Source organism: Micromys minutus, assembly GCF_963924665.1.
Source record: "Micromys minutus genome assembly, chromosome: 7".
Classification (NCBI taxonomy): Eukaryota; Metazoa; Chordata; class Mammalia; order Rodentia; family Muridae; genus Micromys; species Micromys minutus.
This window is the reverse complement of record NC_137976.1, coordinates 73,445,064-73,515,706: the sequence shown is the minus strand read 5'-3', so window position 1 is coordinate 73,515,706 and position 70,643 is coordinate 73,445,064. Positions and strand designations below refer to the sequence as shown.

Below are 70,643 nucleotides of genomic sequence, written 5' to 3'. Positions count from 1 at the left end.
ATGAAGACAATCTTACCTATGGGTAGGGAGTGAGCTTGTGACACTGGGCTGTGGTCTTGAGGTTATCACCCCACCCTGTAGCTCAGGGATCTGAGTCAGACGCACACCAGACACAGCACCGAGCTATGCGCAGAGCAGACACGGGTGAAGGACAGTGGTACCCGGCAGCTCGCAGACAGCTGCCCCAAAGGAAGGGTCCCATACACACCATCAACCACACCGGAGTCTATGCACATGTACCAGGACGGGGGCCGTGATGGTTACCTACTTGACCAGTGGTGAGGAGATGAGACACAGTGGGCAGAATATATTGGCCTATAATTCCATCTCCACTCTGACATCTTTTCTGGGTCTGCTGGCACTTATGCACATGTGGTACACTAACACCTAAGCACAGGTACACGCTACACCCACACACTACACACCACACATGCAGCCACACACACATAAACACACACACATACTCAGGTACACACATATACACACATAAACATACACAAATATAACACACACAAATACTCAGGTACACACACATATACACTCAGGTGCACACACACAAATAAAAATAAATAATTTTAAAAAGAGGGCTCTAAGAAAAAAATCTGAAACAAGAGAACAATATGGGGGAGAGGATTGGATCCAGGAGGAGTTAGAGGGATGGGTGGGGGTGAATATAATAAATAAAAAACCATTGTGTGCATGCACGAAAGTATAAAAAAAATAGTAAGGTATTTTAAAGGGAGACTGGAAATAGCCAGGCATGGACAGAAAGACACTTGTGCACGAAAAGACACAGAGGCAGACAAGACCTGGGAGTATGTGTTGATGGCTGGGAATGAGAGGCTCAGGGCAGAGGTGGTCCAGCAGGCATCCTGCCTCCTTGTGCCAGCCTAGCAATGCACACATGGGACCCCGAGCATTGACTGCAATAACCCCTGTTGTGGTGAGGCTGCAACCCACTCCCGTTTCTAAGTGTTGGCCTCACAGTCACCCCCATGATCCTCCCCTCAAGGCTTATACCCTATTCTCTGAGACCCCCCACAATATGAGAGACATCAACTGATGGAGCAGATACCACATACGAGAGGGGTTCTGACCCCAGATACAGAAGGCAGTGAGAACTGCAACTCTGGTGTAGAAATGGAAGGAGGGAGAGGAGAGGACACACACACACACACACACACACACACACAGAGAGAGAGATAGAGAGAGAGAGAGAGAGACCTACCAAACTCCCTCATAACCCCCCTCATCCCTATCTCCTTTCCTCCAATGTGCATGAAATAGAACTTTATGAGAGGGAACCAACCACACTGGGAAGCCAACAAGAATGGTGTACTAAGCCATTGGTTTGTTCTGTGTGTTCTGAGAAGGGAGAAAGGGTATAGGAGGTGACCCATTTTTAGGGTCCTCAGACTTGTGAAAAACCTAGGGGCTAATAAAAGATATGGCATCCTTTCCACCCAAGGCCAGAGCCCTGGAGCCTTGGAAGTCCCCCAGCCTTTAGGAGCTTAGAGGTGGAGCCTAAGAGCCCCGAACCATCTCAGCTCACCGGACTGCATCCCGCACTGTTCCCTACCCAGTGCTTGGCTTCACTGGTGTGGCTGACTCTTTAGGGCTACTGGCTGGGATCACTTGGTCTTTGACATCAAGTTTTGGGGTCTGAGGGCAGGCTCAGACGATCAGGGAGGGCTGAGAGGAAGGGACCTGAAAAGGCAGGCAGCAGACGGAACACAGCAGCTGAGAGCTACGTGCGGAGGGAGCTGCCAGGCAGGGCAGAGTAGCATCCAGAATTCCTGTGTGGTCACTGGTCAGGAATTGCTCTGATCTCTCTGTTCCATGAGACCCTTCCCCAGTCTGTGGTATCTGACACACACGCACGCACGCACACACACACACACACACACACACACACACACACACACACACACACACACGCCTCACATAGATCAGCCAGTGCTTGCAGCTGTGGGGTGTAAGCTCTGAAGGGGCCCTGGCTCCTGGAGCTTGCGCTTCCTGTTGCTAATAGTCAAGGCTATGCCTCCCCTTGCCCCGCCCACTCGGGCTCCCTCCTGTCCTATCCCATCCAGGCCAAGGATGTTGCTTTCCTTTCATCTTCAACTCATTCCAAAACCGAGGAAGCCATGAAGCTGGGGGCCAGCAGGGAGAGGTAGTCCAGCGAGCCTTCAGATTACCAGACCATGTTTACCCACAGAAATAACCAGGAGCCTTCTGAATCACCGAGGGAGTCCATCCCTCATTGTCTGTGTGGACAGACTGTCCCCCGGTACAGCCTCAGCCACAGACACAGTGCTTCATCTACAGGAGCCTATGGGGTTTCTCCAAAAGTGTAGTGGTACCCAATGGTGTGAGAGCTCTGGGCTTCCTTCCTACCTCCCTGCAGCCTTCCTGCTCCAAACTGTTCCCGTTGGATGTAGATGGTACCTTCTATGCATAGCCCAGATAGGAAGCAGACAGGGGTCCCCCGAGAGTGCCTTCTACTTGAAAGAGTGCACACTGGGAGCTCCTTCCAGGACAGTAGAGACCAGGGATACCAGCCCATGCAGGAGTGGAGGAAACCACAAACCACCACAAACAGGGCCAGGATCATCTTAAGTCACCAGAAACCTAGCTAAGAGCACAGGCCCCTGACAGGCCTCCCACTGCTGTACACGGCTGCTCAGGCCTCACCCAGCCTGCCTGATGCACCCTGGCACAGGGAACTGTAGATGGTCAGTGCAGGTTTCTGAATGCTGAGACAAGGGGCCCTGAGGACGGACGGCAGGAATTAGGATGCTCAGCTAGGTTTCTAGTTCAGCCAGCCTTTCCTCCAGTGGCCCAGGGTTGAGCCAAGCTGCGGGGAGCCAATTATCCCCAAGGCAAATCCACTGCAGATAATTGGAAAGACAGCTCTGGGGTACCTCTGCTACACTGGGACCTGGAGACTTAGAGGCCCACAGAACTGCAGCTGCACTGGGGCCCAATTGTACCACTGTCTGTCTGGTGAGTGGTGACTTTTCTTAGCAATGGACTAGGGGAAGCCAGGACTGTAGAAGGGAGATGGGGGTTCCTCACCTCTTCTGCTGCCTCCTTTTCCGAAAACTACAAGGTGCTTTACCACAGTTTACTGCAAGTGCTTAGGCCAGCCCTTCCCAGCAGAGACGGTGTCAGCACCTTGCCGTGCTAGGGTAGAGTAGTGGCTAAACCCCAATCTAGACTGCTGTCCCTGAACGAGGCAAAAGAAATTAGGAAAAAACAAAAAATGTTTCATGAGGCTGCAGAGATGGCTCGCCAATCAATCAAGAACACTAATCGCTTTTCCTGAAGACCCAGGTTGGTTCCCAGAACCAACATAGAAGCTCACAAGGATCTGATGCCCTCTTCTGACTATCACAGGTACCAGGCACACACATGGCACAGACATCCCCGCACACACACACACACACACACATCAGTGTAAAATGTGTTTCTCATTAAAACAGGTGGATGCCCCTAGCCATAGTCACCTAAATAATGCCCCAGAGTGGCCACAACGCACTCTACACCACAGATGTGAGAAAGACAGACAGAGAGGAACACAGGTAGCCTGAGCACTCATGGACACAGAGCGGGCAAACCCTGTGTTAGAATCTCCTGGCCCTGGGTCAGGAGACTGGGAATAAGAGATGCTCTGGCTTCAAACCTTGGTCTTTGAGGCAAGGCAAGCAAGACTTCCCTATGTGGGTTTCTCTGGAGTGGGGCAGCCAGAGGGAGGTAAGCAGTTTGGGTAGGGCTCCTTTCCAGCGGCTGCATTACCCAGCGAGACTGAAAGGAGCGTGGCTTGTGCTCAGCAGAGGGGGTGTTTGGGGTAGAGTCCATCGGGTGGGGGTGTGAGCATACTTGAGACAAAATGGCAGGGGTTCTGGGAAGTTGCCTCAGTGCCCCATGGAAGCAGGAAGACACTTAGGACTGGGGTCGGATGTGGGATGTGACACATCAGTGTCTCTAAGCAACAGAACGAAGTGAGCTGACTCGTGGGAAGAGCCCCACAGGGTGGGTTTCAGGGTTCAGCTCTGCTTTTCAGTTTTTTTAGCCATACCACCCATGGGTCAGGCACATCTCTGGGTAACCCCCAACCATCCTTCCCCCTGGTTGTCCATCAGCCACCCCTGGCGCCAATATCACCTTTGTGCGATGACCTTCCTGGCCTGGGTTCTACACTAATGCACTAAGCTCTCTGGACCCTGGCAGGACCTCCGGACCCTGGCAGGACCTCCGGACCCTGGCAGGACCAGCCACTGCAAACACGGGAGCCAGGTAGAGTAGGGAGCAGGACAGGTTCTCAGTGTACCATGCAGTTCCAGAAGTGTCCTGGTTAGTTTCTTGTCAACTTGACAAAACCTAGCGCCATGTGAGAATAGGGGACCCTCAGCTGAGAGAGGGTCCTCATTAGAGCAGCCTGTTGGCAAACCAGTTCCTTTTGCTTTCTTTTCCTCTTCTTTCCTTTCTGTATTTTTTAATTTATGATTAATGTTGGAAGGCATGGCTCACTGGGGCAGTCTCCACGGTCCTGGTGGCATAAGAAATCAGGCTGAACAAGCCATGGGGAGCAAGCCGGTAAACAGTGTCCCTCCATGGTCTCTGCATCAGCTCCTGCCTCTGTGTTCCTGCCTTGAATTCATGCCCTTGTTTCCTCTGATAGTACACTTTGATGTAGAAGTTTAAGTAAAAGAAACTCTTTCCTCCCTAAGTTACTTATGGCCATAGTGTTTCATCACAGCAGTAGAAACCCTAGTTAAGAGAAGTCTGGGAATGGGACAGTTAAGGTCTTCAGGGCAGAAGGTTGTGGGGAAAGGAGGAAACAGGCCGAGCCATAGGGGCGGGGTATGGTCAGTGGTGAGAACTGGGTATGCCTGTTCTAGCCAGGGTGTGTGGTCTGGATGAGGGAGGAGGACTGAGGAGTGATCTGTCTGGAGCAAGGACTTGTTATACATATAGTCACCAGAGAACAAAGAACAATGGCTTATGGGGGTCTCGGTGACAAATTGGGAGCCCTCATCCTGGAGGCTAATGAGAAGGAACTAGAACCTCGTATGTGAGTGAGATCCTCATTCCTGGATAGCAACAAGGGATTCAGCACATAGCTCAGGTGCAGTTCTCATGACCAAGGTGACATGGCCCACCCCCATAGGGCCCCAGAGGGAAGGTGGCCAGTAGGGTGTTTATACCTAGTTCAGTGTGTGGCTAAAGGCTTGCACCACACCACCACTCTGGAGGGGCCATGCAGTGAAGTGCTCCGTCTGACCCACTTGCCATCCATCCAGGTCTCATGCTGGCTGAGTGCTGTGGAGGATATATGTTTGGGAAGGCTGTAGCTGAGCCCCGGAGCTCACCTGTACTCAGAGTGAACTAAAGCTGCAAAAGAGCCCGCATGGGACTCCGAACCAGCCTGGAGGTTCAGAACGCAGTGAGAAGGTGCTGGTGCTGGAGTGGGTACTGGGACATGAGGCTTGATACTTTCCTGCAGCAGCTGGGCCAGAGTCTAAAGCACCCTAGACGTGGAACGAAGTCCTGGGGTCAGTGCTCAAGTAGGCAGGAGCTGATGGTTGCATGGCCTACTGCTGCCCTCTGCTGGTCTTTTCTGTCCCTTCAGGACTGGCCATCTGTGGGGTTGGAAGCCCAATATCAGGCAAAGGTCCAACAGGGTGGTCCCATCTGATGGAAAGGGTCAAGAGCCTAGGCTAATTCCTGTGTATAGCCTTGTCCAGCCAGTAGGGCTTGGTGGGCAGCCTGTGGTCTCTAGTGGCTTCAGAGGAGAGAAGGCCAGAGGCTCAGCTGCCATCCAAGGTTAGCAGTTGGCAGGAAAGAACTTTGTTCCCTCTCCAGGGGGGAGCAATTAAGGCAGGATAGTGCCCTGCACAGTGAGATTTTGAGACAGGAAACCCACTGAGTCCCCATTGTAATACTTCAGGAATCTGTGGAGACAAGAAAGACAAGGTGACCCCCACCTCCCTTGTCTGCTGCCCCTCAACTGCCGGAGGGAAGTTCTTTCACAACACGCTCGCCCAGTGTGCCAGATCTCTGGACATAAAATGAATTCCATTCAGTAAAGTTCAAGCTGAGCAGCCCCAGCTGCAGCACACAGGGATGTACTTAATGTGGGACCAACACCAGGAATATGGCCAGGCTGAACTGAGCCGAGTCTTTACTCAAGGTTGTAGTCTGGGGGCCTGGACACATGTGACACTCCTAGAGCTGGAACTAGTGGGGATCCAAGGAGGCTAGACCCAGAGCAGGGGTGGGGTGTAGGGAGGTAGGGGTTAAGGGAGGGCTAGGGACTTAGGAGAACTGAGGCCCAGGGTAGGACACAGGGTTTATGGAGGCCAGGGCTAAAGACCCTGGGAACTCTTGAGTCCACAGGACTGGGGAAGTTGGAACCTGATGGATCAGGACAGGAAAGAATCTGGCATAGACCTGTTTGCACTCTGGCCTCCTCTGTCCCATTGTATAACTGAGAAAGCCCCATATTCTCCTTGCTCATCCCTGCTGTGAACAGTATATAACTCTTTGGAGGCTTCCTTAGAAACTAGCCTGGTGCCTGCTGGCAAAGTGCTCAGTGAATGGGGGCTACTGTCATAAAATGTGGGTACGATCCCCCACTAGTCGGATTCTGTGGGACTGATGTCTCAAGCTTGCAGGGCTGTCCACCTGATCCAAATTGCTGCTGCTAACAGAGCGTCCTGCCGGCTGCACAGAGAGCAGTGGCTGGGTCTGAGTGAAGGCTGGGTTGTTATTCATGGGCAGGAAGCCATAAAAGGCACTGGAGGAAGACACTGTGGTCCAGCAGACTTGTTGGACAGAAACCCTCAGGCTCCCCCAAGCCTGACTACCTCCCTGCCCCCCACCCCCCGTCCCTCCATCCCTCCCTCTCTCCTCCTTCCCTGTCAGATCATGCCCTTCCGGGAAACATGTCAGGGCACCTCCCAATTGTTGCTGCTCCACTATCCCCTACAGGTTTGTGGAGAAGGCTACTAAAGTCTCCTAATTTGTCCCAGGGCCCCTCAGCAAATTGAGAGCCATGCCCGGCATCTGGCATTTGGAGCTGTCCCAGGCTTATTCTGGGATGTTTAGACCCCCGTGGAGATATGAGTGAATGCTGATCTGGAACAGCAGTGATACAAAAACAGGACACGTTAGAATTCCAGGGAAGAAAAAAGGAGGAGGAGGACATGGTAGGTGACAGACAGTTAAGGCCCAGGGCAAATGCAGCAGACATGGGGGTTATGCATAATGACATTGGGGTCATGCAGAAGGGTTTGCAGTGACAGTGTCCTCTATTGTGTGTGCATGTCTTTCTCCTAGAGGTGGGTGTGCATAAGACTCACACATGTGGCCTGGGCCAACTGCCCTCCCTTGTGTGCTCACAGACATGTGCGCAGGAAAAGCGACTGAAGAGAAATACACCCAACATCCTCTCTGGATTCTTCTTGCTTTTGTTGTTGTTCTTCTTCTTTAGGTTTATTTATTTTTGTGTATATGAGTGTTCTACCTACATGCCAGAAAGAGAGCATCAGATCATATTATAGATGGTGTGAGCCATCATGTTGCTGGGAATTGAACTCAGGACCTCTGGAAAAGGAGCCAGTGTCCTTAACCACTGAGCCACCAGTCTACTCTCTGACGCCTTGATGGTGTTGAGGTTTTAGAGCAGCCGTCCATGTTGTCTTCCTTCCTCTCTTTGTCGGTGTCCACCAAAGCCCGCTGCTGCTCCACTGTCAGAAAGAAACAACAGTGTTTGGAGCAGTGTTGGTCTGGAAGGTAGGTGCTGCAACAGGGCAGAGGGACTGAAGCAAGGCTCCCTCTGTTTACTTATCTCTTAAGGCTTTATGAAGAATCAACACATAATTATTGTGCAGATTTGTGGGGCATAATGGGTGTTTAGACATATAGCATCATGATCAAATCAGGGTAATTAGCATGTCCGCAATCTCAGACACTTACGTTTCTGCAGCAAAAAATCCAGACTCTTTTTGCAGCTATTTTGAAAGCCATGCTGTGGTCTTGCTGACCTTGCTCCTCCTGCTATGAAATACAGCCCCAGAAGTTCTTCTAATGTGGCTGCCACTGGTACCCACAGACACCCCCTAGCTATGATTTTATTCTCCGCGTCTAGGGGACTGTTTTTAGCCTCCACATGTGAGGGGAACAGCTTCTCTCGTTCTGTACCAGGCTTATCTCCTTTAATAGAACATCCTCGGGTTCATCCGAGTTGCTGCAGATGATAGGATTTCATTTTTTCAAATGTCCAAATAGTATTACAAATTGCATGTGCCTTATCCATTCATCCGGAATGAATAAGGAGGTTTACTCTACACTCTGGCTCTTGTGAACACTGTCATGTAAACAGGAATAGGCCGTTGTCATTTCTATCAGATATAGATCCAGTGATGGATGAATCTAGACTTTAAATTCCTATGGAGCCACAAAGGACCCAGTACAAAAGAACAAAGCTGTAGGCGTCACACTGTAATATACATACTACAAAGTCACAGTAGTCAACACATTGTTCTGGTCTCAAAATAAGCACATGACTCAGGGAGCAGAAATGAAAGCCCAGAAGTAAGTGCATACAACTACAGCCAGGGGTCTTAGTGTACTCTGAGTCCTGGGGTGCTATTCTACTGTGTGTGTGTTTGTGTGTGTGTGTATGTGTGTATGTGAGAGTGTGTGTGAGTGTATGTAAGAGTGTGTGTGTGAGTGTGTGTGTGACTGTGTGTAAGTGTGTGACTTGTGTGTGTGTATGCATGTGTGTGTGACTTGTGTGTGTGTATGCATGTGTGCGCGTGTGTGTGTGTGTATGCATGTGTGCGTGTGTGTGTGTATTGTGTGAGTGTATGTGAGTGTGTGAGTGTATGTGTGTGTATGTGAGAATGTGTGTGAGTGTGTGAGTGTGTGTGTGTGTGTGCATGTGTGTGTGTGTGAGAGTGTGTGTGTGTGCATGTGTGTGAGTGTGTGTGTGTGTGTGAGTGTTTGAGTGTGTGTGTGTGAGAGTGTGTGTGTGCATGTGTGTGTGTGTGTGTGTTCGTGACATACACACGGGTACCCATGGTTATGGGGGGAGCCTGCCGCCATGCCTCTCCTGACTGACTTCTTCAGGGCTCCATAGCAGATTGTGCACCTTGCCACAACCTGCAACAGTGATCCCAAATTCTCATGGACTTGTCTGGGGTGGGCACCCCACACTCAACAATCCAGGACTCAACCCAGAGCAGGAACCCATGGCAAACTGAAGTAATGCCTGCATGAAAGTCCAACCTGATGCTCCAATGAGAGTTTATTGGGGCTACTGATGGGACTATGGACGAGGGGTTATTTCTGGCAGTGGGATGACTCAAAAGCAGCTACTTGACTGTAAAGACCAATCGACTATGGTGATATTACCCACCCCCCACCAAAAGCTGCAACCCTGGGACTCTCTGCAGAACTTGCAGGCTGTTCCACAGGGCTGAGAAATCTGCTCTCTGAAGCTGGGCTGGTGAGCATCTCCTCCCCCAGTGGTTGTTCTCTCTGATAAAGCTGAAGGGTTTCCAGAATCTTCCAAGTTTCTGATTTCCCAGAAATGTGACTTTTTGTGTACCTAGAGTCTCATGAGCCTCCCCTCACGACGTGTTTCAATTCTGTATTAGTTACTATTTTATTGCTGTGAAGAGACCCTTTGACCCAGGCAACCTTTATAAAGGAAGCATTTAATTGGAGCTGGCTCACAGGTTCAGAGGTTCAGTCCATTATAATCATGGCAGGAGGCATGGCAGCGTCCAGGCAGGGATGGCACTGGAGAGTAGCTGAGAGCTATATCCGGTTTGTTGTGGGCTTCTGAAACCTCACTCCTAGCAACAAGCCTCCTCTAACATGGACCCACCTCCTAATCCTTCCAAACAGTTCAATGGGACCTAAGCATGAAAACACATGAACCTAGGGTTCTGAGCCCCCAACGCCATTGTTCTGTTTGTTCTGCAGGCTACAGCATCAGGAGGGAAGGACATCTTCCCACCCTCCTCTGCCACCAGACTGCTCCTCTCCAGCTGCAGGGGCAGGAGGGGCCTCTTGACTCACTCCAGGCTTCCTATGGCAGCTCTACATTGGCCAGTGTTCTCCAGGGGGGGCACACCCTCCTCCACCTACCTACATCAGCCCATGCTGCTTTTCACCCTATTCCTGAAAGGCAGTCTCCGTGGCCCAGGAGACCTGGAGGCTTTTACATTTGGATGTTTGATTTTCAGATGGTAGACCATTTAGGAAAAATGAGGAAGCAGGGCAAAAGGAAACATAAAATGTACAGTTGAGGAGAAGAAAATAAGCATCGGGAAATGTAAAGTTGGAGCCAAGGCTTGTGCTCAAGGAGATGAGACGTTTAAAGAAAGCCTGATGGGAAACAAAGGGTGTGGTGCCCTCAGGGCGAGACTTCATCCAGCTAAGCTGCAACTTGTGTAAAGAACAGGCCTAAGGAAAGATCTGTTCCAGAAGAGCATCCACAAAGGAAACTTGATGCAAACATAACGCAAGGAGGGGCCAGGATTCAGCAGAACTTGGCAGCTTCAGAGTCAAGAAAAACACAGAAGGAAAGGGTTTTCGTAATTGTTCTCGAGTTAAGGAATGCCACCAAGACCGGGTGTTGTCAGGGGGTGGCCTTGCTTGGGGGCCCAGAGTGGCATTGTGTGAAGCTGTGAAGGTGAAGCCTGGATTGGGTTGAAGACCCCAAATTGTTGGAGATGCCAGAGCTATGGGGTACCTGCCAAGGAGCGATGCAGACAAATGTGAAACTGGCCCGAGAGAGAGAAGTGTGTTGCAGTCAGCACAGCTGAAAGGAGTTGGAGACCTGAAGAGTCATGTAAGTCCTTGGACAACAGACATAAAGCTACAGGATTTGGGGTTTGTTCTGCTGGGTTTCAGCGTAGGCATAGAATTTTCCAACCTACTTTAATAAACGTTCAACCTCTCCTCTAGCCCATCACCCGCCACAGGTAGTGGAAGAGAAAAGCTATTAGGACACAGGGGAAGTAGACATGTTTAGAAGTAGCTCTTTGGGGCGAATCCAATCTTTTTGTCAGGATTTCAGCAGTTCAGTCCAGGAGCAAACACCAAATACAAATCAGCAGCTGGAGTCCAGTCCACTCAGCAGACACCACACAGGGATCAGCAAGGACAGTTCAATCCGGAAGAAACTTCAAGGCTCACCAACCATGCCGAGTCTGCCTTGGAACAGGCAAGAAGCACGGGAACCTCACAAGAAGTTCTTTGGTGAGTTTCTCTCTAGGACATCACCACAAGTGAAGCTCAGCAATGCAACGTAAGGCGAACCAATACATGCACGCTGTCCGTGAAGAATAGGAAGGTGGAGCAAAGTGAACCAGTGTTTGAGCTCCGACTGTCTGTGGGGTTGTACTGATATTTCTTCCAAACATCACATGTCCTTTCATGTGTCTGCTATAGCAAAACATGCTTTCACCTGTGTCTGAGTCAGGACAACATCTTTTCACACATCTGCTTTAGAAAGATATCCTTTCACCTGTGTGAAAGCATCATTTGACATAACCGATTTTCCAAAGAAACCGAAATTTTCCTCTTCATTTCAGTCTTGCTTTGGTCCAGCATTTCCTCTCTGTGCCCCTATTCCTCCCTATTGGAATGCTCATGTATAGTCTGTTACATCATATGTTGGAAGTAGTAATCTGCTTCTTTATTTTGCTTTTATACGGGGTTGCAGTTAAGATGTTTGGAGTCTCAGAAAAGACTTTGAACTTTGGACTTTGAAACAGTGTTGAGACTGTGATAGACTATGGGGGAACTTGAAGGTGGACTAAATTTATTTTGCATTATGTTATGGCTACAAACCTATGGGGGCCAGTGAGTTGAATGTGGTGGTTTGAATGAGAGTGGTCCCCATAGGCTCCTATATTTAAATGTTTGGTTCCCAGGTGGTAGACTCTTTAGGGACACTTAGGAGGTGTGGTCTTGTTGGAGGAGGCGTGTCACTGGGAGTGGACTTTGAGGTTAAGAACATTTCAGACCCAGGCTCTCTTTCTATACCTCCATTCTTTTGGAGCATCATGGTAGAAGACCCTGCTCACTAGAGCAGCCTGTAGCCAATGTACACCCTCTGGAAAGGCCAGATAAGTCTTGTGGGAGGCCAGCTCTGCTCTTCTGAGAGAACTTCAGGTATTATCTGTCTCATTCAGAGGAACATGATGCCTCAGATGGACTGAGTCAGAAAGGAGACAAGTAAGGCCGTTGGCCATCCTGGGCTGCTAACTCCAGTACCTGGTGTGTACCACAGGATGAGCCCAGGCAAAATTATCCCTGACGTGTGTGTGTGTGTGTGTGTGTGTGTGTGTGTGTGTGTGTGTGTGTGTGATGGAGGTGCTTCAGGGAGATTAAAATAATAGTTTCTTGGAACAGTCCTGCTCCTCCTGTTCTGTCTAGGACTTGTCATCTTTCTCAATGAAGTCCCTGCAAACCCTATTCCTAGACTATGAGCCACCATTCAGGCTACATCACAGCCTAGGGACTGATCCCCTTCCACATGAAACGCCCAATCCCCAGTTAGCTAAAGGACAGACTGGGTTATGAGAGACCTTCTCTCAAAAGAGAAAATCAAACGCATCATCAATAAACTGCACTCCTTCCCACTCCTACTTTCATCTCTCAGGTCGCTACTGGCTCTCCTCAGGATTCCCATGGGTACCATGGAGGTCTTTCCACAACATCTCACCAATTAGAAGGGCTCTTGTTCTGGGTTAGTGAGTGATGTTGGTTCCAAGGAAGCCCCTTCAGTACCCACCATATCCTAGTGACAGCCTCACAGGGGAGGTACTTCATTATTGTCCCTTCCCTGAGGAAGTTTGGAACCAGGTCCTGCTGGAAGCTATTACTTATAGCCTCCACTTGTGGGCTCCTCACAAGCTGTGCTCAGGAGGCAGTGAAAACTGAGGTCAGCACACCATCCTTATGGTGTTATCCAGGGCTGCTCCATCCATTAAAATATCTCACACTTCAAGCCTCGCTCCTCCATACTCACCAAAGAGGCACATGTGCCCAGCTCACACATTCCCATCTTCCCATTGCTGTTCTCGTTAGCCTGGCAGCTTTCATAGCCTTGTCTCTGGGCCTGTGCATCCCTGGGATGGAGCTGTCCACTCTGGGGAGGCCAATGAACCTAGCACACACCAGACCCTGGGAAAATGCACGGGAATCTCAGAAGAGGGACCTTTGCTTCTAATCTTGCCAAGAGGCCTTAGGTAAGCCATGAGTTTCTCTGAGCCTCAGTTTCCCCTGTACAAATGGGGTGGCAATCATAGAGCCTGTGTGGGAAGACTGGGGATGTATCTCATGTCGGTAGATGGTGTGTGTACACAATTTTACAAGGAACAGATCTGGGGGAAGCTAAGGTACTTTCTCTAACGTGCACAGAGAGCGATTATACAAGGTGGCGAAGTGTAATGGCACACAGGCAATCTAAACCTAAGGAAACACAATCATATTTTACTAGCTCTAAAAAAATAAATGATACAATACAGCCAAATGGGGTTGTGGCAGGGTTTCTGAACACTGCTATGAGAGGGGTCAGTAAATAACTTGTGATGAAAACTTGTCATGTAGGGGTAGCAAATGCATGCCCAAGTTTGGTGTGGGTTGATATTAAGAAGACAAACCCCAAATTAAACAAATGTGAGCACATGCTTCTACCTGCAGACAGAGTATCTGTCGGAAGAAGTACATCCAGAACAAACAGTAAAATGTCACAAGTGAGAATGAACACAGGGAGCTGGCAGGCAAACCGTTGAGCAACGTAGGAGCAGCACAGACAACAGTATAACTCTGACGGAGCTCTGATGGTTTCAGTGAGAACAGCCCCTGTGGGTTCATATGCTTGGTCCACAGTGGAACTGTTTGAGAAGGATTAGGTAGTGCAGCCTTGTTGGAGGATATGCAGAGATACATGCTTATTCTCTCTGTTCCTGTAGAGAACCTGACTAATACAGGTGAGACCCCATTCCGGTAAGCTGCCAGAAAGGAATTAAAGGAAAAACATCAACAATGGAAAGCTATGAGAATGTAATTCAAGAAGGGGCCAGGTCTAGCCCCAGTAGCTTCAGCCACATGACTCTAGGTTTAAAGTAAAAAAGAAAATAGGAGTAAAGGGGGTTATGGAATATCTCTGTGTGACTAAGGAAAGCCACTGAGGTCAGGCATGTGGCAGAGGTGTCCTTGCATGGAGGCCCTGAGAGCCATTATGGGAAATTGTGAAGGTGAGGCCTGGATTGGGTTGGAGATCTGAATCGTTGGAGATGCTGGAGCTGTTGGATATCTGCCAAGGAGAGCTTCAGACAGAGTGTGGAACCAGCCCAAGAGAGAGAAGTGTGTTGTGATGAACAAATTTGGAAGGAGTAGGAGATCTGAGCAATGCTGAAGACATGGAGATGCAGAATTTAGAGTTTTCCTTGCTGACTTTTGCTTTTGCTTTTTGGCCCAGTATTTCCTTATATGCCCCCTTTCCTCCTTGGAATAGTAATGTGTACTGTGACATTATATGTTGAAAGTATGCAACCTGATTTTCTATTTTTCTTTCACAGAGGTTTCATTTAAGAGATTGCCACGAGTCTCAGAAGAGACTGTGGGCTTCTTAACAGTGATGAGAGTGTGGGGGCTTTTAACATTGGATTTAATGCATTTTGCATTATAATATGGCTATAAGATAATGGGGGTTAGGGAGTGGAATGTGGTGCTTAAATGAGAATGGCTTTCATAGGCTCACGTTTGAATGTTTGCTGGGTCTACAGATAATGGAACTGTTTGAGAAGGATTTAAGAGATGTGCTATTGAAGGTAGGCTTTGAGGCTTTAAAAGTCCACAGCAGGTCCAGTCTCTATCTCTCTGTGGGTCTGTCTCTGTCTCTCTGTCTCTCTATCTCTGTCTCTGTCTGTCTCTGTCTCTGTCTCTGTCTCTGTCTCTCTCTCTCTCTCTCTCTCTCTCTCCTACCTGTAGATCAGGATGTAAAGCTCTCAGCTACTGCCCCAGCCCTATGCCTGTCTACTTCCTGCCATGATGATCGTGGGCCAACCCTCTAAAACTGTAAGCCAGCCCCCAGTTAATGCTTTTCTTTTAAGGGTTGCCTTCGTTGTGGTGTCTCTTCACAGCAATGGAACAGTGGTGCTCAAGGCTGAAGGAGAGATTGCACGTTCCTGAGTGTTGGTAGACAGAGAACCAAGCCTGTGGATGTGTCCCAGTTGGTGGGGTATTTGCCGAGAATGCATGAGACTCTGGGTTTGATCCCTAGCAACGCACAGACTGAGCATGGCTCAAGCCCATACTTGGGAAGTCGATGCATCAGGATCAGAAGTTCAAACTCATTCTCAGCTTACATAAGCTACATAGAGTTTAGACCAGCCTAGGAACATGAAACCTTGTCTCAGGGAAAAAAGAGAAAGAGAGGAAGACAGAAAGAACCAGGAGGCTTCCTGCATGTACTGAGGTCGGTGAGCTAGAGATGAAGCGCCCCTGTGCTGTGCTCTGTAGCTTCTGTTCTCAGGCAGCTTCTTCCTCAGGAGCCTATGGTGCTGGAAGTAGGCCAGCCCCTGAGCTAACCAGCCACTGAGGCTCCTTAGGTACCAGAATCTGTTGCTGAAATGGCCTTCAACCCCTGGAGCTGCAGGGCCAAGCCCCATTCTTCTGTCCTGAGGAGTCTTGTTGCCTTTGGGTAGTTCCTGGCACAGCAGGGGCCACCTGCCCAGGGCTCCCGCAGTGTGCACACCCAGCTTGCGGAGGGGTCATGGCTCTCAACTGCTTTACTTGTTGATAGGTTTAGTGTGCTTTGAAGCCATTAGGGTGACTTGGACTCATAGCTACACATACACCAGCTTTATTGAGGTACAACTCATATAACATACATTCATTGTAGGGCACAGTTGAGCTGATTTTATTACATGGCTGGCCATATGTATCCTGTTTTCTGGATCTGTAGACCCAGGCAACCAGAGACCAAATGTAGCTGAAAAGTTTGCATGTGCTCTGAACAGAATGAGACTTTTCTTGTCATCATGACCTAAGTGATACCGTGTATCAGTACTCACACAGCATCACAGTGGATGAGGTACTATAAGTCATCTAGGGGCCACCTAATGTATTTGGGAGGACACACACAGGCTATATGCAAAACCTATGCCATTTCAGTTATGGGATTTCAGCATCCATCCATTCTTATATCTAAGGAGCGTCTGGTACAAATCTCCCGAGGCTGCCTAGAGAGGACTCTGTCTCAAGGCTAAATGTCTAGTCCTAGAATATTTTCACATCTCAAAGAAACACTAGACCCATGATCGTCCCTCCCCTTCCTCCCACCCCCACCATTTCCATACTACTGCCAGCCTCTTCTATGGCTTTGTCTCTGCAGTATCCATCCCTGTAATTTGGCCTGCTCCAAAGACTTCATATATATGGAATCATACAACATATGGTCTTCTGAATTGGGCTTCTTTCATTAAATTTAATTTTTGTCATGTGCATAGAATATGGCTTTGATCCCGGCACTTGAGAAGGGGAAGCAAGTGGGTCTTTAGTTAGAGGACATCTTGAGCTACATAGCAAGTTCCAGGCCAGCCAGAGCTGGGTAATAAACGCTGCTTCAAAAAAATTTTATGTTTGTTTTAAATGCTCTTGTTATGTAGCCAAGTCCTCAAACCTGGAATCCTCCTGCCCTAGCCTCCCAAGTGCTGGGATTACAGGTGTTACTACTTGGGATCTGTAGCTACGAACCTCCAAGGCTTCTCAAGTTCCTTCATAAAATGGCATAGTATTTGCATATAATCCAAGCACAACTTCCTGCTGAGGGTCATGCAGGATGAATGACACATGGCTTAGACCTCATGGAATGTGGCCCAGTGGTTACCACGGCCACATGGGTGGGCCTCGGTGTGGCACGGCCCTGAGGACCCTGAATGTTTCACGCTGTTATGGAGTTCTGCTCTGCTCGCCGCCCTCACATCCCTCTTAAACATAAGAATCATATGAAAACTCTAAGTGGCTTCCAGTCCATCACTGGGCAGTATCTCTGACACTCACAATAATAATGCTTGATCTTTCAGGGCACTGCTGTTGGAGCACATTAATTATTCAAACACCACCCTAGAGAAGAATGTAAGGACAAACTGTCAGCAATGACCACCACCCTTAGAAAACATTTGGAAAAATACAGTTGCTAGTGAAGCTAGGTTGAGATGTTTTTATTACTGGCTCTGATGCAGAAAATTGTAGGGAACAATATGAAGTTCAGGAAGGTGCAGTCTTGTTAGTTAAATGAGGGACCTTTTATGGTCAGGGAACAAAAACAATGGTAGCACTGGCTGATGTGACTGTCACTGAGGCTGGATGGTCGATAATCGGTTTCTTATACCCACTTTTGTCCTCAGCTTCCTGATGTGATTTATTAAGAATTTCTGATGAGTAGATACTGAGGATTGAAGATAGATATGACTGATTTTTATATAAAAGTTTAGATGCATGATTCTTTTAAGATTCTTACAAGATTACTTTTAAAGAGAAATGATAAAATAATACTCTTTTCTTTGTAATCACAATTTGCTACCTGCCAGCACGAGAACCTGGCTGAGAAAACTCCCTTGCCTGATTATACTTTGTTAATCTATAACAAGTAGCTTAGTTATAAATGTATGTGGGTTTGGGGAATCATTTTTCTTTACCCATATTACATAATGTTATTTCTTGTACAGGTATTGGAGAACACATTGTTTTTCCACAATCATTCACTAGAAGAAAACTACAATGTAATCACATTGTAATTTAATACTGCTTGAAAGATTCTGCTGGGATATATAAGTGATGGAACAAAGTGTGGGGATTGGAAATTGTTCCTTCCATCATCAACTATGGATATGCATGTATATGTGTAAAGCTTGTCTGGGGTGTGTGCTGGATCTTGCTCCTTCCACCAACTGTGTGTATATATATATGTATGCATGTGTATGTGTGAAGTGTCTGGAGCCTGCTTGCTGGAGTTTTCGTCTAACTGTCTTCCTTAGGGTTTTACTGCTGTGAACAGACACCATGACCAAAGCAACTCTGGGCCTGCTTACAGGTTCAGAGGTTCAGTCCATTATCATCAAAGGAGGAACATGGCAGCATCCAGGCAGGTATGGCATAGGAGGAGTTAAGAGCTCTGCATCTTTATTTGAAGGCTGCCAGGAGAAGACTGTCTTCCAGGGAGCTAGGGCAAGGGTCTTATAGCCCATGCCCACAGTGACAGACTTCCTCCAACAAGGCCACACCTACTTCAACAAGCTCACGCCTCCAAATAGTGCCACTCCATGGGCCAAGCATATACACACCATCACATTTCACTTCCAGGCCCCCATAGGTTTCTACAAACATGTAAGTTTATGGGGCCATACCTAAACAGAGAATAATAAAAAATACATTTAGTTCAACTTCCAAAGTCTCTATAGTCTATAGCAGCCTCAACAATGTTAAAAGTCCAAAGTTTAAAGTTTCTTCTGAAATTCATCCAATCTCTTAACTGTAATCCCCCAAACAAGACAGGAAAACAGCTGGAAAAACTCTGAACTCTACATCTACAATGTTTGATGTCAGTGGTCTTCTGGTCTCCAACTCTTTTTTTTTTTTTTTTAAATCTTTGTTGACTACAACAAATTTCTTTCTCCTGGGCTAGCTCTACTCCCTGTTAGCAGCTTCCCTCCGCAGATAGCCCACAGCTCTGGCATCTCAAACATCCTGGGGTCTCTGGGGCAACTGCAATGCTACAGCTTCTTGTTCCAATATCTGGGATCCACATATGATCTTCTGGGCTCCTCCAAAGGGTTTGGGTCACATCTCCAGCTCTGCCCTCTGTAGCACTCTAACCCTCAGTGATCCACTTCACTGCTGCTGCTGTTCTTGATGACTGTCCCATGGTAGTGCATCTCCAGTGTGCTGGGGTCTTCTGCTGAAATTAGGTTTTACCAATAGCCTCTCATAGACTCCTTTCATGGTGCCAAGCATGACCCCTCGGTCCTGGGCCATCAACTGCAACTGAAGTTATACTTTCACCATTGGCCTTTCATGGCCTCTCACAATGCCAAGCCTCAGCTTGTCTACAATCCCTTCATATCTTCAAAATCAGTACCACTTGGGCGATTCTTACACACCACCAAGTCCAGCTGCAGCATGAGGTACAACCATGGTTATCTCTGGAACACAGCTTCTTTGTGCTCTCAGAAAAAACTTCCCGGAAGATTTCACCTCAGTGACCAAGATTTCACCTGGTCTCTTCCTAATCACCACTAATTTCTTAGGTCCAGCTGACCACACCAATTGTCCTATTGTTGACTCTAAAGTTAGAACCATAGGGCTGAAGCTGCCCAGTTCTTCTGCTTGTTGGGGCTGGAGTATGGCCTCCTCATTATATCACTAGCTTTCTGTTTTCTAACTCTCTCACTGCCTGAGCTTAGCTGTCCTGAAACTTGCTCTGTAGATTGACTTTGAACTCAGAGATCTGCATGGCTTTATCTCCTGGGATTAAAGGTGTGTACCACCATGCCTGGACCTAAACTTTTCATGGCCCCTCAAGATCCTGATCAAAACCTATATTTTTCATTTCTGGATTATAGTTCATTCCAGATTAAAAGTCCAAGTGAAAGCAATAACCAAGTAATAATAATACTTAATATAATATTGTTCCTTTTGCAATGGCAAAGACAATAATCTTAGCTGGGTGGGATCTTGCCACAAAGTCACCACTCCTTAGTCTGCTCATCTCCTGGAACACAGGATTCATCTCCATTTCACTTCCGGTTGCCTCTTTTCTTATTAATTGAACATTATATATTTTGCCTTTCTAAGCTTGCTTAGTCAAAATGCTCTTCATGAGACTTAATCAGAAAACAAAGTCTCTGTTGGACTTTTTTGAAACTTCCTTTGTCAATACAATTAATATAAATCTCTTTACCTTAGGCTCAGGTAGACTTCAGAAAAGGGCAAAAACCAGACACATTCTTCACCAAAATATCATAAGAACAGTCTCTCAGCCACATATTAAAAGTTTTCTCTATTGAACCTCTTGAGCCAAGTCTGCACACTTCAAATCACCCTCAGCATCAAAGTCTTCCATATTCCTACTAGGATGGCCCATTAAGTCCCAGTTAAAGCATCCCATTGCTTTCCAAATCCCAAGTCCCCAGATCCACATTCTTCCAAACAAAGGCATGGTCAGGCCTATCACAGCAACACCCGAGTTCCTGGTACCAACTTCTATGTGTGAATGTGTATATGTCTGTCTGTAGGTCTGAATGCATGTATGTGTGTGTGTATGTATATATGCATATATGTATGTATTTGTATGTGTGACGTTATTGGACTCTGCCTTTTGTTTAATGCACTCTGTGTGTGTGTGTGTGTGTGTGTATTTTCTCTCTTCTCTTTCTTGCTGGTGCCAAAGAGTTAAAAGAGTTCATAGTTTTTCCACTAGCCACAGAGAGTGCCAGCCCGTTTTGTTCCTTCAGAGAAAAGTCTGCTGAGCAGATTCTCTAATCATGGCTGCCATTGGCAGAAGCCCCTGTAGATATCTGGATTCACTCCCATCAATGGCTATAACCACTGACCCCCAAGGCTGCCTGCCTCAGTTTACCCATCACATGGATGACAAAGCTGGCCATTGGCAATTTCCCATGTACTTCAACTCACTTCAGTCATACTCACAATGTGGCTTGAAATGGCCCAGAGTTAACAGCACTGGCTGATTTTCCAGAGGACTGGGTTCAATTCCCAGCACAAAACATGGGGGCTCATAACCATCTGTAATTCTAGCCTTAGGGAAGCTGATAGACTCTTCTGACCTTTGTGGATACCAGGCAAGTATCTGGTACACTGGTACACATGTAGACAAAACACACATGCACATAAAGTAAAATTTTAACTTGTAAAAATTATTTTTTTCTTATTTACTGTTGTATTGCTGTGATGAGACACCATGACCAAGACAAGTCTTAAAAAGGAAACATGAAATTGGGACTGATTTACAGTTTTAGAGGGTCAGTCCATGATCATCATGACAGGACACAGACAGGCATAGGGCTAGAGCAGTATTACCTACTGATCCACAGACAGTGGACATACACACACACACATGCACGCACAGATGCACACACACGTGCATGAGTGCATACACAGACACATATGTGCACACACAGACAGAGACAGAGAGGAAAAGAGAGACGGGGAGAAAGAGAGACAGATAGACAGACTGGGGGGGGAGAAGGAGAGAGACAAGTGGGGGAGGAGAGAGACAGAGACAGAGAGGGAGGGAGAGAGATGAGAGAGATGGTGGGGTAGGAGAAGGAGAGAGACAGACAGAGAGACTGAGACCGGCATGAGCATTTGAAACCTCAAACCCCACTTCCAGTGACACACCTTTTCCAACAAGGCCACCCCTCCTAATTTCTCTATTTCCCTTCAAACAGTTCTGCTAACTGTGGGCCAAATATTTAAGCATATGAGTCTATGGGGGCCATTTTCACTCAAATCAGCACATTTATCATACCTAATGCATTGTAAATACAGTGGCAGTAGCTGTTTTGATGTGTTGTTTAGGGAAAAAAGACAAGTCTGTACGTGCTAAGGAAAGTTGCAAATTTTTTCTTAATATATTTTATCCTTGGTTCAAAGCCAAGCACAAAACAGAAGTGTGTTCGTGTGTGCGTGTGTGCATGTTTAAAGAGTGGGGATGTGGCTCAGCTGGCAGAGCGCTGACCTATATACAAAGCCCATCCAAAGTCTGGGATCCACTCAGGAACTTCTGGGCTCCCCCAAGGGTTTGGGTCACTTCTCCAGCTCTGCCCTTTGTGGCACACACCTTGTCTTCTAGGCTCCAGCTGCCTGTTCTCCACTGCTGCTGCTGTTCTTGGTGGTCATCTCATGGCACTGGCATCTCCAAAACACTGCTGTCTTCTGCTGCAACTAGGCTTCACCACTAGCTTCTCATAGGCTCTCTTCATGGTGCCAAGCCTCAACTCCTTTGTATGACCCCTTCAGTCCTGGAGCATTAATTGCAACCGAGGCTGCACCTTCACCAATGACCTTCCATGGCCTCTCACAATGCCGAGCCTCATTATCTCTTCATGACCCCTTCATGCCTTCAAAACCAGTACCACCTGGGTGGCTCTTACACATTACCAAGTACAGCCACAGTACAAGGTACAACTTTGACTATCTCTGGAACACAACTTCTTTGTGCTCTCAAAAAACACTTTCCAGAAGATTTCACCTTAAGGATGTTGATCTCTACTTAATCATCACTAACTTCTTAGCTCCAGTTGATCAGCATCAATCGTCCCAGTAATGCAAAGGTTTCACTTTAGTAGTTCTGGTGTCTTGTTAATCACAGCTGATTCTTCAGCCCCAGCTAACCCAAACCACAGAATCTTCACAATCAAAATAGTAACAGCCCTGATAAGAGTCTTTAATATTCCCTCTGAAATTTCACAAGCCAGGCCTCCATCTTTTACACTGTTCTCAACATTATCTTCCAAGCTCCTACAGAACATCCCACAGAGCTCTTAATATTCCAATGGCTCCTCTAGCTCAAAGTTCCAAAGTCCTTCCACAGTCCTCCCCTAGACATGGTCAAGTTGTCACAGGAATACCCCACTCCTGGTACCAATTTGTCTTCGTCAGGGTTCCCTAGAGTCACAGAACTTATGGGTAGTCTCTATACAGTAAGGAAATTTGTTGGTGACCTACAGTCTGTAGTCTAACTCCCCAAACATGGTTGGCAGCAGCTGTGAGTGAAGTCCAAGGATGTAGCAGATGCTCAGTCCTACAAGGCAAGCAGGTGAAGAGAGCCTTCCTTCTTCCAATATCCTTATGTGGGTCTCCAACAGATTAAGGGTGTGTACTACCATGCCTGGACCTGGGACTTGCTTTGTCCCAGATGACCTTGAGCTCAGAGGTCTCCTTGCCTTAGTGTCCTAAGATTCATAGTCACTATATGCCTCAAGATCAGGATCAAAGATGAGCCTCCCAATTCTGGATTGTGGTTCATTCCAGATATAGTCAAGTTGACAACCAGGAAGAGCCACTATACATGGCACCAAAGGGGTGTCCAACACAGGAGCAGAGCTACTTGGAAGCCTGTGAGTTCAAACCCTAAATTCAACTATTTAAATCAGTCACTAGGCTTTCAGGTGCTGGGTGAGGGCCAGGGTTGGTCCAGGATGACTCAGATACTAGGGTAGGACCAGGAGGATGAACCAGACACCTAGAGCCTATGGCAGGACATTCTGTATCACTTCTGTCATTCTCTCAACAAAGTGGCTGGGATGCAGCACTGACCAGCAAACAAAAGGGCTGAGGGTCTTGGCTGCTTTGGAGGTTGGTGGGGACTCCTGAGCCTCAGAAGGAATAAAGAGAAGGACTCAGGCAGCGCAGTATGAAGGATGGGCGTCTCACAGACACATGTAACAGCCTGGGGCTGGCCAATGTGCATAGCATAGGCTAGCCCCTGAAGGAGGATGGGTGGATAGTCATGGGGACGTTTCCAAGGCTAGCCTACTCCCCATGAGTTAAGTTTCTGAGCTGCTGTAGGGAACTCCTGGCTTCTGCCTCTGAACTCCAATGTCCATGACATGCTTGGCTTTTTCTCTTAGGTCCCAGCAGAAAAAAACAAAAACAAAAACCCAGATCCTGCCTTAGGAAGTTGTCTTCAGCCAAGATAAGTGGGAATTGTATGCGGTAGGTTATTTCAAGTGTGTGTAAGTGTATACACATTCCCCATCACAAAGTTACCTATAGCTCTAAATATCCATGGTCTAAGATAGACTGGAGAGTTTACGGCTCCAAGGCAGGGCCAAGCCTGGGAATCATGTTGCTATCCACAACCAGACTAGGTCTCTGCAGGAGTATGGGAATGTCAGAGGTGGCACACGGGGCGCACAGGCACTACTGAATGTGGAGCAGTAAGGGAGGAAGGAACCCGTAGAGCTCCAAGAGTTCTCAGTGGAACTGAGGATCTCTTGCTTACCCGGAGGGCAAAAGGCAGGTCTAAAGCAACAGTAAAGGGCAGCTTTAAGGGCACTTTAGGCAGGGGTGGAGTGATGATGGGGAGAGAGAGAGAGCCACCTTTCGGGACAGAATTCTTACAGGCCTCAGATGCAAGGCCCAGCTGCTCTGGAACCAAGGATGGGGTGTGCCAAGGTGTCATGGCACATGACTGGCGGACTCTGGACCCGCCTGGTCAGTTTGGGAACAGGAAAATCCTAGGGCTAAAAAGCCCGGCTCCCAAGGGGCGGAGTCTTGGGGGTCCGGGAAGGCAGAGCTAGGAGAGGGTTCTGGAAGGTCTGTAAGCTGGGGAGGCGTGGTCAGCCACGGGAAATACGCCAAACCAGAGCGCCAAGGAAGGCTTGGGAGGAGATGGAGCTGCTTTCCTTGCTGGACAGGGCTTCTTGGATGGGAGCGGAGCCATTGGGTGGTAGGTGGGGCTTCCGGGAATGGGCGTTGTAGGGGCGTGGCCCGGGGCGTGGCTGGCCCAACGTACTTAAGCCTCCTGAGCGCGCGTCTCCGCTCCGCCATGGCTCTGAGGCGCGTCTTCCTCCTGCGCTCAGTGGCTCCACGCGTGGCTGCCCTCTCAACCAAACCGCGGGCCCAGGAGCAGCCACCCGCGAGCCCTGAGGCTGCGAGGGGGCGTGGAGCGGCCGAGGATGTGCGGCCGCCTGTGCCAGCAGTGGACTTCACCAACACGCAGGAGGCTTACCGCAGCCGGCGGAGCTGGGAGCTGGCGCGCAACCTGCTAGTGCTGCGGCTGTGTGCATCGCCGGTGCTGCTAGCGCACCACGAGCAGGTGCGCGGGTGGGTGGCCAGGTGGGCAGGAGCCGCGCGGGGATATTGGCGCGGCCAGCGGGTGACGGAGGTCGGACATTGTCGGTCAGGGCCACTCAAGCGTGGTTTGAAGCACGGCAGGCAAGGGAGGGGGCCGCTTCCTGCGTACTTTTTCGGACCTCATGAAATTTTCTACTTATGATCATTACCAATTAGAAACAAAGGCTTATTGTGTCTAAGACTTGTACTATTTGTAGGACTATCCCTGTCACCTATGATATCGGGCACCCTCCATGCAGCTCCACGTTCGTGAAGATTGAAGTGCTTATCTAGGCTAGGACCTCAGAATTCCACAAGTGTGACCAGCCAATCTCAAACACAGCCACTCCGAACAGTTTTGAGAAGTGAGGTGGCAAACTCCCAACTTCATTTTTCTCCTGTGTTTACATTTCTTATAAATACAGCTGAGAATCCTGGATTCAGAAACTTCTGATCCAAGTGCTCTCCCATTACAGGCATGAGAGCAAGTCATCTGCACTTGTGGTCCAGACAGCACCATAACTGGCTGCCAGCACAAACTGGAATGCAGTGTAGAAGCTGGAGGTTCTCAGAGACTAGCAAACATACAACTTTAAACTGTAACAAGGCAACTTGAAGGCATTTGGGCAAAACAGTGCACCACTTCAGCCAGTCTTGAGGGGTTAGTGATGAGCTGTCTCAAGGTGACCTTCCATGTTTGTGAGGATACAGGTCTGGAAGATACCTCAATGGGGGTGGTGACTTCTCAGGTGAGGCTGCTGGAGCCACACTTAGAACTTAGCCAAGGCCACACAGGTGACTCACCCCACAACATTGTTGAGATGGATTTGAGGTGCTGGCCTGAAGCCCCTTGAAGAATTTCATTGTAAGCTTTGGAGCCTGGGAGTGATGGGCGGTGGGAGACAGGCTCTGAACTGAGTGTGGGAGGCCCTGGAGTCCAGGAATGTCTGTGGGAAGTAGGTGGGTCATAATGCACCGAAGGGTGCACAGGTAAAGGAGCCCTAGCAGAGGTCAAGGATTTTGTGGAGTAGCAGCATTGAGTAGGCAGCTGGAGGGAGTGGCTGATACTACCTGCACCTCAGCCTGGAGGGGCATGTGGCAAGCTGGTCAGGCACAACTGAAAAAGAGGGGTCACCCAAGAGAACCCTATTCAGGGAGTGAGCTGGGCCACCTCCCTCGGGGATTATAGATGGCTGCTTGCCTTTGGGACAGGATGAGCAACACAGAATCTAGCAGGGCAGGAGAGACAGTCTGTAGGACCAGTTTGTGCTTCACCCTGCATCCAACACCAGCTGTCCCGGGGCCTGGGGTTTGGGTCTAAGGAGGATGGATACTCCCCGCACCTCTGTACCAATCAGGGCAGTGGAATGAGCAGGGAAAGGACATGCCATCTCTTCTGGCTTTCTGGAGCCTGTTCTGGATAGTGCTGGATTCCTGAAGGAAGCAACAAACCCCAGCCCCAGCAAGGCTCCAGCTGTCTAGCCCGAGCCCCAGCTTTCTGTGAGATCCCTGCTGAGATCATTGCGGGTGGCCTCAATCCCTGGTGCTGAAGGAAATGGCATTCGGAAGCCAAGCCCAGAGCCAAAGAGCTACTGAGCAGATCCTAGAGGTTCTCAACCTTCCTAATGCTTTGTGTGACCCAATCATAAGATTATTTTCATTGCTACGTCATAACTGTAGTTTTGCTACTGTTATAAATCATAATATAACTCTGATATATAGGATATTTGATATGGGACCCCTCTGAAAGGGTTGTTTGACCGCCAGAGGGCTTGGGAGTCACAGTTTAACAGCTGTCCTAGACTGGTGGGCTAGACCAGAGAGTCCCTATTCTCTGGCCAGAGGAAGACTTCTGCTGAGCCACCTGGTCTTGTGAGGCTCTGCCGCTGTAGCTGGGTCACCAGGCCTGGTTTGGGGGTTGTAGACTATAGGAACTGAGATTGGAACTATTGCCCAGGACTGAAGCTCTGCTGCAGACCATGAAGCATCCTATTTGACAAGGACTGAGAAAAGTTGGGCTCTCCTGTTTAAAGAATAGGTTGGTTACAAACGGGGCCAGAGGAGAAAAGTCTTACTGTCATCGTTTTCTGGACGTTGTTTGAGACTCTTCTTTGGTGGATTTGTGTACATGCATGTGTACATACACATGCATGTGTATTTGTACGCATGTGTGTGCACATGTATGTGAATATCTGGGAGCTCAAGGACACACTTGTGTGTGCTGCCTCAGGTCCACTTCTTCTTTTAGTATTTATTTCCCCCCACCCCGTGTGTGTGTGTGTGTGTGTGTGTGTGTGTGTGTGTGTGTGTGTTGATTAGAGAGAAAGTGAGTGCCAGCTTCTCAGTATGCAGCCCTGGCTGTCTTAGAATTCATTACATAAACCAGAGACCTATCTCTCTCTGCCTCCTGAATATCAGGATTAAAGAGCTGTGCTATTATGTCTGTCTGCCCCCTTTAAGACGGGTTTTTAAATTTTATTTAAACTGGCTTGGATCTTGTCAAGTAGGTTAGGCTGGCTGACCAGTGAGCTCCAGGAACTCCTTAGGGCTGGGATTACAATTGTATACCACCGTGTCTGGGTTCCTGGGATGAAACTCAAGGCAAGCACATTATAACTGAGCCATCTCCCCAGCTACCTTTCCTTGTGAGAGAAGGTGTTACATAGCTTAGGCTGGCTTTGAACTTGTGATACTCGATAATTCAGCTTCTCAAAAGTGTGTCACCAAGCCTGGCTTGCTTTGATTCTACAATGAAAGTAGGTGTTTCTATTACTGGGACAAATTTGTAAATTTTCAAAGGACCTACTCACCTGGATGGGGGCAGTGCTGCCTGAGCTCAGATAGTGACATCAGTGGTGGCTAGCCTCTGGAGTCCATGTTAAAGCTGCCAACCTTGCCTCAGTGTGTCCACCGATCTCCGTGACCAGGATGAGAGCATGCGACTTTCATAGGTGGCCATTCCTCAGTCTACCCCCTCCCATGGCAAGAATGTCAAGACTTTTTAAAATCAAAGATGATAACTTTCTTGATAAAAGAACAAAATGCATACATTCAGATCCTGCATGAAGACTGCATATAAGTGTTGTCACGAGGCATCTCCATGGAGCCCCATCATCCTGTGGTAGAGCCATGCGGCCAAGGTGTTTGACTTGTGAATGTTTCTACTTAGACGAAAAGCGGGGCCCCCTTGTCGAGAGGACTCGTTCATGGGGCTTGAGGAGCCCCAGGCTTTTCCTTTCCATTCCCTATGCCATGGCCTTTTTGTTGCTCTCCACTTCACCTTCTTGCCGAGCCAAGTCCCCCGTCCCAGGCCATGATCCATCTGCCAGTCTGCCTTAATTGTTGAGCGGTGTCCATGTTGTTTCTTCTCCTTGGGTGGCTCTCTTGATGTCTACTTCCTTCCCTTTCCCCTGGGGGTTTAAGGAATGCTTACATAATGAGGTAGAGAGAGCTGTGGCACGGAAAAGGTACCAGCTGCATGCAACCGTCCTCTTCCGGGCACATCTGGTCAGTCCTAGACAAGGCTGTGACGTGGATCCCCATTTCATTGTGTCCGGTAAAAACCTCTCTCCTGCCATCTGAACCTTGTGTGTGACCACTTCTCAGCAGCCGTGTGAGGGTTGGCCTCACAGCAAGCCATGTTCTGGTGCGTTTGGCAGAGAGAACAAATCATTGAGAATTAGCTCCGTGCCTCCTCTACTCCACCCTCAAGAGACCACTAAATGTCACAGAAATGCCCACTGCTGTCCCTAGGGAGACTGGCTGGATCCTGCTTTACCCACCAGGGGGTGACTGACAGTCCTCTGTGCTCTGGGGTGCCTTGGCTCCACACAGCGGCTGAGAAAGCGGAAGCAGCCTGCTCTCACAGGTCTCTGTACGATATGCTGTGCTCAGGAGCAGCACAGAGTGGGGAGACAGGCAGCCACACAGCTGCTTCCCTTTGCTTTTCAGTTGTTCCAAGTTGCCAGGAAGCTTCTGGGGCAGAGGATGTTCGAGAGACTAATGAAGATGACCTTCTATGGCCATTTTGTGGCTGGCGAGGACCAGGAGTCTATCAGGCCTCTGATCCGGCACAACAAAGCCTTTGGTGTTGGTTTCATCCTGGACTATGGAGTGGAGGAAGATCTGAGCCCCGAGGAGGCGGAGCGCCAAGAGATGGAGTAAGACCCGCTTTTCTGGTGTTGCAAAGCACAGGTGTGACCCTGAAGTGCACCCGGGTTTCAGGGCTTCAGCCTCAGTTAGTGGCTAAGACTTTGACCCGATTGCCAGCAGCTTTATAGGTTGTGCCTGGAATTCTTGCTTCCTGCAGACAAGGGTGCTGTGCTTTTGTGGGCCTGCACCAGTGGAGGGTTGAGGAATAGATCTGCGAACTATGGCCTGGTCCATATCCAGCTCCCCACATGGTAGCTGAAAGGAATCAAAACAAAAACTATTTTTATAACAACTGTATAAAATTCAAATTGCCTTTTCAATTTGCAAGGGCAGAGTGGTGTGATTGTGTCGTTTAAGGCTGAGAACATGTGCTACCTTCCTCTCACAGAAGCATTTGGTGGTGCCCCGGCTTCCTGCTGCAGTCTGCCTTCCTAAGGAATCCTCACTCGACCTGCAGGCTCCAACTAGTCCTCAAGTAGTTTCCTAATCTGCACATGGCTGTGCCTGCAGGGCATAGAACCCTGATGACTGGGTTCAGCTAGGCACTTGTGGTCGGCAGGCCTGTAGCAGGCAGCAGTGTGGTGTGACAGGCAGCCTGGAGTCTCCTCCTGCTGGCACCAATGTGCTGTACGGCCCTTTCCTAGCAGCAAGTAGAAAGCACAGCTCATGGACCTGCCTTCTTGGCAGCAGACAGAGTGGCCTCGTTCTGCCCCCTGGGGTAGTAGCTGACTCACTGGAGACCTATGCAAAACCAACCCTTTGCAAAGCGCTACTGCCTGTGACCCTCCCTGACAGGCCTTTGCTTAGGTTTTGGGTTCTGGGTCTCTGGCTGCAGCTGTTCAACCCGTGTGAAGCTTAGGACAGGCCATGTCAGACCTTTGGTTTGCCCCTGCTCCTCCACCGGTGACTAACAGGGACTGGGGAAAGGCAGGTCATGTGAGGCCACTGGCCCTGAGAACAGAATGTCCAAGCCTGGCCTCAGCCTGGGGAGCCCAGCCCCTGCTTTGTGATTGGCCATTCTGAAGGCGGGGTGACCCAGCCCCAGCATCCCCTTGTGATCCTCACTGATGCCTTGGGGATTTGGCTGCAGGCCTTTACCAAGGCTGCTGTTGAATAACCAAATGGATTCCCCAGCCTCAGCCTAGACAGGGTTAGCACTGAGTGCTCTCACTGGGGACTGCCTTGCTGTGAGAATGGCCGGTAGGCCTGCCTGCCTGCCTGCCTTCAGGATTGACTCTTGTCTATGCCTTTCTGCTGGCTACTCAGCTTGCCATGGCTGTTTGTCCCACGGGAGCTTTGCTTGGGCTCCAGGACATCGGAAATAGACCCTTCCGGTCCTAACAGTACCACCGTCCAGTGCCAGCAAGTGAGGAGTTGCAGGTGCAGCTCTGGCCTGTATCTGTGCCTTTAGAGGCTGCCTGCTGTCCACCGTAGCCTTAGAAGGGAAGAGGGTGAAATGTATGATGAAGTCCTGAGTCTGTAAAGGGATGCCTGGCTCCCCACATGTCACCTCCCCAAAGAGAGGAGAGCTTACAGAGCCCACTGATTGTGCCCGATCAGGAGTGACCAGCCCCACAGAACCTTGTGGGCAACCACTTAAGGTACCCAGACACTGAGGCCTGTCCCTAGCTAACGGAAGAAGGCACAGAATGCATGGAGACCAGACCTAGCAGTCATGCCTCTGGTTAAACACATGTGGGCTGTGGAGTTATATAAGCAGCCCCGCCATCAGGGGTCACTGAGGACCTGCCAGGAGTTTTGCTTAGAGAATCACAGTGTCTGCCTGGCTCTGCACTGCTAGCCCTCGGGACTTTTATGTGGTTGTGCCTGGGACTGCTCTCCTGGAACCCGTATCCTCCAGGGACCTTGTCTCTGTCTTTGAGGGAAGGTGACATGGGGACTGCCTACTTCCTTATTACAGACTCCTTCTTGGTACATGTTATCTGCATGAGGTCAGTGGAGTAATAACTGTCTGCCTAGCTTCTGTGCCCTGGGTTGTGGCCTTGTGGGCTGAGGTGCTTGTGGGAGGCCCCAGACACTCAAGGATATGGCCCAGCCCCACCATAACTTCTGGCCCAAAGTCTCCGGATAAGGCCTTGGTCCAGGAGAGGAGGGCCCAAGACAAGGCTTCTCGGCATGTTGCTTGGTAACCCAGATTTACTTGGAGGAACAGAAGGCGCTTTGGTGGATACAGCTCATTGATGGTAAGACCTGGAAGGTGCGATTTCTGCCTGTCTCCACTTCCTGCTCTGAAGAATGCCGGAGAGGAAACCCTGCTTCTTCCTGTGGGGCCTCAGCATCCTTCCCTTCCCTCTTGAGGACTTGGATGTGCCAACTGTGGTGGGCACCTGTGAGGTTTTCTTTTCCTGTTTGTTTTTGTTTTTCAAGGCAAGGTCTCTTCTGTGTAGCCTTTGCTGCCCTGGAGCTCAGAGATCTGCCCACCTCTGCCTCCCAGGTGCTGAGATTAAAGGCGTGCGTCACCACTCCCTGGCTTGGGTTCTCAGTTATATGATATGAAGGTCTTGTTTTCGTCTTCTAAGGAAATTCCTGGTTGCTGTTTCAAAAATAAGCCTAAGAGTCTTAGCAGGGGCTGGGCCTTAGAGTGGACGAAGCCAGGGTATGTGGGACTTTGTCCCAGAGACCATGGCAAGGAGACACTGTTGCTGGACTGGAAGATCCTTTGTACAGGGTGTCTGCTCCTGTTCCTCTCCTTGCCTGACCTCCCCGGTAAGAAATGCTAAACAAACAGGAAGCCTGAGGTTCAGGAGGGGATGAGCCCTCTCTGGTCCAGGTAGTCATGCTAGGCCAGAGGAAGGGCTGGGTTAATGCAGGTTGGTTTGTTTCCTCGAGCCTTGTATCAAGTTCATGATCAGGTCCAATGCTCAGCGGCCTCGTGGTGACCTCGGGTAGCATAACTGACCTTTGCCTCCTCTGTCCCGCAGGTCATGCACCTCTGAAGCAGAGAGATATGGCAGCGGTGAGTTTCGGAACCTGTGATCTCTTGCCCAGCTTACAGTCTGGTGGCCCAGGAGACATCTGGGCTTAGTTAGGGCTTGTGCCAGTCTTTGGGCAAGGGACGAGGCTGGAGGCTGCCTCCTATCTTCACATACCTGGTGAGATACAGCCTCCTTGTATTTTTAAGAGCTCATCCAGGCCGACTCAGTGTCCATGGCCTTCAGTAAGGCTTTGTGATGGAGGTTCTATTTGCCTGGCATGGCTTGCCCTATGATGAGGTTTAGCCAGGGACATCCAAGTGAAAGGAGCAGCAGTGCCTAGCAGGAGAGCAGCTGCAGCAAGGCCTTTTTGGAGCCCATCTTGAGGGTTGTAGGCTCTGGGCTGTTGGCCTATGTCTGCTGGGATGGGCTGGATGTTGAAGATGAAGCTATGAACCAGGTTGGCATCGCTAATAGGGCCATGCGTCTTCCTCCCCAGGAGCACATAAGAGGGAGAAGCAGTATCAGGTCCACCCTGCCTTTGGAGACCGTAGAGATGGCGTCATCAGTGCCCGCACCTACTTCTATGCCAATGAAGCCAAGTGTGACAACTACATGGAGAACTTACTGCGGTGCATCCAGGCCTCAGGTGGGGTCCCCTGCTCTGCTAGCTGCTAGGCAGAGCCTGGGGCTTGTGTAGTCAGCACACTGGAACTGTGGTGAGGGGCATCTTCTAGTTCCCGACTGCTCTCCCTGGGGTTGTATCCCAGCCCCTACTCCACTTGGCACTTCTGTGTTCTCTGGCCCATATATGGATGGCCTATTGAGCGGAAGGCATTAGGAGGCCACCAGCAATGTGCGGATCTCCCTGGTTTCTTTGACTGATGTCCTCTTGCATACAAGGGCTGTTTCTGAAGAACAGGGAGCTGCAAGCTGCACCTTGTCCTCCATCTGACTCAGGCATCCATCTCTCAGACACTCACGGCTCTTTCTTTGGATTCTGACAGGTGGAGCCAGTGACGGTGGTTTCTCAGCCATTAAGCTCACTGCACTGGGGAGACCACAGTTTCTGGTAAGTGGCGGCACATTCCATCTGCAGAGGCTGCAGATCCCGGGGCTGGAGGAGGAGCTGGGAGCATGCTGCAGCGAGGCTCACACCTGCACTGGCAGCTGCAGTTCTCAGACGTGCTGACCAGGTGGAGACTGTTCTTCCATCAAATGGCTGCAGAGCAGGGACAGGCTGGGCGTGCTGCTGTGGACACGAAGCTGGAGGTGGCGGCGCTCCAGGTGAGCATCCCTTCCTCCTCTCCTGGCTGATGTGGGAAAGATGGAATAGAAATGGGGCCTGGAATGAGTCCTCTGTCGGTGACAGGCTGTGGTGGGCAGTGAGTGATGGTAGTACTGACTCTTTCTCATGTCTCAAGGAGAGCATCGCAAAGATGGGCATCGCATCCAGGGCTGAGATCGAAGGGTGGTTCACACCAGAGACGCTGGGAGTGTCTGGGTAAGAGCTGACATCTACCCCAGTGCAGTTATGGTCTCAGCTGAGCCCCCGTGGCTTCTAGTCCTCGTCATTTCCCAGAAAGGATGAGCCTGTCTAGAGAACTGCTTTCTCAAGTTATTGAACTTGAGAAAGTTCAGCTTTCTCAAGTTGATAGCAAGCTGGGATGTCCCCGAGTATAGGCAGCCTGGACACAGGACTTCTTAGAAAACGACATGGGCCCCAGAGCATCTTCCTAAGAGCCACACTGGCAGGTGAAGATAGCACCCCATGCCCCATCCTTAGGGCCAGAGGCTGGGACTGATGTCACCAGTAGCCCCCAGTCAAGTCGGGATGTGGGCTTGAGGTAGAGCTGCCAACTCTCAGATGCCCTGGCTAGCCCTGCACATTCGCTTCTCCCGCCTCCTGGAGAGATGACTGCATTCTGCCAGCCCTGCATCTTTGGCTCTTCCTTAAGGTTGAGCTGGCCGCGGACTGCATTCTCTGCATACTTTGTGTTCTTATTGCTACTGACCCATTGCAAAAGTGGTCATGCTTTGGTTAACTGAGTCTTAAAATCAAACACTACAGCAGTTCACGAGGAGTTCGGGAGCCGTGTTTTAAAGTATGGCTAGTATGATGAGGACCCCCAAACACCCTAGGACCTGTGAGCAAAGCTGGGTGCTTGGACCCAGGATTTCTGGCAGCCTGCTCTGCTGATGTGCCTTATCCTTCAGCACTGTGGACTTGCTGGACTGGAACAGCCTTGTCGACAGCAGGACCCAGCTTTCCAGGCACCTGGTGGTTCCCAATGTGCAGGTACCTCCTCAGCCCAATTCCACTCTCTGCCCACCCAGGGACTCACTGTGACTCAGGCACCATTCCTTCTGACCCCGCAGCAAAGATTAAACCCAGTCAGTGTGCACTGAGCTCGGTAGGGCAGGGATGCATGTGGGCCTTTAAGTACAAGGAGAACAGGTGTCTCACGGGAGGGTCTTCCCCAGCCCACCTAATCTTGTGTGTCAAGTCACCACAGTCTTTAGGGCTGAACAGGGACCAACTGGGTAGTGCTCATCTGGGGTCTCCTGGTCACCTGTACTCCATGGCAGGGCCAGGTGGCCGCATGGTGTTAAAGGTGATGCTGGTTGTCCTATGGGCTTTCTTCCCCAACATGATGGCTGGATTCCCAAAGCAAGTGTCCCCTAGGATGAAGGCCAGTTAGAGCTGCATCAGCGTTTGCAGCCTGCTCTCAGGAGTCATGCCAGGTTCAGTCTGGCAAAGTGAGTTGCTAGTGTGGCCTGTACTCAGGGGAAGGAGGTTGTGTGGAACTCCACCTGCTCTAGATTATGAGGGAGAACAGAAATTGCAGCTGAGGATAGTGTCTAGCCCCTGAGACTGAGGGCCCACCCACCCCAACTTTGAGCCACTACCCTGGAACCCCGGTGTGCAGTGTACATTAAATGACTGCTCCGAGGTCACCCCACAGACTTTGGCACCGGTGTTTGTGGTCAGTGGCAAGGCTGCCGGGATCAATGAAATGATGGCTCATTAGCATTGCAGGAGCACCCTGGGCCTGGCTGCAGGCTGAGGGGAGACTGCTGTGCCGCATGGTTTCCAGGTGCAGCCTGCCAGTTTTCATCAACAGTGCCTGCTGCTGATGAAGCGGCCTGCCTGGCTCCTTGAAGGCCACATTCTGGTCCCATGGTCCCATGCTGCACGTTGGGTAGAACCCCATAGCCATGGCTCCTCCCCTTGAGTTTTTACTGTTCCAAGTGCTGCCTGGTTGGTTGGAGGTCCAGGTTCCCTTCCTTTGCCTTTCTTTGCATGACTTCCTACAGGAGTAAAACTCTCAGGGTCCTAGGAAGCCACAGAAGTAAATTCCTGGTGGCACAGGCCTGGGCCTGCATATATGGGTACAGCTTTCCTCACACGTGACAGTTGCTGGCACATGGGGCATTTTGCCATCATGTCTAACTTGTTTAAGCCAAGGGACCGAGAAGTATCCTTTCTGGTCCATGGTGGGCTGGAGGGTGGACAGAAGACAGCATACCGGAAAGGTGATGCTGGCCTCAAGGTGGAGCATTGTGGCCAGAGTGGCCTGACTCCTCTGTGCTCTCAGACTGGCCAGCTGGAGCCCCTGCTGTCACGGTTCACTGAGGAGGAAGAACAGCAGATGAAGAGGATGCTGCAGAGGATGGACGTACTGGCCAAGGTGTGAGCAGCCTGTGTGTGTGTGTGCGCGCGTGTTAGGAGAGGATGAATGTGCTGAGTAAGATGTGAACAGCCCTACTTGTGTGAGTATTGGGGGGGTGAGCATTAGGGGCCCCAGCTCCTGAGCTGAGCATCATCAACCTTGAGCCATAGATTCTTCCTCTATGAACCTCTCAGAAAGCGAAAGAGGCGGGCGTGCGGCTGATGATTGACGCAGAGCAGAGCTACTTCCAGCCAGCCATCAGCCGCCTGACCCTGGAGATGCAGCGAAGGTTCAATGCGGATAAGCCGTTAATCTTCAACACATTCCAGTGCTACCTCAAGGTATAGCCATCCACCTCCTGCCTCCGTCTCTCTGCCTGTCCCCAGCACTTGGCAGCAGACCCTTTCGCGGGCAGTGTGACCCACCACCCTGCAGGGATATGCCTCTATGGAGCCGTGCAGTATCTGTTTGGCCCTGCTTTATACAGAGACCGCAGCAGCACAGGCAAAGGAGCAAACAGACTGCTGACTCTGTACCAGGTTCTTCTGTCTAGGAAACAGGCCCTGCCTAGTGGCCACTCCCACTGGAGAGTGTATGTGTGCTCTGGTAGGATGGCTCAGTAGGAACATGTGCTCTGCAAGCCCACCGTCTGATTCTTAAATCCCATGGAACCAATTCCTCCTCCAAGGTGCCCTTTGACTTCCACCTGTGCACGGTGGGGCCCTGCATGTCACACCCCACAAGTAATAACGTGATGCAGATAAAAGTGTCCAGGGGCCGAAGACAAGCAGCTCTTTCAGGATGTGCTGGGCTCTTCAGAAGACTTCATAGCTGACTGTGCCCATTATATTGTTTTAGCACAGGACCTTCTTAAGAATCTGAACAAAAGCAGTAGACTCCCCTAGAAGATCTGATAGGGCTAAAGGGATAGCCTTGAGAGCCCAGAAAATCCCAACCCTAGCAGCCTGAGGTTGCTAAGTTGCTGGGGGTGGGGGGTCTCGTGGGGCATCTCGTTAGGTACCAAGAGGACATGATATGTATGGAGCAGTCCCAGACAGGCGGCAGCTTACTCCTAACTGGCCAAGGTGACTCCAGAATACACAGTAACTGCATGCATCTGGGCTGACCACCCACAGGGCCATCTCAGGCTGTACAGAGGCTGTTGGTGGCAGAGGCTGGAGGCCCAGGTTCACCCCCATTTTCCTCCCATATTCTTTGAGTGGCACGTCTCTCAGCAGACAGTGGCTTGCCTAGGCACTTGAAGTTGATGTACACATGAAACAGGCAGTCTCTGCTGCCACCAGTCAGGCTCCCTGTGACTTTGGGACTTGACCTTGCAGGATGCCTATGACAATGTGACCATGGACATGGAACTGGCTCGCCGTGAAGGCTGGTGTTTTGGGGCCAAGCTGGTACGTGGTGCATACATGGCCCAAGAGCGTGCCAGGGCTGTGGAGATCGGCTACGAGGACCCCATAAACCCTACATATGAAGCCACCAATGCTATGTACCACAGGTGAGAGGCCTCCTGTGCCTTCTTGGAGCGATGCATGAGAACGTGGGCCTTGAGAGTGAGTGGATCCATTGGGCAGAAGCCAGTTTCCTGAGGGCAAAGGTGCTATTTCTTCTGCTGTTATATAATTTTCCCAAAACATCACATTTCTCCTCCTTTCAATATGGAGTACGGGCCTCTCTCTGTGCTCCCGTTGACTCCTACGGACACAAAACAATAGGTACAGCTCGTGGTCAAATGCTTGCCTAGCATGCCTGAAGCCCTGGGTTTGAGCCCCAGCACCACATAAACCAGGCATGATGGTGCACAGCTTTAATCCCAGCACTCGGGAGGAGGAGGAAGATCAGTAGTTCAAAGTCATCCTCGGCTTCAAAGTGAGTTTAAAATCAGCCTGGGAGATGGGAGAGAGCCCTGTCCCAGGTAACTGGCTTGCTGTATGTGACTGGCTCAACCTATCAGCTTCTCAGCTCCCAGGGCGGTCAACTGTGGCCTGGCTGCACTTCCTGCTGTTTATCACTGGGCTCTTCTGCCGCTGTGCTTTCAGATGAGTTTATTGAGCTTCTAGCAGGCAAAAGTAAAAGGAGACAAGCAGCAGAGCTGTAGTAAAACATCACCAAATCACAGGCCCGCAATGCCGAGCAGAGACAGCTGGCGCAGGCTATTCAGGAGAGCAAACACAAGGCAAAGTGGGCTGGGCACGCCACAGCAGAGTGACTCTCGCAGCTCTCATGACGGAGGGTCTGGACACAACCATGGTCTCTGCAGGACCAGCCTCTGCCCTTCCCACTGTAAACATTTCGTATTTTGATAAATGATGTCAGCTTCTGTTGGAAGTCCTTAACTTCTAGCTGTTCTTGAGGACATCCTATTTTTAGCACCATTAGCTACTGTTCTCCCCTCCATGGTGACAGAACTGAGTCAGTCTGAAAAGTAATGGGGGGTTAAAGGACTTCCAGACAGAAAAAACGGTTTGATCTGGAGTGTCGCGGCAACCCCACTTCCAGAGCCAGCATCTGAATGAAGCCAGACAGATAGCTTTCATTTCCCGTGCTTGCAGCCCAGCTTCATGGGCCCTCCGTGCAGATGCCATGCTTGCTTAGTGTGCACCTGAGGCCCTTGGGCTCCCGCTCCGTCCTGCTGTTTCATGAAGTCCACTGCATACCCAGGCTGTGCCACATTTACACGTGCGCTCTCTCCTTGTCTCTTCATCTCCTGTGTCAGCACCAGATACCCAAGGGTGCATGCTCAGTCCCATGGTCTTCTCTGGCCGTTGTAACGGGGACTCACTGAACATCCCAGTCCTGCTGTGCTACATGCATGTGCAGCTGTGTCTGAGGGCGCCTGTGGTCCAGCCTGGCAGTGTCCTTGGTGAGACTCTGGTGCTCAGGGATGCCCACCCTACCTGAGGCCTACCAGGAGTGCTTCGGGTTCTTTCCCAGAAGCGAAGCCACAGGTTTCGATGCCCTGTGCGCCCTGTGGGATGGTGTTGGGCCTGCCCTTTCATAGAGTAATGCTGCTAAGGGGGTGTGAGCGATCCTGTCCACCCCAGATACAACACCAACAATGGACTGATACACCGGTTTGGTGAGTTCCTACAGTAAATGTCCTCATCTTGGATCTCAGGAGCCTCCCTCCTTCCAGGCAGGAATGGTTAACAGCTGGAGAGACCTTTTTGAGATTCTGGCCGTTGTCACCACCACCTCCTCCTCCTTTGCTCCTCTGCCTGGGTTCTGCAATGCCTCTTTTCTCTGCGAGCCAACAGGGGTTCAGATGGTGGTTGGCCTGGAGCCAAGCTTAGGTAGGACTGTCCCTGTCCCAGGTGCCTTAACTATGTTCTGGAGGAGCTAAAGCACAGCAGGAAGGCAGAGGTGATGGTGGCTTCCCACAATGAGGACACTGTGAACTTTACGTTGTGCAGGTAGGTTCTGCCAGCCTGAAGCGGAGGGTGTTGGTCCACTGCCCACATTCCAATCTAAGCAGTGCTAATAAGATGGAGTGCAAGTAGGCCAGGGCAGTGATGGAGAGGTGCCTGCCACCAGCACAAGGCCTCTGGTTTGACTCAGAAGCCATGTAAAGCAGCTCTGTGGTAGCAGGACTTGGAGCCCAGCGCTGGTGAGGCAGAGGTGGGATGTCTGGGGCTTGCTGGCCAGCCAGCTTAGCCTCATCAGTGAGCTCTGGGCTGACCAGATACTCAGATAGCCCTGTGGTCACACGCATGGACATACACTCTAAGCACACATACATGGAATGCAGTGTAATCCAGTCACAGCTGTACATTTTCTAGTAGCATAATGAGGTTATTTCAGTGTTTCTGAGTATTTAACATATTGACAGCATTTGAGGCTGTAGTTCACTTTCCATTCTAAGCAAATGGTGGCTGTGAACCAGGATAGGGTGTCAGCCACTAGAGCAAAGGCACCAAGTGCTCCTGTACGTGTGCTCATGCATACGTGTGTGGTGTGCACATGCATGTATGTGTGTACTCACATGCACACACGTTTACAGGAGGGAGATGGAGAAGGGGTATCAGAGGCAGTGGGCAGGGAAGCTGTACTGGGAAGACCTAGACAGCTAGAGCAGAGCCCACATTCCTGCCCCACCCCATAGGGGACAGTGGCTGGAATGTAGATGAAGGGGGAGGGGGCTGAGGGGGGTTGTGTCCTGTGGTGGACCCTTACCAGCCTGCCCCTTTTCACAGAATGAAGGAGTTAGGCCTGCATCCTGCCGATGGTCAGGTGTGCTTTGGACAGCTGCTGGGGATGTGTGACCAAATTAGCTTCCCACTAGGTGAACTGGATTGTCCTGGGAGGGTATGTGGTGGCAGGGTACACTGTGTTGTGGGGGACACTCATTGCTACCCGTGTGTGTGCAGGCCAGGCAGGCTTTCCTGTGTACAAGTATGTACCCTACGGTCCTGTGATGGAGGTACTTCCTTACCTGTCCCGCCGTGCCCTGGAGAACAGCAGCATCATGAAGGGTGCTCAGCGAGAGAGGCAACTGCTCTGGCAGGAGCTCAGCCGGCGGCTGTGCACTGGCAGCCTCTTCCATCATCCTGCCTAGTCCCTGCTGGGGCCATGCCCACGCCTACTCCACTCAACCTGTTACCTCTGGGGCTTCAGGCAAGGCACAGCTTTGGGTTGGGTTAGGGTTCCTTAGTACAGCCTGGCCAGACACGGTTCACCTTTTTATGCTCAAGCCTTTGAGGTGCTGAGATGGGGGCTACCCTCCAGGACTTCCTGTACCCCCAAAGAGCAGATACTCAGAAATGAGGTCAGCTGGAGCCCTGGGAGCTGCCCCACTAACCGGAGTAAGCAATGACTACCTCTGCAGGCTGCAGAGCCCTAGTCCAGAACTAACCTGCAGGGGTCTAACCCATCTTCCCTGCACTGGGCACAGGACAGACCTGGAAGCCTGTTTAGTCAATAAATCATCCTGTAACGGAGCATCATCACCTTTCTCTTGGTACCTGCACATGAAGTCAATGTCTGGTCACTCTAATTAAGACATTAGGGACAACACCCATCCATTTTTATTCCACAACCCAGATGTATAGACTCTGGATGACTGCAGGCGGCACCCAGACGCTGAGGCCCAGCTCCCCTCCGGCCCCTCTGCCCTTCACTCCAGTAACTCAAGTCCTAGCTGGGTCTGTGGCATGCGTCCTGCTAAGTGCTTTAGTTTCATATAGCAGTTTGGGGTCTGTATTAATTAGGGACCTGACAATGCAAATACTAAGGGCTTGGCTGGGGTGTCCCAGAAGGGCACTGTCATATGGTGGCTGCCACTCTGCTGACTCCAACATGGCCGGAGCCACTAGGGAAGGATGCTAGGTAGCACAGACACAAACCATGTCCCAGGTACTTTATTTTCCTAAGCCGTATTGAACTTGGGTTTTGGAGCTTCTTCCATCCAGGGCTGGGGCTGTCAAAGGAGGGGCTACGTAGGAATAAGGCAAAACCCAAGCCTGAAGGGAATGTGGGATATGCTCAGAGAGGAAGGTGCTTGAACCAATATTCCCACTCAACATTCAGTCGTGGGGTCTTTTCATGACACCTTTCCTACTGTTTGGACCCGTCCCCTCCAAATCTGAACAGTAGACGGCAGCAGGCATAGCCAGGGTCTAATCAGCCCCTCAGATCAGACCTGTTGGCAGCTGGACAGCCAGTAGTCCTCATACAGACAGGGCTGTGGCGCCAGCCATCCTAGGCAACAGGACAGCAAGGACCCCACACTTGGTCACAGAGCTGCCTTTCCCACTTGGCAGCCCCTCTGCTGCAGTTTCCTGATGAGTTCCAATAGGTTCATTTGCAGCGTCAGCTCCTGGGATGTAAAAAAAAGGCCCTGTAAGGAGCAGCATGAAACCACATGGCTTTCTGCCTTGGCTAAGGCAGGTACAGAGCCTAGAAGATGTAGGTAATGAGGCTAAGAGGGTGATTTTCCTGTGGATGCTAGCCATGGCCAGGAGAAGGGAGAGTCTGAGCCAGCAGTCTCTGACTGACTTGAGAGTCCAACAGGGGCTAGCGTGCTGGAGATAGGAAGAAACCTGTGCAAGGATAGACAGGTGGGCACTACCCCAGGGCTGGCATGCTCACCCCCCTGTGGGCATGGGGATCAGACTCTGTTCTTCACAGGGTCTTTCACCTAAACTCTATCACTGACTCTAGGCTTCCCTAGGAACCAATGTGCTAAGACTCCGGATGGACTTGGTGTATTGGCATAGGCCCATAATCCCTGCACTCAGAAACTGACGCCATAGCTGACCTTGTCTCAAAAATAGATAGATAAGTAGATAGAGAGATAGGTAGGTAGATAGAGAGATAGGTAGGTAGATAGGTAGATAGAGAGATAGATAGGTAGATAGAGAGATAGGTAGATAGAGAGATAGATAGGTAGATAGAGAGATAGATAGGTAGATAGGTAGGTAGGTAGAAAGAACAAGCAAAACATCACCCAAGATCTAAAGAAAAGAAAACCTAAAACATAATGGCTACAGTGCTGACCTGAGGATTAGTGGTCACATAGAAACCAGCCACCCCTGCCTTCTCCAGTGTGCTCTGCTGGTCGGCAACCTTCCGGTCCAGTTCCAGGACAATCTTTCGGTCCATTGCCTGCTGCTCCTCCCGGATCCGGTGTTCCATGGCCTGCCATGGCTTGAGTGAGGATGGCTCCTGCTAGGGCTTCCGCCCAGGGTTTCTTAAACACAAGCTCCCACTGGCTACTTCCTCCTGGCTGCGCTGCCCACCACAGTGGTTCTGATTACAGGGTATTCTTGCTCATAGCTCAGAGGGGCTCCATAAGGCTCCCCAACAGTTCCAGCCTGAAATGCCTTTGAGACCGGTCATTCACCCCTTGGGGCCACCGCGCCTCACCCCCAACACCAAGGCTTGCTGATTTCCTGGGGTTCCACATCTGACCCTGAGCTCCCTGGTAAGATGGGCCTCTCCCTGACTGGTCTTGTCATCCCAACATTGTGCTTCATCACCTGGGACAGAAGGGACAATGTCCCTACTCAGCGACTGTTCTACGCAGCCCTACTCCAGAGATGCTTGTTTGCCAGGACAGGGGAGTGACAGATGACCAACTCTCCTCTTAGCTAGGGCACACCTCAGTCACCATGGGGGAAAATCATGAGTGGGAACTCACCAGACCTCCAGCACCCATTAGCTCAGCTTCTGAGCCACCCTCAGCCCCACCACCAAGCCATGAGGAGTCCGGCCCAGCAGTCCCATCCTCCTACCTCCAGCTCACGCTGCTGAGCTGCCTGGAGCACTGGCAAGTTGTGGGGCCGGCAGGACTGCTGGGCTTCCAGATGCTTCTGCCTCAGAGTCTGTCTGAGCACTGGGAGGGAGGGAAAGATCCATCAGCAAGAGCAGGTGTTAGGAAGACGGGCAGTTGGGTGAGAGGTCCGGTTCAAGGGTCTCTAAGGAAGCCCGTCCTAGACGGCTATGGGGAGTTTTAGTCCCTGGAGGACTGTTCTTAGCCAGCACCTTCTTCACATCCATGGTGCTGACAGGGCTGTGTAGGTTAAGCATCAAAGATCAGAGCTCAGTACACCCAGAGCCCGAACAGGAGGCAGGTGCTTGAGACAGATAGTTCTAGCTGTGCTCTCTTGGACTTCCTCCATAGGACATCACACAGGGACTCTGGGTGAATACTGTATATACTGTATTCAAGAGCCAAAAGCCTATAAAAGGAGGAAGAGGGCTCTGTCTGCCAGCAGTGCAGTTGTTGAGGCAAGCTTGGTGCTACCTTATGGGTAAGCAGAGCAGCTCCTACTCGCCAGCCAGGTGAAGGGGCCCACGGGCCCACACTGTGAGCCTACAGGGTTCTGCAGTCCTTACCCTCTGCCAGCAAGCAAAGTACCTGGTCCCTGGCAAATTGCTACACACGTAGATATGTACAAACCATCTGCCCTAGTGGGCAGATTAGAGATGGCAGGCACACAGAATGGTAAGAATTTGATGTCACAAAATGGAGCGCACACCTGTCTGAGCATAAAACGGGAGTGTGGGTGACCAGCTATGTGAAAGTCTAACACTCTTCTAGAAGAGATTCGTGGGACAGCTCTATTCAGAAGGATCCTTGAGGTTCCCTTAAATCTGACAGCCTCAGCAATGCGTATAACCTCCCCTAGGTTTTGGCATTTTCTGTACCAGTGACACACACCACTTATTACTGCTGTTTGAAACTGAGTCCATCACAAATCTGTCAATGCAAGGGCAAGAAAGAGACGGCCTGATTGCCTGCCTGCAGTGAATATGAGGCAGGCTCAAGGCTTGGGGCAGCAGGTACATGTGTGAGACATCATCTCCTTATCCAATGCTGAAAGACACCTCCGGTCAGTTCCCAGAGTCCAGCCACCACTGGATCTGGCTGAAGACAGCAGAGGCTCTCACTATCAGATGCCCCACCCAAAGGGGCTCTGCAGGATAATGGCCAGCTTCATAATGACATCAGGGGAAGCAGCAGTCAGAGTGAGCACCTTTCCTTCTGGTGACGAAGGAAGTACTATGGGAAGAATGATGTCTGTGACAGGGAGCCAGGCGAAGCCTCCTTCTGCTTACTGAAAAGAATGGGCAAGGCAGGGCGGGCCCAGACTCGGAATCCAACTACTAGAGAGGCCGAGACAGAAGGACAGCCAGCTCTACACAACACAGTGGGACAGTCTTGGAAAACCAAAAGGGAAAAGAATGAACTGATCGTGTACTTTAGACTTGTAAACTAGATACACTATAGACCTCCATAAAAACATTAAAGAGACCAGAATAGCACAGCCACTCAAACTTGGTGAAGAAATATAGCTCTTGGCAAACGAGAGATTTCTCAACAATTCTGAGGCCAGCATTACCTTTATCCCTACATAAACACTACAAGAAAACTACAGGCTGTCATACATCAGGAATAAGGGCAAAACCCCTAAAATTTTCATGAATCAAATTAAGCAGACATGACTCAGATGAGTATGGGTCCCCACTGGAACTGGTAAAGATTTTGACAAAATCCAACACCTATCTCTAATCAGGAAATCCTGGCAGCACACAGGCATTGCCAGAAAGGCAGAGTATGTTTGCCTGTAAATGTAGCTCAATATAGAAAACTTGCTTGGCAGGTGAGAGGCCCTGGGTTCAGCCCTCGGTATCAAAATCCAAAGCAATAAAAAAACTCCAACAACTATAGTGTAGTATTAGCGGTGAGCTTGGGGACGTCGTCACACTATGCTTTCCTAAAATGTCTGAACCAAGTCAAGCTTGAACAAATAGAATGGAAGGGAAATCTGATGGCACAACTGGAGACGACTAGTATAATTTATAGGCGAAGGCGATCAAGCCTGATACTCAAATGGGAAGATGCTGGAATAACGGGTTTCCTAAACCGGCAACACAAAGCTGTCAACAGACCTACAAGCAGCAAGCTCCATCAGGCCTAGGAGGCTGTGGGCACTCTAGTGAAAGCGAGTAAGAAGTCTCTGCACGGCAGACTGAAGGGGACAGCATGGCTCTGCACTCCCTAGGGACGGCCTAGGAAGGTCCCGCCGCCCCCTGCACCTCGGTGTTCGTTCTGCAGCCGCAGTCGCTGGTTGTAGAGGCTCTTCTCGGTGAGGTGCTGGATCTCCAGAAGCCCCTGCACGATCTCAAACACCGTTCCGTCGAGCAGCGCCAGGGCCAAGTCGCTGAGCGTGGTGTAGGACAGGCGCTGCTGAAAGGAGCTGCGAGCAGACCTCCCGGTGAGCGCCGCCCCGCCCCGGCCCTGCCCCCGCCCCGTCCTCCTGCCACCAGCCGCCCGACGCCTCGCACCTGGGCAGCTCCTTGACCAGGCTCTGCAGCGCTGACAGCAGCTGGTAGTGCCGCTCCTGCTGCCGGGCCCGGTCCGCCGCCTCGTCCCCGGCGCCCGCGTAGCGGTCCATAGCACGGTCCCCCACCGCCGCCCCTCGAGTCTGTTCCTAGGGTGCACCGGTGTGCCCCGCCCCCTTACGTCATTCTCCAGCGCGGATGACGTGTGCGCCCCGCCCCTCCAGTCAGTCTCGGGCTCACTCAGCGCGGTGTGTCACGCACAATAACGTGCGCCCCACTACTTCAGAGAGGCTTTTTGTAGAAGCTCTTTGTCCTAGGGAGAAGCTGGGGCACCCTGAGCTCCCATGTGGAGCTGAACTTGGAGGTGCGTGCCCAGGGCTCTGCATCCTGGTGTTTTAAAGAAGCCAGCCAGGCCTGCTTTAGAGTGCGCAGACATCGGGTAGTACTCCATCCTGGGGGATCTCAGGAGAACGGTACGGGGGAAATCCAGCTTCTCTTTAGGGTTCTTAGTCTCATTAATAAAAGAATTTAGGACAATTTTATTAGAGTTCAAAGATACCACACCCCCACAAGAAGACCTCAGCAACTGCCTGGAAATGGAGAATAGATTAGAAAAGGGTCTTATGAAGTTGAACTAATAATGCTGGCTCAGCAGTCCGTTACCCACTGAGCCAGCCCCAGATCCTGGTAATGTTAACATTCAAAATTTAACTTGCAGCGTGAATAAGAGAAACGACACCTTCCTACAGCAGGTTTTTGGTACTATGCTGCGGCTGAAGGACTTACGCTTCTAGAATTACACTCCCTGCATCCTTTTTCTTTTTATCAGTATTTTTAAGTATAGGTCTATTGAAGCATCCTGGTTATTTTCTTTTTGTCTTCCTGTTTGCCACGATAAGCTCTGAAGTAGTGAATTCAGATCTCAATAACTTATAAATGACAGTGAAGAAACCTTGCAAAGTTTGAATTCAAATGCAATCCACAACACCCCATAGCCTCAGATATTTGGAAACTTGGTCTCCAGTTGGTGGAATTATTCAGGAAGGATTAGGAGGTGTGGCTTTGTTGAAGAAAGAGTGTCACTGAGGGCTGGTTTTGAGACTTTAAAACCCACACCATCCATGCACTGTCTGTCTGTCTGTCTGTCTCTCTGTCTGTCTCATCTCCTGTCTCATCACTACCACCACCACCTCATACTTATGGATTAAGATGTAAGCTATCAGCTACTGTCCCAGGGCCATGCTTGCCTGGCTGGTGCCATGCTCCCTGCCGTGAAGGTCCTGGAGTCACCTTCTGAAGCTGTAAGACCCTAATAAACCCTTCTTAGTTCACGGTGTCCACACAGCAATAGAAAAGCCACAGAGACACCTGTACATGGAGAAGTAATTTGCATGAATAAACATACTCCAAAGTAACTGTAATTTAATGTTGACAGTATACCAAATTATGGTGAATCATTTAAATCATACATTTAAAAGTCATGATCTGCAGCTGGGGATGTAGTTTAGTTGTTAGAGCGTTGCCTAGCATTCAAGATTCAGTGGCTCTCTGTGCAGTGCCACACAAACTGAGCATGGCAGTGCATGCCTGGGACCCCAGCACTCGGGAACGGCAGGCATGATCAGTGAATTCCAGGCTGGCCTGAGATGCACTGGACTGTGGCTCCAAAAGAAGGTCATTATTGTTCACACACTCACCTCTGGATATGAGTGTGAGCAATTTCTGAATGCCTTTTTAGCACACTGGTTAAGACACAAACTAACAGAACCCAAACAGGGACACATGCCTGAGACACATATTAGTGTGTCACATGTCACATGTACCCTATAGTGTCCCGTGACAGCTGAGAGCCGGGTCACATGTTACAGCCTGTGGCAGCTGAGAAGGATGAAGGCTAGAGTAACCATGGCACTGTGCCATCTGTGCTACCACGTGACAACTAAGGGAAGATGCGCGCCTCTACCATCTAACAGCCAGGAGGATAGATGGAGACTGTCATTTTACATGATGATCCCCACAGAGACCCAGGGGATAACAGCACTGGGCATCTGTGGTGCCTTAAGATGTCAGGAACGGAGGCCATAGTTAAGAGCTTTTACCTCGTTGCTTCATATGACAGTCCAGAGATTGCACGCAGACAGTGAGCCACAGTCTGCCCTAGGGATGCTGTGACATCATCTGTGACATGGTAATGCCAGGGCTGCAGTCTGTCCTTGTGGGAATAAGGACTGTGTTTATTCTCAGCTGTTAGACCAAGGAGGTTTGGGTCTTCACCCTACATAACATAAAAGTCATATGCAGTATGAGCTGGGATATGGGCCTGAGACACATTATTGTGTCGTTGTGTGTATGTGCATGTCTACACATATATGTAATGTCTCAGCTGAGGAGAACGCATCAGTCACATGTCACTGTAATACATGGTACTACATGATAGCTGGGAGAAGGCTCAGATTGGCTTGCACTATGTCACATAAGATATTTGACAACTGAAACACACTTTTTTGTCACTTTGTGTCACTACATAACACATCTGATATCTACTGTTTCTCTAATAATTATGAGACAACTCAGAGAGGGGCCAGACCTTGATTCCTAATGTTACAATGTTACCGAGGATGTCATGTAACATCAAAGATCATAAACCTCAGCTGCGTTATGTCACTGTGGAATTTACTAAACCCTACAGTGGCTTAAAGAGGGGACATGCATCTCATTCATGTCTGTGTGCATCATGATGTCACATACGTATCACACAGCTCATGGGAGAAGATACAGTCACCACTCACCTTAAGCTGTGCTGTCATGTGACACAGGGCATGCGCATTAGGACACTGTGAGAAGTCGGACAGCTGCTAATGGGACTGTGGAGGACAAAGGCACAGCCAGTGGTGGTGAAAATGAAAGTTGTGCAGGTACTGACATCGTGTACATAGGCTAGCCTCTGTGTTGACATCAGGGCTCCTGAATGAGTGAATGCAGGCTAAATCTATGAACCATTGTGTCCAGCAGCGCACAGTGTGTGTAGGACATTGGACATATGTCTGTGCATGTATGCATATGCATACAAATATGTACATGCCTATAGAAATATATTTAGTCTGCGCTTAAGTATATGAGTGATTGAGATTGAAGCACTGTGCTTAAAAAGATAGGATTCTGGTACTGTGTTATCTGTCTGTCTGTCTGTCTATCTATCTATCTGTACTGGCTGTTCTGTGTCAACTTGACACAAGCTGGAGTTATCACAGAGAAAGGAGCCTCAGTTGAGGAAATGCCTCCATGAGATCCAGCAGTAAGGCATTTTCTCAACTAGTGATCAGGGGGGAGGGTCCAGCCCATTGTGGGTGGAGCCATCCCTGGCCCAGCCAACTGTGGGTGGAGCCATCCCTGGGCTGGTAGACCTGGGTTCTATAAGAAAGCAACTTGAGCAAGCCAGGGGAAGCAAGCCAGTAAGTAACATCCCTCCATGGCCTCTGCATCAGCTCCTGCTTCCTGACCTGCTTGAGTTCCAGTCCTGACTTCCTCTGGTGGTGAACAGCGATATGGAAGTGTAAGCTGAATAAATCTCTTTCCTCCCCAACTTGCTTCTTGGTCATGATGTTTGTGCAGGAAGAGAAACCCTGACTATGACACTGTCTATTTATTTATTATGAGGCAGGGCCTCTGTGTATAGCCCTGGCTGTCCTGGAGCTCACTTTATAATCCAGGCTGGCCTCAGACTCACAGGGATCCTCGGGCCTCTGCCTCCCAAATACCATTAGACACATTGGTAAGGGAGTCTTACACCATCCCCGTGAATCATGATTAGCATTGTTCATCTGATACTGTCTATTCACACAGGTCTCATCTTTCTGAATGACTTTATGTTGCACTTTCTTGAAACCAGCCTCACAGAAGCGGTGTGGGGACTGAAGTCTTCATGTACAAGACTGCCCGCGTGAACCACTGACTTGGGGCAATGTTGTGTTTACGAGTTTCCCACAGTGAGCCCCGCTGGACTTAGCTGACTTGGGTGCCATTGTTTTCTCAGAGGGACACTGTACTTTAGCTACGAGTGGTGCACATAATGCGTACTTCGGGGATGTGCTCTAACAGCCTGGCGTATGAACAGCAGAGCGTCTCATTGTCTCTGAGAAAGACTTTTGAGCATTGTACACTGCATGTAACATTTTGTTCAATGACAGTCGTTTTAAATGTCATCTACCAGCTGTGTGTGTGAGTTCCAGAACCCCACGGACCCCTCTGAGCATGACAACGCAAGTGTTCAGTGTATGTCAGCAGCTCCTCACCTGGACCACACGGCCTCCAGAGGCTCTGAGTGGGTAGCTCGTGATCTAGAAGGTATAGGTTGGTGTATGTAAAGAGGGAAAAGCCCTACCAACCCAGAATTCTATATATATAGCATTTTTTCATTATACTGGAGATGAAATTAAAATGTTACCAGTTGGAGATGTAGCTCAGTGGTAAAGCACTTGCTGACTTGTCTTAGTCACAGTTGCTGTGAAGGGCTACTCTTATAAAAGAAAGCATTTAACCGGGGGCTTGCCTGAACTTTATCCTTTATCCTTACGGCAAGCACGGTGGCATGCAGGCAGACACTGGACAGTAGCTGAGAGCTACGTTTTATTCTGTAGGCGGAGCGGGTGAGGGGAAGGAGAGGGAGAGAGATGGAGAGGGAGATGGAGAGGGAGACTCTAGAAAGAGCCTAGGACTAACATGAGCTTTTGAAACCTCAAAGCTCACCCCCAGTGAGACACTTGCTCCAACAAGACCACACCTCCTAATCCTTCTAATTCTCTCAAAGAACCTCTCTCCCTGGTGGCTAACATTCAAATATATGAGCCTATGGGGGCCGTTCTCGTTCAAACCATCACACCTACTATGCATAAGGCTCCAGGCTCAGTCATTAGAACTACCAAAAAAAGTAAATTTAAAAAAAGAAAAGAAATTAAGATATATCCCCAGCTAAGCAAAGGGTGAATGAGAAATGCTGTAGGCAGTGTAAGGAAAAGATAACGGGGCACCAATGAAAGGAAAAGTCACAGGGCACCAGTGTTGTGAAAGGATAACGATCCGAGTCACGGCACCAATGTTAGGGGAAGGATGAAGAGAGTGGGGGGCATATGGCCCATGGAGGTGCGGCGAGGCCTGAGGGCAAGGGAGATGCCTCTGGGAGGTCCATGTTGGGAATCCTTTCCCTCTGAGGGACCAGCCACACAACAGTATAGTACGGAATACAGTTTATTCAGGTCATGGGAGAGTTAAGAGGGTGGTAGAGGCAGAGAGAGAGAGAGAAGTAGAGGAGTAGAGGCCGGCCATGAGCACGTGGGACAGAGGGGGAAGGGAAAGGGGAGAGCAAGGCTGCAAGAGCACAAGGGCAGAAGAGGCCAAGAGAGAGAGGAGGGGTCAAGCAGCTCCTTTTATAGTGTCAGGTCACTGGGGTGGAGCATACCTGGCCACTGCTGGGTAATTGAGGGGTGGGGTATACCTGGCTGTTGCTAGGTAACTGAGAGGTGGGGTTTACAGAATCCCAACAGGCAGCAACAGCACAGACAAGAAAAACTGTGGAAAGGGGGAATAAATGCAGCAAACACACCTCAGAGTAACTTACATCTCTCATTGGACTGTTTAACAAGAGAGCAACCGTGCCTGGTCCTGAAACCCGGCCAACTACCCAGGGCCAGCGAAGTCACGGGTCTCGAAGAAGAAGCTACGGTCACTGCTCTACTAAACCAGCATAGTCTAACTAAATGACAAGTAATTGTCTTTATACCCAGAGATAAGAGAAATTCTCATCCTGAATCAGGGAAATTTCTCCTTACAGTAGATGGAAAACTACACTATAGAAAACTACAACCAATCACAATACAGAGTTGTAGGACCCAGCCTAAGTGTAACAACAATTAATGAAAACATAGGCCATGAAAAAATAGTATGAGACAGGGTTTCTCCGTGTAGTCCTGGCTGTCCTGGAGTTCATTCTAGACCAGGCTGGCCTCCGGTTCAGAGCTCTGCTTGGCTATGTCTCCTGAGTGCTGGGGTTAAAGGTGTGTGCCACTAATTCTGGCTCTGAAGAGGCCATAAATTTGAAAGAGAGCAAAGATGGGCATGCAGGAGAATTTGGAGGGAGGGAAAGGATGGAGCAAATGTAATTATGATATCAAAAAATAAACTAAATAATCAAAAACTTTTTTAGTCAAGGCTTTGTTCTAGAACTTGCTGTGTAGACCAGACTGGCTTTGAACTCACAGAGATCCACCTACCTTTGCCTCCCAAGTGCTGCAATTAAGGGTGTGTGCCTCTGCTTCAGCTGGTCAATAAACAAGGGTTAAAGAGTTCTTCGAGTTTTGATGTTTATTAACTGCAGTGTCAGCCTCCTGAAATAAACATGAGCACGGCCGCAGAGGGAGAGCCCTCTGAGTAATTTGATCATAACTCCAGTTTTCATGCTTCTATGTGTATTGAAAGACAAAAAGCACAAAGTAAGTTCACATCTATGTTAATAGGTAAAATCTATATAAATTGTGATTTATAAGCTCTACAGTACAAAACTGATAGAACAGGGGAGGCAGCAATGTGTGTGTGTATGTACACTTGTGTGTATACATGTGTGTGTGTGTATGTGTGTGTGTGCATGCATGCAGCATGTGTGTTCTGGTGCCTAAGGAGGCCAGGAGAAGGTGTTGGATCTCCCAAAACTGGAATTTCAAGTGGATATAGACCATCTGCTGTCAGTGCTGGTAACGAACTTCTCCTCTGGAAGAGCAGCGTTCCAGCCCTAAGAAGAGTTTAATGTCTAAATCTAAGTTCTTTGCGTTGTCCCGAATATGTGTGTGAAACAGCTTCAAGGTGAGACTGGTCTGGAGGAAGCAGCAGGAAGGACCAGTGTCAGAGGCTGAAGAGCTCAGTGCAGCTCTGTGGGCCAGGGCCTGTCCGGGCAGCCACCATCAGGGAGAGGTAGGAGGAAGCTGCAGCTCTTGAGTAACAGGACCTGTGACAGTGGATCCAAGTTGCAACTCCCTGAAGCTTACATGAAATTTTTAAAAGTTGTGAAAAAAAATAAATGAATACTAGCTTGAGAATATTTTCACACTGAAACCTGTTTTGTGAATTTTAAGCTGTCTGAGTCTGTAGAGGCCTGATTTCTACATAAGAATGGACTGACAGGCAGCCGTAGCCTTTGGAAGAGGATCTGTTACTCAGCTGATAAAGTCACCATCAGAGATCTGAGAAGGATAAATGTGAGCAGAAAGTATAATCCAGTGGCCTCTGTATCAATTTAAATGACAGAAATGTACTTGCTACCTGGATGGTTATCCTAGGATCCTCCATGATGCTGCTGATGGTTTCACTGGAGTCAGAGGTCAGGGCCGACCTTGGTGAGGCAAGAAGAGGCAGTCGACTCCCCAGTGTCCAGCTTGTGCACAGTTTGGGCAGAGTCCTGGCAGTGGGTGAGGTATGGGGCAGTTCTTTGCCCAGTGGTTAGTATTACCACAATCCAGGTGGGTTGTCGGTGCCCTGTCATATTCTTTGGGGAAGATCTGAGGCCTGGCTCTAGGAGCTGGTGGGTGTGTGTATCATGGGGAGCTTTTGTATTATTCAGCAGGTCTCTGAGGATGTTGAGGGCTATCATGTAACATATTCGGTATATCTGTTTTAAGCAAAATCTACTTGTTGGTTAGTTGCTTCAGCTTTAACCTTGATAGCATAAACAGAAGTGTGTCCCTGTGAATGATTCTATTGGTACTGGGCATGACTGTGAACAACGTTCTGAGCACATTAAATAATCCCATCATGGATAAGGTGACTGGCAGTTAACTTGCTTGTCTTATTATCTTTACCGGTTTACAGTGATGTGGTGGTTTAAATGGGAATGGCCCCCATAAACACTCCTGTTTGAATGCTTGGCCTAGAGGGAGAGGCATTATTAAAAGTGCAGCCTTGTTGGAGGAAATGCATCACTAGGCTTTGAGGTCTTAGATGCTCTAGCTAGGTCTACTTTGATTCAGATCAAGATGTAGAACTCTCAGCTCCTTTGGCACTTTATGCAAATCCTCCACTCCACACTTCTTGGCATGCTGATAATGAACAAAACCTCTGAAACTATAAACCAGTTCCAATGAAATGTTTTCTTCCCTTTTAGGCGTTGCTGTGGTCATGGTGTCTCTTAACATCAATACAACCCTAAGACCGACAAGTTAGCAGCTTCTTGTTTACAAGATTAGGATTCCACAGTTTTGTCCCTGTTAACTTATAGCCTTAAAACTTTAAGTTGAAGATTTAAATCAAGATCCTTTAGCACAAAAATAAAATCTTAGGCCACAAATGCAGTGCATAGAGACTGAGAACCTTACCTTCCTGATCCTTATAGGTCACATGAGCCATGCCACCAGAACCAGCATGGAATGGGCGAGGTAGATGATGTCCAAACCCTAGAAATCTCAAAAACTGAGATTTGAATCTCATTCTGGGACTAGCAGGAGTGGGGCTAATTCCCTCCCTGTTTCTGTGCCTGCCTCAGAGCACATAACCACATGGTCACAAGTAATCAGTCACATAGCACAGCACCTGGAATTCTTTTCCATGCAAATGAGGCATCTCAGTAGTCTTAGCCTTCAGCCAATGACGATTTCCCTCCCTGGATATTCTCACGCCCTTCCCCAAACTATATAACCCTTGGTTCACCCTCAGTGAAGAAATATGAACAAGCTAAGATCATCTCAGAAAGCTGCATCATTAAACATCATTGGAGAGGACTTAGCCTAAAAGAACTGTCGCACAAAGATCCTTGAAGGCTTTCTCTCTCCTCCCTGCACCCCTCTTCCCCCAGCACCTGCTCCCAACAGGACCAGGAACCTGCTTGTCCTGGTATCCACTTCCCCCTTCCGGCATGCCAGGTAGTGGCATCTGATACACTGGAGAGGGAGGACTACAGACCCCACCGGTCCTCTTGGCCCAGTAGGTGACATCTAGACACCCCAGAGGAGAGGGGGAACCAGGAACCACAGATCCTTTTACAGTGCAAAATTATAGAACAGCACATCTTATTGTATGAATAAATTTATCTGAACATCTAAAGCTTAACAAAATTAGAAAAGGAGGCTAGACATGTATTTTCACATTAGTTTCTACCAGCCTGAATAAACCTTAGAACTTCTTAAGCCTTATTTATCAAACATACCTTATCCTTATCTAAAATTTCAGAAGCCTGACATTGAACACAGTCAGCAAGGACATTAAGTGGTTGGACACACATTTTTAAGTCAGTTTCTGTTAACCTGAGAAGACCTTGATTAAGCATACCTTAAACACGTGCTGATCCAGACTTGTAATCTAAATAAGCTTCACCTAGTGGGTCTACCCAGAAGTATTCCCCCTCCCTCTTGTTTCCTTGTTACCCACCAGTCACTCCTTTCTGCCTATCCTTCCTTCTATAGGTAGCTTCACACATTCTATCTGGCTCCTGTGTGGTCCAGGAGCCTTGAGGGGGGTGTCAAATCTTGCTGTCTAGTTGTGCCTTCTGTGCTGGGTCGCGCCTGGTAGGCCATGCTTCTGGGAGATGCCAGCCGCCTGAGAAAGATAGCCTCTCCCACAGGCTCAGAAAAGCTATGCGCTGTGCTTTCCCATGTCTGCAGGTTGTTCCAGATCTGTCAGGGAAGATGCTTGCTGGCTTGTTGCGCGCCACCTGGCGGCCATTTCTAGCTACGTCTCCATCCCAGATTCTGTCTGGTTTATTTGACTGGAGCACAGGGACACACCTGGTTCCTGCTTTCAGACAGTGACATTCTGCAGGTGACTGAAGTCTTGATTTTTCTCTCTCATGCGCCTTCACTGTTCCAAAGAAACGGCCAGGTGTTTCAGAAAGCATGCCTGGTAGCATCCCCCAGAAAGAGCATTAAGAAGAACAAAACCCGAGTGGCTAGTGTTCTAGCCTCAGTCCGTTCCAGGTCAGGGCCAGGCGGCACTTACCTCTGAGGCTCCATGTATCTCCTCCTTGTTATGGATAAGTACAGATTAGCATCTTTCTGTGGGGCGGTCTTTCTCTTCTGCAGGTCGGGCCCCCGTCTGAGCATGCTCAGTGGTCTCTGGGTGGCTGAGCATCTCAGGGCAGCACTGAGATTTGCGTGTGGCTTTAGAAAACTCCCAAAGGCTGAAAGCTGCCCTTTATCATCTTTAGTCTGACATTTTTAGATACATTTTTTAATTTTTATGACTGCTGTTAAGTAGAACTAGGGAGTGCGGTGAACCGGTCAGTTATTGTAAATCACAGTGGACGTACATTTCAGACCTACTCCACCTCTGAGTCACCAACTACCAAAGCAGTCACCAGAAAGTCTTTAAGGAGGATTGGCCAGAAGGTACCCACTTCCTGTTTAAGAAGCCCAGCCTCCTCCAAGTCTGTGTGGTCCATGGCCCCACTGTGAGACATGGAAAACTTAACAGAGACAGTCCACCAAGGATAGCAAACTAGATTGTACCCCTGACCTAACTTCAGTGGTCTGTGGAGGGAAACTAAGGCCCCACAGCCTAGTTTGTGCACCGCAGGCCCAAGGTTTCTTTCTGAGCATCTAAATCTTGCTGGTGACCTCCAGGGGCTGTCCTTATAAACATGGCAGGACTGAATGCAATCTGTATTTTGGCCACAGAACCAGTGTGGAACTGGAAGAGTCCACAAGGAACCCAGAGAATCCACTGGGCTGTGTCTAGTCCCTGGAGACACAAGGATCACCTGTGCTGCACAGACCAGAAGTCTTTGCAGAGGGAGGAAGTGGAGGATCCGATGGACACCGTCTACAGGGAAAATGGTGGTTGCCAACCACGTGGGTGCCTACATGAGCTGGTGGTACCCTTTGCTAGCCTCACCAATGTCTCCGATCAGCCCCACCACTGCCACTATGCCACAGACCTCTGTTCTTGCTGACTCTGGGCACAAAGAACACTTCGCAAGAGCGGTTACCAGCTCCAGGCCGGCCCGCAGAGGTCCCCTGAAGGCTGGGCTCGCCCAAGGTCCAGGCTGCTATGGTTGTAAACATAAGCAGAGCCTGTAACCTCAACTCTTGAGAAGTCAGTTGGAGGATGCGGAGTTTAAAACCAGCTTGCCTTATGCAGAGCATTCAAGGCAGCCCTGTCTACATATGACAAACACCAACTGACCAACCACAAAACCAGCTAACACAACAAATCAAACAGCTAGCCAACCAACCACAAAACCCTCAGAGTCTTCCTTACGTGAGGCGTGTCCTTCATGTACCCTTCCAGCCCACCCATCTTCTGTCTTAACTCTTGGATTGGTAGAAGACTGTGGCTTACTAAAAGTGCAATGTAAATGTTTTGATGTTCAGACGTAGGGTCCAGCACTCAGTGACTTTCAAAGAGAATAAAAGGTGCCCAGAATAAGTTGATTCTGGTTTGCAACACTTTAACTCCCCATAGTCACAAGATTCCAGTGGAAATTATTATTTTTTCTTTAACTTTTGTCAGAACCCGAATTAAGCAACATAAATGTCTTTCTGCTTGAACAGAAGGTTACTGTGAGTCTTGGGCTCTGACGGCAGGAGTCACACAGCTCTAAGGGGAGAAGATATCCCAGTGGAAGGGCATCCTGAGACATGGCAGCTCAGGAAACACAGCTCTGAAAGGAAGCAGAGGTGTTGCAGCTCCCAAGCAGGGCTCTTATAGGATTTTTTAGGTGGAAGAGCTTTTCAGGGCAGAGATCTCCAGACTGAGGATTGGTGGGATTTCAAGTCCTGAGTTTGGGGAGCTCAGGGACTGGTGGGTTTTTGTGGGATGCTGTGATTGATAATGTGTTTTGCTTGCTTTTCTTTCAGATCAGGGATTGATGGTTTTTTGTTTTCTTTTCTTTTGTTTTTTCTCTATCTCCTTTCCCCTGCGTCCAGCTCATGGGTTGGGATAGGGAATCCTTCCTGGCTGAAGATGGCTTTTGCTGAGGTACCATCTCTGTGGAGCTACTCAGGGAGGCTGGAGAGGAGATGCTGCCACTGTGGACAGCTCCTGTTGTGGTATTTCACAGAGGCCTAGGCTGAGGCCGGAAAGGAGATGTGCTACCTTGGATAGCTGCTATGACAGCTTCCGGCTGAGGTATTGTGGTGCCACCATTTTGACAGCTCCCTTTGCAGCATCTTACTAAGACTGTAGGCTGGGGCAGGAAGGAGAGGCCAGCTACTGCTTTGATGGCTTTTGTGGGACCTGGCTTAGGGACTACATTAATTCTGTCCCTTCCATATAACCCCTCACCCTCAGCTGGATTTGCCTGTTGTGTGCGTTGGTGCTCTGAGTACTTTTAAAGTAAAGGCTGGTTTTTGTTGTTTTGTTTTTGTTTTTCTGAATGAAATGGTGGAGGTGCTAATCTATGTTCCCCTCACCAAATGAGAGAAGCAGAAGAATGCTTGGAGGGGAGCTGGGACATGTGTCAGCACCTCATCGAGCAGGGGGAGCAGGACTAGGGACCTGGAGTTCTGGTTTTCAGCCGTCCCCTCCAACTGTGGCTCTGTGTCAAGAGAGTGGCGTGGCGGTGTCCTGCATTGGTAGTCTCCAGGGCAGACACGCTGTTCTTCCTCACAGGAAGGTATCAGTGCCAGCCTGAAAATGGTGGTAGTTGTGTTAGATAGCAGACCCCGTGGCTCCTAGCTTCCTCCTCTGCCCTTCCCTCCCTCACTCCCTCCATCCATTCCTTCCTCCCTTCCAATTTCTCCCTCTTTAGGTTTCTCCACCATAAAGTTTTGCTCCTCTGAGCTATCCCTCTTAATGAAGGCCCAGTCTTGCCACACCTCCCAATTGCTCTCCCGGTTCAAGGCCTAATCACCCCCATGGTTGTGGAGGCCTTCTCTCCCTCTCTTAATGAAGTGGAGGAAGGTAAAAGAACCCCACTTCCTCCTTCAGCAAACCAGTAACCAACATTCCTCAACTCCTCAACACCTCTGTTAAGGATTCTATAAGACTGTTGATGGGGTGGCTGTGGTGAGTTTTGGAATATTGTGGATCTCAAACTAAATCATCTTGAGCTATCTTTGGGCCCCCTTAATGTCCACTCCTTGCCACCTCTCCTAACCTAACATTTTTGTTGCTACTAGGTGAAACCCGAGATGTACTGACAGGCTCCCAGCAATCCAGCAGGTAAGGATGTTACTGTCTGAAACCCAGCAGAGGTTTGCCTATTTTCTTTATCTTAGCATTTCCACTGATGTTCCCGGAGGATTCCTTGGTCTGTAGCTTTGTTGGGGTTTCTATTGGTATGACAAAACACAGTGACCAAATGATACAACAAAGTATCTCATTGGAGTTACATTTCCAGAAGGTTGGAGTCCAGGAAGAGCTGACAGCTGGAACTTGATCCACAGCAGGAGGCAGAGAGCACTTGGGAACCGTGTGAGTCTTTTGAAACCTCAAACTCTGCCGCCAGTGACACACCTCTTCAGAGACTCCTAATCCTTCCCAAAGGATTCCATGAACTGGAGATAAAGTATTCAAACACAGAGTTCCCTGGAGGGGTCCTTCCCATTCAAATCCCCACACAGGCTCCCTTTACACTGTAACAATTTCCCAAACCATTTCATATGTAGATGACCTGTGGTCCTAGAACCTGGTCACTCACATTTGCCTTCAGAAAAAAATGATCCCTTGGAAGTGAGGGCTGTTTAGTGTTGCCAACATGTGGTACAACTTTTATCCTCTGGCATAGTCTCTAGGACCATGACTGGTGTAGTTAAAGGTCCCACTACAAACTGTCTTCAGCACACCTGAGATCCTTCTGCAACCATCCTGCAGTTAAGAGTCTCCAAAACGATCCAGTCCGACCCCAGGCTTTGGCCATCAGATTGAGGCAATGTGTCTCATGGTGTAAACAGAGGGCGGGGCCCCAGGGGGCGGGGCCCGGGGGCGGGGCCCAGGGGGCGGGGCCCGGCGGCAGCTGGAGAGGGAAGTTGTCTTAGGAAAGAGATTTCACAGTTTTGACAACTTGTCAGACCAACCTGAGGGCCCACCGTGAACCAGCAAACATGCCTGTGACAGGCCACATGTGACCTGCTCGGTCATGCGTGCTTCTTCATTTCTATTCCATGCCCCAGAAGACAGACACGGCTTCATTTGTCCCCTTTGTCATCAGGGTCACACCACATAAATCTCTGCTTCTTACTACTTCTTGACTCTTCAGTTGGTCCCTGAGGACAGATGGTAGAGCCAAGCTTGGCAGTGCTGCCGGGACCCGGTTCTGACCCCAACACCTGCACTTTGAGCAGCTTGGGTGACCTCACGGGCCCTGCCTCAGCATCTGGACAAGGGCCTGCTCACTCACACTCCAGTGCAGTATATAGTGAAGGGAATCCTGGGCTTAAAAAAACAAAAACAAAAACTCTTTGGTGCCAGAGGTATTGGAGATTTAAGATGCTTCTTGGATTCTGCTTTTCCACCCTGGGAAAGGTGAGCTCAGTAATTCTTCCCCATCTCTAACCTCGTAAAGGCTGTGGGAGTCATAGATTGAGGCTGTGCCACATAAAATAAAGTTACCCTTGGTGGTGTTTACCCAAGACTGGGTCTGATTTAGCCGAACCTGTCCTCATCTCTCCTCCCAGGGCTGTCCTCTCTATTGGACAATATGTCAGATGTGCTAATGAGGAACTTTTGAGTTAATCTTCTACAGGAGTCTAACAAGGGAGCAAACAGTTTCTCTGGTCATGTTTTTTTCTGGTCCTGTTGACTCAGAACACAGCACAAAACCACCGCCAGGTGTTATCGACCTGTTCTCAGAAGCTGCTTCCAACATCTGCTGTGGGTGTGGGATGGGCACTGCTTCCAGCAAATGGCCTTAGGTGTAATCGCAAGACCTTAAGCAAGTATTCATTGTTCTGAGTGACTGGCCCAAATGGGTCATGAAGAATAAACAGAAAGGTAAATCACAAACGCAGAACACGAAGCTTGTAAGATTGTTTTACAGTGCAGTCTCTTTTTTACTTCAGTTTTTAGTTTGTGTTATTTTCTGTATGCAGATGTCTTATCTGTATGCACATCTGTACGTGACAAGCATGCCTGGTGCCCAGTGGTGTCAGATTCCCCTGGAACTGGAGTTGCAGGCAGTTATGAGCCACCATAAGGCCACTGGGAATTGAACCTTGATCCTCTGGAAAGACGGGGTACAGCGCTGCTGAGCCATCTCCCCAGCTCCTAGGCTGCTTTTCTTAAAGGTCAGTTCGTGCAGAGCATACTGGGCTCACAGCGTGTAGGCATCAGACTGGGAATAGCTATGAATGATCTCAAAAGCATGTTATAAACTCGCTACAGGTTGAGTGAGGTCTGATTTAAAAAGGCAAACTCCAAACCAGAACCGTTTCTCAGAAAGCAGAAGTCACTCCTACAATGGCTGACACTGTTCCTCAAGGCGACACCTCTGTTCAGACAGGTTTCCAAGTCTCCACACCTCTCGTGAAGGCTCTGTCAGCACTGAAGTCACAAGCCCCATTTTGATATGAATTGATGACCGTAGAAGTGTTGAGGAAGTTCCCAGGATGCTAAGGGTGGCAGTGTGGAACTGTGTTCCTTGCCAAATACCAACAGTGCAGCCCCACAACCTTCTTATCTGTCCGCCAATGCCCAGGAACAGATGGGGCACCTATGCCTTGCGGTGCAGATCATTCACCTAGTGTTAGCCCACCTTCCGGAGGTCTGCCTGGGGCGCTAGGTGAGGCTCCATCCTTTGCTGGTTGCAAAGAAAAACATTATAAATGGGACCACCAGATGGCGCTCCAAAGCAGATGGGGAAAAAGCCAGCTTCAGGCTCTGGATCACTGGGTCCCAGCTATCCTACTCACCACCACCGTGAAAAAGCTGCATTCTTTACTCAAATCATCCCTGTCTTTCGGGAACATTTCATATGCCCCATCTGCTTTCTGGTGACCTCCCTAGGGCAGATTTTCACATATTCCAAACCCCTTCTATTCATCTTTGTGGAGAAGTCGGATGATTTGACCATTTCTACGTTCATGTGCTTGTGAAATTCTCCGTGTGCGTGTAGAAATAATGCTTGACGATGGGGCTGGAATGTAGCTCCATTGGTAGAACCGAGTGGCTCACAAGCACGAGGCCTTGGGTTCCACTCCAGCATCAAATAAAACAGGTACATGCCTGTGAGCCCAGCACTCCGGGGTGGGGGTGGGGGTGGAGGCTCAGAAGTTCGAGCTCACCCTCAGTTACATAAGCCAGACTGGGATGCATGGGACCTGTCGCAAAAAAGCAGGGCTGGAGAGTTGACCCAGCAGTTCATAGCAGGAACTGCTTCTTGCAAAGGACCAGAGTTTGGCTCTCATGTGGGGGACTCACAACCTTCTGTAACTGCAGCTCCAGGAGAGCTGATGCTCTTTTTTGGCCCTTGGGCACTGCATGCATGAACCACAAAACAGCCAAGAAGAGCTTCTACATCTCCAGACTCCGAGTCCCTCCTGGTCAGACAGCCTCTAACCTGACGGTGTCTAACTCCAGCTACCCACCCGCTCTGAGTATTCATGTTGTAAGACTGGGCCAGAGGACCTCACCTCTCAGACTTGCCCAGTGCTCACCTGAGCCTCTAATCAGAGGGAAGCCAGGAAGCAGCACTGGCCACACAAATGAACTGTGTAATGTTGTTTAGGCTGGACTGGCTGTGATCCACATTTCATCATGACTGCAGACTCTCGCACATCTAGAACATCTTGTAACAAGAAAGGATGCCTGTAAGTGCTTCTCAGACAACTGTGCATGTTGTGGGCACAGAGAACAGCTCCACTGGTATTTAAAAAATTATCTTCTTAAAATAGGCAAGTTCCTCCCCAAAAAGGCTCTTGCCAACAAAGTGCACAATAGAGAAAATGGCTAAAGGGGGGGCTATATGTGTTTGGATAGTGGGGGGTCTTCTGGAAGCTTCGGTGAGCCGGAGAGGCCATCGAGGTTTAAGGTATGAGGCTATGGTAATGTTGCGTGGTAGTCACTAGAGAAGATTGGTGGGCATGTTTGTAAACCAAGAGGAAGTCTTTACCCAGTGACTGCGCCGTGTGTTCAGGACTCCAGTGTAGCCTCTAGCCTTTGTCAGGGTGAGCTTTCAAGCACAAAGACCATGTCCTGGGTTGATATACTTCCGTTAACACAGTTATCCAGAATCAGAACTACAGAAGCAAGGTTAGCACATTTAGAGACTTTCCCAAACTGTGGGCGTGGGTGGGTTAGGCCTGTGTTTTAGTGTTGGCAGTGGTGCTGTCTGTGTGCTGAGTTTTGCAGCCCAAATGGTACCTCCGTCATGGCATCAGTTGTGATAAGGTCTGACTGTTATAGTAAGGAAGTGGCTGAAGAGTTAAAAGGTTGAAGACAGTCATTTCAAGCCTGGCTATGGATTTCGTACGTCAGAGTTGCGAACTGCTCAGTGTTCTCCCATCCTAAGGTGGCACGGCCATATCTAGTGGGGACTGTGAACATCATGAAGGCAGCCACAGATGCTTGTTAAAGCTGCAGCATGGCCGAATGGCATGGTGCAATCACTGTAGAGCCATCTTCCACTTGTGGTCTGGTTTCCACGTGATGCATGCGTGGGGGGCTTTTAGTATTTGTACAACTTGGAGATATCAGCTTGATGGGAAATTTCTTATGGCTCATTTATGCCTTCTCCCGGAAATACTGCTCCTAAGCTTCCCCAGGAAAGTCCTCACCATACTACCCCTCCCACTTTTAGGGACACAGACTTCTCTGGTGCCCTGGAGGCTGTGCCTCACACGAAGATGCCGGAGATCTCCTTATGCGGCTTCAGGAACTCTTGGAACACTTTGTCCCCGTACTTACTCGGGAACGAGATGGAAAAAGTAAACTTAAAAAGGTAAGCTTGGTTCAGCAGGCAGAGGACTTGGCAGATCAGACTAAAGCCTGTTTCCTCTGAATACTCAGGTGATTAGGTAACACATCAGTTTGGGGACTGCATATGGTATGCCCCTCGAGGAAAAGACCCAGCAACGACGTTAGATTGGCTGGAGTTATCTCTGACCTACACGGGGTTTTATAGTAATAGACAAAGAATTGTGTGGGGAAAATGATAAAAGAATGAAGTATTAAGACTTCTCCTTCTTAGAAGGTTGGCTCATGCAGGCCAAGGTAGTGTTAGATTACCAAGGAACAAAAGAATATCAAAATTATATGGGTAAATAAATCCTACGAAGATATAAAATACAAACACTTTATTATGCCAGGCATTGAATAACAGTGAAGGCAGCTTTGGCCTGATTTTCCCCCTTGGGCCTAATGACAATTGGAGAGTTAATTAGCATACTGCTCAGAACAGAGCAGGTCTGCCCAGGCTGGCTTGGAGAGTTTCTTCCTGCCTCATGCCCTTGAAACCACGAGAGCTGCCAGCCCCAGAACGGGCTATGCTTTGATAAGCTACACCTCCAGATTCTTAAAAGCTGGGTTATGGCATTGATGAGGGAATTTGATTGTAAAAGATGATGCTGTTGTGTATGGTTTATCCATGACTAAACTTAGGACCTCAGATGTCCGAGAAGTTAAACATATGTCTGGGGACAGAAAGAATATGATCTGTTTTGGAACAACGTGAATCTAACCCTGTATGAATAAGGACACTCTCTGACTGCCAGGCAGGCAGGCTGCAAGATTGTCTTGACCCTATGCCTGACTCACTCTTCCTTTGCTGACTTACCTCCTCTCGGGACCTTCCAACTGCTGGGATTGTCTGCCCAACCCCTGGTGCTAAGGAACAGAGCCACTATTCCATATACAAGTACTGGGATGTGTGCTGAGCTTATCTAAATTACAATGCTTGCTAGTGACAGGAGCCCAGGTCCTTAAAACAAAACTAAACTATAGTTGGCCACAGCACTTCCCTCAGCACAGAGCTGGGGTTTTAGTGCCCGGCAAAGGAAAACTGGATTTTCAGGAGGAACCACCCAGAGCTGGGAATGAGGCTCGGTTGGCAGAGTGCTAGCTCACCATGCACAAAACATCACAGACACCACCATCCCAAGTCCAGGGAGACGGAGGCAAGCAGTCAGACATTCAGTGGGAGGCCATCACAGGACCCAGTGTGAAAGCCAAGCCAAGCCAAGCCAAGCCAAACTTCTCCATCAAGGTCCTTGTCCCAACGTCCCTGTGACCTCCCCAAACTGTGCCTCCAGCTAGGGACCCTGTGTTTGAATTCACGAGCCCACGGGAGACACTGCTCATCTATAAATTAGTGTGTAATGATGCTATTAACTTCCTACAGTTAGACACACATGGGCTGAGTCCCCCTAATTTTGATTTTTCTTCTGAGACAAGGTCTTACAGAGCCCTGTGTGATGGTTTGAATGAGAATGGTCCCCACAGGCTCAGGTATTAAAATGCTTAGTCTCTGGGGAGTGGAACTCTTTGAAGGAATTAGAAGGATTAGGGGGGCGTGGCCTCAATGGAGAAAGAAGTGTGTCACTGGGGATGGAACCTCAAGTCCCCCAGACCCAGGCTCTCTCGTGTCTTGTGGATCAGGATGTAGTTTCAGCGACTGCTCCAGCCCCACATTGCTGCCAAGCTCCCTGCTGTGATGATTGACTGAACCTCGGAAACTGTAAGCCAGCCTTCAGTTAAATGCTTTTGTAAAACTCGGAGTTGCCGTGGGCATGTGTCTCTTCCCAGCACTAGGGCAGTGGCTGAGACACTCAGGATAATCTCAGACTCTACAGAGCTAAGGCTGTCCTCATATTCTCGGCCCTCCTGCCTCTAGTTCCTAAATGCTGCGGTTACAGGTAAGCCACCACGCACTGCTGCAGGCTATGTGGTGCAGGTCCCCAGAGCTAAGGAACAGGGAAGACAGACAAGCATACAGTGAAGCTGAGACCAGACAAGTCTCAATGCCATCACCACAACCTGGGATGAGGTTACAGAGGGAGGGGTTACTTACTCTCAGGAGGTCTCTGAAGGTGGACAGTGGCAAACCATAAACATCCAGGAGGAAGAAGCAAAAGCTGCTATTCTGTACACACTGATAGATCACCCACAAACCCTCACACTCGACACTTCTCTTGAGTCTAGGCCTTATGGGTAACAGCTTTGCCTTGAGTGTCCTTAACATGGCCGTGCCCACGTCAAAACATACATTACTCAGGATTTCACTCGCTCAGGGCTTCTTCTGCTCCCTACAGTGCATAGTGGCCGAGCGTCTTTAATTTCATGGAGACAACTCCATGAGCAGATTTTAAGGAGATGATGTGCTGTTAGCAATATTTATGAAAGGGTAATGTCATTGTAGAAAGCCAACAGGGAATGAGACGTGAGGAAATGAAGACTAGACGCTGCTCCCTGATTCCGTGTAACGACGGCCGATACCCAGCGAGATGCTCGTGTGGAGAGATGTCTGGAGAAGGAGGCTGGGAAGGAAGACATAGGCTGTGATGAATGGCATACTATCTCCAGAGATGTACACAGAGAAACCAGGCTGGACCAGGGTTCCGATGGATGCTGCCACCATTAGGCTTGTAGATGTTACATTATGAGGTGGCTTTCTGCCCACTCCAAGATGGTTGCCATGTCTTTTCCACCATAATAGACTGCATCTGTCTAAACAAATTAAACATTTCTCCATTTTTTTTGAAAGGTTAACATTTCAAGTATATTATTGAGTTGTTGTAACAGAACATTTCTTCCTTAAGTAGCTTCATTAAGTTGCAGTATTTTATCCAATGAGAGGTGTGGCTAAGACAGTGTATGACGGCATCAATCAACTGTTAAGCTTTACCTAAATGTAACTGGATAGGCAAGATGGCCCAATGGGTGGAAGCACTTGCTGAAAAACCCAGCAGATGCACAGCAAAGAAAAAAACAGGGCACACCAGTGGTAGGAGCCTGCTTACCCAGCGGGCTGCCTGCACTGTGTCCAGCATCACAGGGACAGCTCGAATGTGAGGGAGTGCCAGATGACAGGGAGGCTGGACAGATGTGTTGGCAGATGGACGCATGAACAGCGGGTGCGTGTTAGTTTGGAGTCTTGGTGTTTAAGTAAGCTAATGGTCTTATAGAAGATTCAAACAAGCAGATGCACAAACCAAGGAACTTCATTCAAGACGTTGATAAAGCAGTCTCTAACGTGAGTGGAGCACTGAACAGAAAGAAGAAATACTGAGGAAAATTCGGCCAGGAGATTGAAATATTGAAAAAGAACCACCCAGAAATAGTTGAAATGAAAAACTGCCTCTCAAGTCAAGTCTACAGTGAAAAGCATATCGAGAGACAGGTTTGAGCAGAAGAATGAATCTCAGGGGTGAAGAACAACGTGAAGACGATAATGCAAAAGAAATAAATAAAGGGAGAAATTAGGGGGTGTGCGAACAATATTTCCAGAAGGTTGGGGTACATCCAAGAGGCCAGACCTGAGGACTCAGACATAGAAATAGTATAGGGAAAATCAAGAGAGAGAGACAGATTGGTCAATGAAATAATAGAAAAGGCCCTGAACCCAGAGAATGGAGTAGAACAGACAGATCAGGGGAGAAACTCTCTATGACACATTGTAGTCATGATGTGGAAACACAAAGTAAAGTTGGTCTTAATCCCAGCACCAGGAAGCAGAGACAATTGTATCTCTGTGGGTTCAAGGCCTGTCTGGTCTACATAGTAAATTCCAGGATCCCCAGAGCTACATGGCCAAAGCCTGTCTCAAAGCAAATGACAAAAATAAACAATGCTAAAAGCAGTACAAGAGAAACTACTCACATACAGACAGGAATATCGCTTTCTCCCCAGAGTTTTTATTACCAACCACAAAGGCCAGAAGAGCACGCAGTCAAGCATGTCATGCCGGTGCTCTGTCCCACTGTCCCCAGGCCGTCCACATCTTTGGCTCTGTAGCACTGACCTAGCTTGTGCTTTCAGTCCCCAGCCTTAAGGAACAACGATCCAGGGCTGACACCTCTTTCGTTCACCCACCACGCCCAGGCCGATGCGGAGCATGAGCATGGAGACCACGGCACCCATCTTCCCCTTGTCATTCCTCCCGTACATAGCAAACGTCTCCTGGACGACCCTCTCAGCCTCCACCGCATGTCTTATTGCACAGGGCATCGGTCACACTGCTGCAGCAATAGCTTGAGGGCAGTCTGTCCCCATCTGTGCTTCTTGGGAGACGCAGCCTCTAGCGCAGTGTCCTCACATGCACATGGCAGAACTCACACCAAGGCCACAGGTGCTCCCCCTGGACACTCTGTGTCTGATAGCTCAGCGACAGTCTCTGGTCTTACTAGCCATGCCACCACCATAACAACAAGGGGAAGTTACACCACCACACAACCCACCACACCATCAACCACACCACACCACCCCACACCACATCATACCACACCACATCACCCACCACACCACACCACCCACCACACCACACAATACCACAGCATACCACCCACCACACCACACCACCCACCACATCATGCCATCCACCACATCACCACACCACCACCCTACACCACCCACCACCCCACACCACACCACACCACACCACACCACCCACCACCCCACACCACACTATCTACCACACCACACCACCCACCACATCACCACACCACCACCGGGGAAGAACCACTATTTTGGGATTTCCTATGGTACTTAGGGCTGTGCCCAGCCTTCACCGTGTGCCTTCTTTCCCATTCACTGTGGGTTCACTGTGACCCAGGTTGGGCCAATCTGTTACTATTCTTCTGGGGAGATGGAAACTAAAGCCTATTCACTCCAGACCAGGCACCAATGGCAGACCAAAGCCTGGCTCCACCAAAGCCTGGCGTGGCAAACTCATGAGCTTCCTATATCTTGAGGGAAAACTGTGATTAAGGTCAAAGTCTACCATTGACTGGATCGCCTTCTGGGGCTTGGCATGTATTGGGGGGACTCCCTTCATTAATGGGGCTTCCCATTCTTTGTCCGACCTTGTCTGGGGAAGTCTAAGTGCCCCCCCCATATGCCTCTACCTGAAGAATGTCAAGTAGCCTCGATTAGATTACAGGATCAATTTCCTTTCTCCTGATAAAACCTGTTCAGCTAGTACCTGAGATTCCTAAAATGCTTCCCCATGCTAAGAGGCATTTTGGTGCCCTAAACTCTTAAACAATGACTTTTGCTCATCTTGGATGTTTTTACCTTCAGCACCCCCAAAACTTTATAAGCCTTGAATCACACTAAGTAAGGCTGACTTGTCTCTTGAAGGCTGGTCCTGGTGTCATTCACCATACATACTCACAGGGCTCCCAACCTTGTCATCCCTGCTCCCACTGCCCTTGTGGACCATACCCACCATGGTGGCCCGCCCCCAACAACAGCATCACACAAAGTCCCACCCTATCATGGATAATGACCTCATGGAACTGCATCACGGTGTCTCTCACAGCTAACCTCTCATTTTCTGGGTAAACTATTATCTCCCAAGATTACTTGCAGCTGCAAGGGAGGCCGGGAGGGGATAACAGCTTGAATCCTAGGGGAGAGACTCACTGCCTCCCCCTCTCATCTGCCACGAAATGTCAATAGTTTTATTACTTTTACAATAAACCTGACTATCCCTATAATGCAAGATCTGAGCTGGCCATGAACTCACCTGCTCAACACGTTTCCTTGGAGCACAGTGGGAATTGTAGTCCAGAGAGTCTAGACAGTCACAGGTAGGAAGGGAAGACGCTGCCAATTGACCGCTTCTTCTGGATGTGGTAATGTAGCAGACGGAGGGAAGGCCCAGAAGTGACCCTGTCCTCTGCCCCAAGGCCACTCACAACCCCGCCGATGACCTCCCTTCACCTGAGTGAGTTCTGTCACTGTGGTGAAATGTAGACTCACTGCTGTGGTCTAGCTCGCCGGCTGAGGTGTCATTCCAGAACTGACCCAAGTCTTCATCTTCCTCTGATGTGCTCAAGGGCATAGGGCCCCACTGTGGAGCACATGGGGCTGGGAACTATAGCTCCTGACAGTCTGCAATCCCATCCGTCTCCACCCTTGCCTCCTTGTCTAACTAGGATGCCCTCGAGCCCAGCAAAAATAGTTCATTTCCCATCGGCAGAGGAGGGAGAGAAGCCCTTAGGAAGTGTCCACAAGGCCCAAGACCAGAGACTCAAAGGTAGTTTAGAACACCAGACTGCTTACTCAACAGACCCGCAAGGAGTTCTTTCTTGTTCAGGGAGGGCTTCCTTATAGTGAGGTTATCCTCTAAGATCCTCTAAGTTTAGAGGATCGCTCAGTTACCTCAGAGCTTCAATGTTCTATCTGTAAAATAACAGTGGTGTTCAGAGAACTACCAGGTGAAACAGCAGCTGAAAGGCATCTGGCAAAGTGCTGAGTGCATCTCTGTGAGACAGCCTCCATGAGAATAAAGAAAATTAAAGACTGCTGAGGCGGGGCCGGTTGCGGAGGCGTGACCAGCTGAGAGGGTGTGGCTGACTGCAGAGGCGGGGCCGGTTGCGGGGAGTGGCTTGTTGGGGTGGGACTAGCTGCGAGGGCGTGGCTAGCTGCAACAATTCAAGTACTGTCTCCACCCCAAACAAGGGATAAACTCATTCATGGAACGTGCTAGAAATTAGGAGGTGGGCCTAGTTGGAGTGAGTCCTTGGAAGCGATATCTCGTCCCCAGTCCTTTGCCCTCGCTTGCCCCTCCCTATTTCCCAGCAGCTGTGGAAGATGAGGATCTCTGCTCCTATCTTAGCGTAGGCTAAGATGTGAAACAGTTCTCTCACATGGTGAGCCACGGCTTCCTCCTTCAAGTTGATCTCAAGTATTTTGTCATAGTGTTGGATAGCTAACAGAGATGCCAGAGACACAAAGAGGATTAATGATTTTCCAGTTATCGTCTGGAATAATCCATAAGAAATCACGTAATCACTTTCAAACCCAAATGCCAGGATCAGAAGAGAAAGCAAACTTCTTTAAGAGCCTGCAATCCAAGAGTAGCCACTGGGTGGTGCCAGAGCACACGCAGTCTTCCACTTGGAACTGCTGTTAAGTAGACAAAGCATACTTACTTAGGTGCCTCTCTTTTATAGGCACTTAGTGGCCAATGGGGTCAGGTTGAGATGATTTGGAAGCTCTTGAACATTCTTCTGGAAGTTTTAGATCTACTTTGCTTCAGTGGTCAATTTGAGACAAACCTACAATCACCTGGAAAGAGGAAATGTCACCTGAAAACTGGCCCATGACAGGATTT

The 70,643-nt window shown here is 49.5% G+C and overlaps 2 protein-coding genes across 6 annotated transcripts; one reads left to right on the top strand and one right to left on the bottom strand.

The window, feature by feature from the left end:
• Positions 1-24,607: 24,607 nt before the first annotated feature.
• PRODH (proline dehydrogenase 1) lies at positions 24,608-40,605 on the top strand (the record flags this gene model as incomplete). Of its 3 annotated transcripts, XM_080919292.1 has the most annotated exons (14): positions 24,608-24,877; positions 28,846-29,054; positions 31,989-32,023; positions 32,479-32,628; positions 32,987-33,051; positions 33,150-33,266; positions 33,404-33,483; positions 34,197-34,278; positions 35,579-35,671; positions 35,848-35,994; positions 36,994-37,169; positions 38,986-39,084; positions 39,865-39,953; positions 40,039-40,605. In XM_080919292.1, 14 exons carry the CDS (start codon positions 24,608-24,610, stop codon positions 40,224-40,226), a joined length of 1,800 nt encoding a protein of 599 aa, XP_080775418.1. In that variant the 3' UTR covers positions 40,227-40,605. The 3 variants fall into 3 exon arrangements, with proteins under 3 accessions (XP_080775418.1, XP_080775419.1, XP_080775420.1); XM_080919293.1 differs by lacking the exon at positions 39,865-39,953 and having other exon boundaries at positions 24,743-24,877; XM_080919294.1 differs by lacking the exons at positions 24,608-24,877; positions 28,846-29,054 and adding an exon at positions 29,082-30,998.
• Positions 40,606-40,996: 391 nt separating this feature from the next.
• On the bottom strand, positions 40,997-45,620 carry LOC308422344 (protein DGCR6). Of its 3 annotated transcripts, none has more exons than XM_080918890.1 (5): positions 45,461-45,620; positions 45,212-45,372; positions 42,904-43,004; positions 42,167-42,334; positions 40,997-41,486 (listed from the first exon to the last, which is right to left on the bottom strand). In XM_080918890.1, exons 1-5 carry the CDS (start codon positions 45,568-45,570, stop codon positions 41,403-41,405), a joined length of 624 nt encoding a protein of 207 aa, XP_080775016.1. In that variant the 5' UTR covers positions 45,571-45,620; the 3' UTR covers positions 40,997-41,402. The 3 variants fall into 3 exon arrangements, with proteins under 3 accessions (XP_080775016.1, XP_080775017.1, XP_080775018.1); XM_080918891.1 differs by having other exon boundaries at positions 42,167-42,316; XM_080918892.1 differs by having other exon boundaries at positions 40,998-41,486; positions 42,167-42,307.
• Positions 45,621-70,643: the final 25,023 nt, after the last annotated feature.

Coding starts and splice junctions, on each gene's coding strand:
- LOC308422344 (XM_080918890.1), bottom strand. CDS start 45,570: ATGGACCGCTACGCGGGCGCCGGGGACGAGGCGGCGGACCGGGCCCGG. Junction 43,005..45,211: donor GCTGCAGAACGAACACCGAG/GTGCAGGGGGCG, acceptor CCTCCCTCCCAG/TGCTCAGACAGACTCTGAGG. Junction 41,487..42,166: donor ATGTGACCACTAATCCTCAG/GTCAGCACTGTA, acceptor TTTACATCCCAG/GAGCTGACGCTGCAAATGAA.